We start from the raw sequence: 60948 nt of genomic DNA, 5'->3' as shown, positions 1-60948 counted from the left end.
AGTAGGCAGGTTCTAAGGTTGGCATGTGATATAAGAACCTGCATATATCCAAACATCACTCTCCCAAAATTTCCCCCACAGAGGCACCATGTTAGGGATCAGCATGCAGACCCTCATCCGTGCAACACAGCAGGTTTTTCTCCCCTTTGGGAACAGATCTCTATTTCTCCGGTGGGAGCACATGTGGGGGGCTCTCACCCCTACAGCTACCATGTGTGAGGAAGCCCAGGCTGCCTAGAGAGGCCACGTGAGGTGCCCTGGCCCTAGCGGAGGCCCAGCCAACAGCCACCCTCAAGCACCAGAACTCTGGGCAGACCCGCCTTCAGGTGACTTCAGCCCTCTGTGCGTGAGCCATCCCAACCTTCACACCTTCCAGGTGAGGCCCCAGACATCGTGGAGTGGAGACAGACCCTCCCCCTCCTGGCTGGGTCTTAATTCCGGACCACAGAGCGCCGAGTCAGATTTTGGGACATAAAGGTGCCTCGTGAAGTATCTGGGGTGCACTAAGGGAGCCCATCTGTGTGCATCTTTAAACATTTCAGTAATGCTCAGCTGCACAAAAGGCTCCCACTAGAAGAGGCCCCCCAGAGCTGAGGCTGACTCAGAGAAAAGCAAAATCAAACCACACACTCAATTGAGGTATTAATCTTTGCTTTCTGCTCCTGCCATTTCAATGCTTTGTCCTAAAGGAATGTGCGAAGTTGATTTCTTGTAGGTTAAACACATGATGGATTCCACCACAGGAGCTCCTGAAAGACTTGTGGCTTGACAGACGGTAAGATGAATTCTCTGGAAGGACAGACACGCCAAGGCTTGAAAGAGACTGCCCAGTGTAGCCAGTGATGAGTGAACCCAGAGACCTCGGGCGTCCTCCCTGCTGACTGTGAGTGGCGGGCCGAGGGGATCGCTGAGCCGTGTCAGACAATGGTGCAGCCGCAGCAATACCGCTCAGGATAGTCCGCCACGAACACCCTGTGGTCTGTGCCGTAGATGTAGTACACATTGGTCTTTCCTCCATACCAGTAACGAACTTCCGTGAGGGGGACCAGCTCGATGGTCTGGCGCTGAGGAAACAATTGGCCAGGACAAACTTCAGTGCTCTATTCAAGTCACTTGCTTGCTCAAGAACTGTCCATAGCTCCCTACTATCCATGGGACAAAGTGCATGCTCTGGAGTTGGCATTTTGGCTGCAATTGTGCCTTTGTGTAAATATCTCCCCTGTACTCCTGCGTATACCCCCAAGCTCTGGGTCAAACTGAGATACCATCTGATTCCAAGTTTTAGGAAGAGGAGGCACAGGTGTCCCCAGAGGTGTCATGGGACCTATGGAGAGCCACCAGCCAAAGGAACACTTTCCAGAAACATTGATTTTGAGATGGGGTGGCAGGTATAGAAAGGTAGAGGACAAAGTCATTTTAAACATTTTTATGTTACAACAACCATGGACATATTAGAACTAGAGAGTGGATTATACAATTTGAATTACATTTTAAGATAAAATATTGACACCAAAGAAATTCTAAAGTTCAGTAGGCTGTTTCAGGCTATTTTCTCAGATCCCTCCCTCCCTGTACCCCATGGGTTTGCATCAACTTTCCTGTAAGAAGTTTTTCTCAAATATCTCCTTCTTTTACAAATGGGGAAACTGAGGCCAGTGGGCTCACGGCATTTCCGGTTTGGATGATCATCTACATCAGGCTCCATCCCCTCGCCTTTGCTGGACCTGTTTGATGCTAAAACCTCCTCCTAGCACCCACCTCTGCCTAAGAGCCTGGGACACTCCTCCATCCTACAGAGCGGTCCCAGAGTCCCTCATTCTCAGGCCCCTTCTCTGAGCAATGACTCAACAGCCTCCCAGAATCAAGGGGCCCAGAACGGAACCAGCAGCCCCACCTTGGCAGAGAATGCTGGCCTCCTATTGACCATCCCCATTAGCTTTGGGTGCTGTTTTGTTATTAACAATGACAGACACATTTCACAGAGGAAAGTCACCCCTAATCATTGAAGTGAAGCTTTTTCAGGGACTTCTGATGGGCCAGGCTCTATGTCAAGACCCCTAAGTTCTTCTGCACTGGCTGTTCCCCTGTCCCAGGCTCAGGCTTGGGGACCCCAAGTGCAGCAGGTGGTGGCATGGCTGGCCAGGATCAGATCCTCTCAGTTGCTGGAAATTCCTCTCCATAGGAAAAGAGTGCCAGTCCTGTCACTGTAGGTGATGGTCTGGGGCCCTGGGGAAAAGGCAAAACACGCCGGAGGGGGTGTGATTTGATTTGAGAAGCAGGTCCCTACTGCACTGGGGGGAAGCGGAGGGGTAGCATGACATTGTGGCAGAGGGGGAATCGGAGTCAGGGTGTGCCTTTTCCATGAAGCTTTCTGTGGAATCTCACACTTCCTTTATCTAGGCCTCAGTTTCCTCACCTGTGAAGTGGGGATAAAACTTCTAAGTCACAGAGTTGTTGAGACAACGAAATGAGAGGGTGAGACCGAGTTTTCTCCATATGCCAGAAACTGGTCTTCAAGTGATAATTTTGGAAATTAAAGGCAGAAAACCTCTCTTGACATTTTAGTACAAAGGACCCAACATGGGAACTGCGAGGCAGCAATTGATGGGAGCCCACATCACTGCTCAGAGGACCTGGGCGGCGGTGTCAGAACCACTCTCGTTTCCAGACGTTTCTACTCAGATCCAACAGAGCACAGCAATACCACCAACCACTGCCCGCCTCCAGTTGCTTCGGATTCAAATGGTCTCTGAGTCTGAGGCCACAGATGGGTCAAGACACCAGTTGCTATCATGTGGTTATCTTGTAACTGGCCGTTCATCTGTCTGGACACCTGGGACGAGCCCCTGGGGTGAGCTGACCCCCAGGTCTGAGAGGCTGGGGCCGATGCCTGGACTGCATTCCACTCACGGACTTCCCAATCCTGAACAAAATAGCAGCATGAATCTTTGTCTAAGATCTGGGACCAAAGGGCAGTTTGGGAAAAAGATTTGCAGACATGGCCTCTTCTCCCATTGTGTTCCCTTTTAAAGAGAAATGTACCCCTGCCCTGTTTTCCCATCCCTGCTGGGCTGGCCCACAGTGGCCTGTGTTGCCCGAGACAGGGCTGTGCTGCGGGGAAGCCCCAGGAGACCAGGTTCCCTCCAGGCTCTAGATCTCGGCAGTCACTTCCCCTCTTCCGGCCTCAGTTTCCCCAGCTGCCAAATGAAGGGTGCAAAAAGGATTCATATTGTCTGTCTCAGGGGCAAAAGTGTACCTGGATAAATGCTACTGTGCACAAGCTGCTGAATCCTGTCCTTACACTCTCCCCAGTTCCAGAGAAGACACCTCAGTCTGGGGCTCTTCGCTGTGACCCGCCCCACAGGAGACTCGTGCTGAAGAGTGAGCTTCCCGAAACACTGTCCTGGGGCCTTTCGTGGACACCGTTCTCATCCCACGTGGGTTCCCTCAAGTCCACACCCCCAAACCTTCCCCACCTTGCCTCTTCAGGCTCTGCCGCTCGTAGCTCAACCTCCCTCTTCTGCATCCTGTCCTTGAGATAACGGACCACCTTCCTCCCAGGGCAGAAAGTGCCTGGGAGGCTGCACCAACGATTGGATCGTGCTGGAGAGTGAAGGTCCAGCCCCTTTTCTCCAGGGCACCCTGAGTTGTGGTTGATGCTCAGAGCTCCCTGGAGACCGGAGATCGGGCAGAGGCTGGGCTATTGCCAGTACCACGCTCTTGTGTAGCCTCTCCCTCCTCCCTCTGCAGCTCCACGGGTTGTCCTGGGAGCCCTTCCTTTATAAATGATGGGCCCACCAACCCGAGTCTGGGACCAGCTTCTGCAGAGCCCAACCTAAGGCAAGGTCTAACCCTGTTCATTTCATAGACGGGGACGCTGAAGCCCACGCTGAGCGGAAGAATGGGGCTCACAGCCATGAGTGTGGGCCTGAGCTGGCAAGCAGGCCCTGACCTGGTGGGTAAATTGTCTCTGCAGTGACTGACCCAGTGAAAATGGCCCCAAGTCTCCCCACTGGCTGATACCCCTTCGAGCCTACACTGACTTCCAGAGAGTCACTTGTGTCTCTTGAATACAGTGAATAACATTTGGCTTGGAGTTAGAAGACTCGGCTTCTACTCCTGGGCTCATCCACTAAGAAGCTGTGTGGCCTTGAGCAGATTACTTCACTCCCTAGGCCTCCTCTGCCATCAGAAAAGTCATAGGTTTGGACCAGACCAGGGACAGCCTGTGACGATACGCAGGCACAGCAGGCCCATTGACACATGCAGGGTTCTTTACATTTTAAAAATTTTGTTGTCAGTATTGAAAAGATACAAGGTTTCATATAAAAATCTGGACTTTAGAAGGTCTACAGTCTTTGCCTCTGTGCCTACACAAAGCTGTGGTAGCTGGCCCCTTTGGACAAGGGGGCTCTCCCATCCACATCACCGCCTGGCTCTGGTAGGCCTTGGAGCTTGCAGCACCCCAATGCTATGATTTCTGAGGTCCATTCCAGCTCAAGGCGGTCATTTATCCATTCAAATTAGGTGCATATTTCTCTCTTCTGCACATAGGGAAGATGTGCAGAGAGAGAAGGGGAAATACTCATTGCAAAGAGACACTTTGGTCACCAGGTTTCAGGTGCTTAAAGAAAATTGTCTCTAATCAAAACAGCATGGTATTGGCAGAAGAACAGACACACAGACCAATGAAAAGAATTGAAACAAAGGAGCCAAAAACACACAATGGAGAAAAGAAAACCACTTCAATAAGTTGTGCTGGGAAAACTGGAGAGCCACATGCAAAAGAATGAAATTAGACTGAATTAACCCCAAAAGCAAGGGTAGTAAAAGTCAAAATAAATGAGCTAGACTATATCAAACTGAAAAGCAGAAAAAAAAGAACCATCAACACAACAAAAAGGCAACCAACCAAATGGGAGAAGATATGTGCAAATATACCCCAAATATATAAGGAATTTACACAAATCAATAACAAAAAAAATCCAATTAAAAAATGGTCAGAGGACCTGACCAGCTACTTCTCCCAATCAGACATACAAATGGCCAATAGACCCATGAAAGACGCTGTATTTCACCAGCTATTAGGGAAACGCACATCAAAACCACATGAGATACCAGCTCACACCTGTTAGAATGGCTATTCTAGCAGTAAGACATAGAAACAACCAACATCGTTTTCGAGAGATGATTGGATAAAGACGTGGTACTTATATCAAATGAAATCCTACTCAGCAATAATAAAAGAAGAAATATTGCCATCTGCAACAACATGGATGGATCTTGAGAGTATCATGCCAAGAGGAATAGATGGAAAAAGTCAAGAACCACATGATTTCACTCATATGTAGGATATAAGACCGAAGGCAACAAATGAACAAACAAAAACTCATAGACAACAGCATGGTGATTTTCAGAGGGGAAGTGGGGGGTGGAGACTGAAGGCAGTAAAGGGGAGATAAATGGTGATGGAAGGACTAGACTTTGGGTGGTAAGCACGAAATGCAGCATACAGATAATGTATTAAACAAGTGTACACTTGAAGCCTATATAACCTTAACCTGTGTCATTCTGGTAAATTTAATAAAATTTTAAAAATAAAAAAAAAAATTTCTCATCCTTACAAAGCCCCCTGAGGCCAATTTAGCATTTCTTTTTCCACAGGTGAGAAACTGCACTTCAAAGAGGAGAAGGCAGGTGGACATGACCAGGTTAGGATGCAGGAGAACCGGGATCTGAGCCCACTCTGCAAGACTCGGGCCCCAGCTGAGGCCCCCCTCACAGAGCTGACACTGGGCATTCCCTGTCCAGACTCCTCCTTCCAGCAGCTTCCAGCCAGCTGCTGTGAATTCCGCTCCTGGGACGCAGACGGGCACCACTGCCACCTAGTGGCCACCAGGATACAGCACCAAAGCAACCCTGGTCCTGGCTGCCACCCCTGCTCAAGGGAGGCTTGGGGAATACATGCCTGGGGCTTAGAAGTGTCCTATGGGGCAAGACGCTGGGTTCACACTCTGCCCAAGACCCTGATCTCTAGATTTCCCTTCTCCTCCCTGAATACCAGGGAGGGAGCGAGGAAGGGGATAGAGTTTCTGATCCAAATCACACTGAGACAGATCCCTGCTTGAAACCCTGCAATAGCTTCTTGTTGCTCTCAGGATAAGTCAAAACCTGGCATCATGGACTCTGTGGCCTGCCCTGCTCGCTGCCTCAAGCCACACTGGCCTCAGGTCAGGCCCCAGGACTCCTTGTGTTTCTCAGGCTGGGGCTCCTCCCTCTACCCTCCCTCTGGCTGACTCTTCCTCACCCTTCCTTCCCTTCTCAGAAAGGATCCCCAAAAGAGGGAACAGCCCATTTCCTGCCTCATGTGACCAGAGGGACATTGCCCTTGGCCTTCGGAGCTCTCACCTCCCAACAACCCCAGGACCCCGCCTGACTCACCTGCTGAAGGACACGGGCTCTGGAGGCCAGGGTGGCGCTGTGCTGGGCAATGCCCCTCTCGGACGCCAGAGAGATCTCCCGCAGGGGGAAGTCGATGAGGGGGTACACCTGAGGAGAGAGACGCAACCACCTCGCTACTCTGACCAAGTGCCAGCACCTGGAGCCTTGGCGATCGACTTCAGGCGGACAGGAGAATGAGGCTGTGTTGGGAAGGGTCTCACGCAGCAAGCGGGTGGAGATTGCTTGAGTGCCACAGACCCTTGACTACCCACATTTTGTTGGGAATTCCACCAAAAGGGGGCTTCGGACCCAGTAGGCCTCCACCTGCAGCCCTCAGTCCCCCAACAAGCCTCTGAGGCCGCCTGATCAGGGTGGGGTGCAGAGCTTCCTAGAGGGTGGCACCTGCCCTCGGCCTTCAGGAAGCCGCAGTGACCGGGGCAAAGATAATGGGCTGAGAAACGTTACTCAGCCGTAAAAAAGGAAGGAAGACCTGACATTTCAGCCTTGAGGATATTATGCTAAGTAAACTAAGTCAGACAGAGAAAGACAAATACCCTATGTTCTCACTTGATTCCTATGTGGAATCTAAAAAGAACAGAACAACCAAACTCCTAAATACAGAGAACAGATTGAGGGTTGCCAGAATTGGGGGTGAGGGGTAAATGAGATGGAGGCAGGGGCAAGGGTCAAAAGGTACAAACTTCCAGTGATAAAATGAGTCCTAGAGATATAATGTACAACATGGTGACTACAACAAATAATGCTATATGGAAATTTACTATGAAAATAGTTCTTAAAATTTCTCATTACCAGGAAAACGTATTATATAACAATGTATGGTGACTAAGTGTGGTGATGGTGTTAACTAGACTTCTTGCGGTGATCACCTCACAGTGTATACATATGTCAAATCATTGTGTCGTGCACCTAAAACTAACACTGGTATATGTCAATCATATCTTAATTTTTAAAAACGCATATTACAAAGTGAAAGAAGCTGATCTGAGGTCACAAACTGCAAGGAAAAAGAAGGAAGGGAGGAAGGAAAGAAGGAAGGCTGAGCACTTGACCCTCTCAGAGAAAACAGCATGAGGACCCTTAACGGCCAAGTTCCCTACCAAGGCGGATAGCAAGATTGGCAAATCTTTTTTGTAAAGGGCCACGTAGTAAATATTCCAGGCTCTCTGGGACACAGGGTCTCTGTGTGAACTACTCAATTCTGCCCTCGCAGCACAAAGCCAGCCACAGACAATACATAAATAAACAGGCATGGCTATGTCCCAACAAAACTTTATTTGTAAAAGCAGGCCAAGGGCAGAAGTTTGCCAACCCCTGGCCAACAGGTCCCTTCCACTGGGTACATCTCACATCTCAGCTCCTTTCTCTGCCAGGCCACTGCCTTCCAGCTCCACTGCTCTCCACTGTTCTTCAAGTCTCTGCCCTGCCGCTCCCTCTGTGGGGTGCCCTTGCTCCAGAGACCACACGATCCACGATGCACTCCCCCACTGCCCTGCGTTCAGGTCTTTGCCCCCCATCACCTCCCTGAGCCCCAGCTGAAACAACACCCCAGCCCTTCCTGTCTCCTCACCCTGGTTGGACCCTTGCTGCCATCTGACATCGTGGTGAAATGTTCTCTTCTCTTTCACCCAACTGTGAGATCTATGAGGCAGGGATTTTGTTAGGCAATGTCCCAGTGCCCAGAATGGTGCCTAATACAGGAGGAGGGTCTCCACATTTATAGAAGGGAGGGAGGATGGGGTGGGGAGAAAGAAGAAGAAAGGAAGAAGGGTCCAGTGTGTGAAATTCAAGGGAGACTGGCCCCATGGGGTCCCAGATGCCTCTGTCCTGTCAGGTAGCTCCGGCCCCTCCCAGCCTGTCTTTCTAAATGAGTGCAGCCCCCACCAAAAGCCAGAAGAGCCAGAAGAGGAACCTAGCTTCCATGTGGGGCTCTGCAAAGCCCTCCTTACCATCGTATTCTCATCCTTAAAGAGGTTTTCGCCCTTGGCTTTAGCTAGGAGCTCCGTGGGACAGTTCAGCCGGTGCTCAGACACAAACTCAAACAAGCTGTTCTTCCTGGAGGGGAAGGGATGAGGGATGCTTAAGAACGTGGATTTGGAATCAGACAGACCCAGGCTGCAGGGCTTGCGTTACTAGGAACCTGGGGAAAGTCCTTTAGCCCCTCTGGGCCTCAGCACGTTCAACTGCAAACTGGGAAGCTAGCCGAGCACTGACAGCTCTGTCCCATTACCTCAGTTCATCCTTCCCTGTGAAGTGCCAGCAAAGTGCCCAATGGGAGGAACCCTTAAGGCCTGGGACTGTCCCTGACATGGGAATTTGGGACACAGAGAGGAACACCCAGGTGTTGAGTGGTTGCTGCACTAGAAAGTGGCGATGTCAGAATGTGAACTCAGGTCTGTTCTGAAGCCCGCCAGCATCCTGGCAGCATCCCACCACCCCACACTCCTCTTCCCAGGGATCCCTCCCCTTTCCAAGTAGTTTTAATCCCTTTTCTCCCAGCAGGTCTCTGTACTGCAAAAGCCCCAACCAAGTGGAGTTTCTCTGCAGAAACCAGTCCAGGCCACGTCCCCCAGCTACCACCACTGGGCCACCACATGGAGGGACTACCACATACCACATGATGACCAGCTGGACGAAGTGCACCAGTTTCTTTTCCCCCTTGCAGGTGGCACAGGTCTTGTTCCCCCTCCCTGAGCACGTGCTGCACCTGAGAGGGATACACTGTCAGTGGAAGACCCCATCCCCAAATCCTCCCTCACAGAGGGGAACTGCTGGGCATGGATTGCTTCTACCCTCCTGCCATCTAGACCTTTTGCTTCTGGTGGCAGTGCCCCAATTTCCCTTTGGACCACCCTTCTCCCACCCAGTCTTTATGGCTCATGGGCTTACAGCCCACCCCCTCTGTGGCCAGCGGGGATCTAGGCCTGGTCAGTCAGTGTGTTCCATCTCTCTGGCCACAGTGGCCCATACAAAGATGGGCTCATGGCCCAGGTAAGTGCAATGAGATCCACCCTAGAACTTCTGTTGGAACTTTCAAAAATGGGACATCCTTTTCTACTGAGGTTTCTAAGTTTGGAGCTGCTGATGGTCCCCTCTGCCACAAGAGACAGTGTGCCTGAGAATAAAACAGATGCAAAGGAAAGCATAGTGAGGACCAGAGACAGATTCCTGATGGCATTGTTTAAGCAACCTGGACCCAGCTGTACCTGAAACCACCCCAGAAATATACTCCTGGGGAAAAGCATGTACCAAAGACTGTACTTTTTTTTGCTGAAGCCAGTCTGAATTGGATTTCTTTCACTTGTAAATAAATCTGAGTTTCTTTCCACATCAAAGGCCTTCTTTATCAATCACAGAGTCCAGGTCCACCAAAGTTCTGTCATCTGGCTTGTTAGAAGGATGCCCTTCAACCAACACCACTTTGAATAGTTGCATGCCTCACGGCTTCCTGTTTCCCTTTAAAGATTTATAAACACATTAAAGGACTGATCTACAAAATGCAATGCCCGACTGTTTGCAAAGCCCCGGAGCAGAGACAAAACTGCTGATTGTTTGGTCAATCAACCAGTCTTCCTTGACTCTTCCATTTACACCTTGCAATGCATTAAAAATAAGGGTTTCCAGGCCCGGATCCTCAGAGTTAAGAATCTCACCTTTGTGGCTTTCTGTATTCACTTCCTCCCCCACATGAGCAGGAACAAGTCTCCTCTCCTTAAACTGCCCCTTTCCTTCCTGCCGTGCCCTGCTCCGTACACCTGACCCATAGATTGCTTGATGAGTTCCAGTCTTTTCCAGAAACATCAGGCCTCAAGAAAAAGTCCACCCACTCCACAAATATTTACCAAGCACCTACTATGCACAGAGCTCTGGGGACACAGGATTGGAAAGACAGCATGCCTGGTTGCCTTCCAAAAGAGCAGACAGTGGAAAGCAAGAGGGCCAGGGAGACCTGCCCATACCTGTGCCTGCCAGAACCCGAGCACATCTGGCACCTCCGGGGCTGCTTGGCTCTGCGCTTGGCTCCACTGCAGGAAGGGCACCTCACCTGTGGAGACATCATGGCCTCAGTGCTCCCTGGCCTCCCAAGGAAGCATCCTAAGACCTGGTTCAAACCCCAGTCTGGTGACTTTAGGCAAGCCTCTTCTCCCTGTGCCTCCAGCCCTTTATCTGTAAAATGGGAGCGTTAGATGTAGTGTATCTTAGGACCTCCCAGGTGTACCTTTCAAAGACTCTACATCCTAATACCCCTGTTTCTCCTGGGACATCAGCCTCTCCCGCTCCTCGCTGACTCCCATGAACCCTGGGACTGCCCCCTGACCAAACAGCTATGGCCAGAGGGAGTAGTAAGAGGGGCAAGCTGGCCAAGGGACCTAGTGTTGCAGATGGAAATCTCTCTTGGAAGGGCCCCCAGGGGTGACTCAGGCAGTGCTGCCACAGTTGGCTGGGGGTGGGCTCCAAAGATGTTCCAGGGGAAGTCTGAGGGAGGAGGCAGGGGAGGAAGAGGAGCAGGGATGGAGGAAGGCACAGAAATTACCTCAGGGGGTGCTCTGGGAAAACCACGAGGAGGTAAATGGCAGGAGTGAGGGCACAGGATAGCCCAGGCATGGGCCACAGCTGGCCTCCAGAGGGTGCTCAGGTGGGTAGAAGAGTGAGCATACCACAGGCAGAAGGAGGGCACCAATGGGCAGGAATGGCAGGCGGGCTGATGGAAGGATGGAGGAAGACACAGCTCAGAGTGACAAGTGGTCAGTACGTGTCCAAAGGACTGGGTATAAGTGGGGAGAGCTAAGAACACATGGGAACTTGGTACTACTCCTGGGAGGATTGGTAGCCCTGAAAGTCTTTAAAAAGAAGGCTGATGCCACAAGAGCTGGCTGTGTGCTTAGGGTCTTGTCTGGGCCGAATAGTAACCCTCCTTCTCCCCACACTGAAAATTACATTCAACAGAACTTCAGAATGTGACCTCATTTGGAAATAGTCTATGCAGATGTAATTAGTAAAGATGAGGTTATCCTGGACTAGGGCGGGCCCCCAATCCAATGACCTGTGTCCTTATAAGTAGGCCATGAGGACACACAGAGACGCACACACATGGAGATGGCCATGTGAGGCTGGAGGCAGAGATAGGGGAGACACAGCTATAAGCCAAGGACTGCCAGCAGCCGCCAGAGCTCAGATGACGGCCTCCACCTCCGGGCCTCCAGGGGAACCAACCTGCTGACGTCCTGATTTTGAACTTCCAGCCTCCAGGACTGTGAGAGTAAATTTCTGTTGTTTTAAGCCCCTGAGTTTGTGGTAATTTATTACAGTAGCCCTCAGAAACCAATACGAGCCCCATCTATTTTGTCTCTGGAAGCCCTACGGACTTCACCTTCTTGACACTCATCACCCTGTACTACAAGTGCTAGTCACTGTCGGCCTCCCTGTCAGACAGGGGTCCCTGGTGGGAAGGGCCCCAGGTCTCAGTCCTCTTGCTGGGCCTAGTGCCAAGTAGGTGCTCAAGGAATGTTCATAAGTGGATGAGAAAAGAAGAGAAAAATTAAAATCATAAATCATCAAAGTGAAAAAGGCCAGTAGAGATCACCCAACCCAACTTTCCCATTTTATAGGTGGGAAAATGGAGGCCCAGCAAGGGGGAATGACTTGCCCAAGGTCACACTGTTAGCTTGGGGAGACCCCAGGCCCCTGCCCAGCCCTCTGCTGTCCCTGTGGCACTCCTCCTCCCATGCTACACTTACCAACAGCCATGTATAACTCACCATGCCGGCCCCATGGCAGCCACTGCACTTGTAGCGCCCATGCCCACGGCATTTGTGGCATTCCTGGTGGAGAAACGCTTTCTTTGGATCTAGTTCCTCAGACACCTGCAGTTTCACCACCTCTGCCCCCACCCACACTCCTGTGTCACCATCCCAAATAACAGTGCAGCCATTCAGAGCCAGGAAGGGAGGTGGTCATTCCTACTTGACCATGATTCCAAAGGGCCTTGAATGCCAAGCCCAGGAGACCAAGTCATCATTTCCTCAGAGGCTCAGTCTATCCTGGATGCTAAGTAGGGGCCACTTGCTCTCCAAGTCCCACATCCTAACTCATGCTCCTAGACTAAACCACAAAGGCTGGTGTCCTTCGCCTGTTCAATAGCTAAAATGGTCTTTGGGAATAGAAGCCATAAAAATGGACAGCATTTGTGTGTAAGGCAATGGTTTTGCTACTGGAATTTAATCACTGGATCAAAATGGCTTTTCTACTCTCGAGAAAAGGATGGAACTCTTTACTGAGCTCTCAAAGTCCTCTCCATCTCATGATGCTATGAAAACACGTGGAGTAAAATTACATGCTCAAATCAAGTTCTAAAGTGAAAATGAGACAGGTAATTAGAAGAGAACATAACATAACATGGCTCAGCTATGCGTTTGTCATACATGAGGTCACCCTCACTTCACGGCATGATTGCTTCTGTAAAACAGGAGAGGCATTAAATTCTCTCCCCTACCGACTTCCAGGGAAAATCCCAACAATGTTCTCACGTCATTTTATGCTTCATTCAGCACTTCAGTGGTTTACTATCAGGCCAGAACGGGGGCTGGGAGGATAAACACTCAGATGGTTTAGGAGTGTGAATGCTCACTATTTAAAGCTGGTGACAATTTTTCTAAATGGCATCATTCTTTTGCTATATGAATAGATAACACAGAGATAAGCGAAGAGTCTGAATTTGAAGTTTCCTTTCTAAAGGACAGTATTTCAGGAGACAGAAGGGAGTATTACAATAACCCTGTTACCTTGACCACTGACGAGTGAGGAACCTGGAACTTCCTGGTGTCTTCCTGAAACATCGGGGGGACCTGGACCTTGAAGTCCCAAAGCCTGGGAGAGGTCCCTCTTCGTGGCCCATCTACTAAGTGGTCTGACACAGAAGCAGATCCTTGTAAGAACAGCAAACAGCTGCAGAACAAGCTTATATTTATTCACCAAACAGTACACAGCCTTCACTCAGTGCCAGGCATTAGGCTGGACCCTGGGCTACAAGGAGGGGTAGGTAAGGGTCCCCTTGGAGTTTGTAGTTAAGCATCCAAGCTTTGGGATTAAAGAGACTTGGGTTTGACTCCTGGTTCTTCTACTTCCTGGCCATGTAACTCCAAACAAGTTACTTCACTTCTCTGGCCTGCAATTGTCTATCTCTAAAAGGGGGATAATGATGGCACATACCATAGAGGATGGTAGTGAAAATTACATAGAAGAAGGCATATAAATGCTTAGCACAGGGCTGGCACCTGCTGAAGGCTCAATAAACAAGAACTTTCAAGAACTATCATCTCCATTCCCACCATCTTCTTCCTCCTCCATTCAAGGAGACAGATACAGCTACAACCATGATGGTAAGTGCTTTGGACAAGAGTTCTGCTGGGGCAGGGTCAGGGGGAGGAGTGGCAGGAGAAGAAATTCTGAAAGGCTTCATAAAAGAGGTCACTTGTGAGCTGAGTCTCAATAAATGAAGCAAAGTGGTCAGCAGAGAAAACAGGTCAGGTGTAGGGCTTCGCAGACAGAAGCTGAAGCCTTAGCAGGGTTCAGCAGGGGTGGTGCCTGGTGCATGGTGGCCCAGTGGTTGCCTGGGGGCAGGCAGCGGCCCAAGCACACATGCTGCCTGTGCCATCTAGCCCCATAGCAGCACCAGCCTGTGGCCAAAGGCAAACATAAGACTTCCTCAGGACCTTCTGCAAACCATTTTCTGGACAGGAAGCAGTTGCTAAGTCAGCACTGGGAAGTGCCGGAGATGGAAGCTCACCTTCTCATTTTACAGGGGATAGGGAAACCAAGGCTCTGAGAAGAAGAGCATCTCATTCCACGTAGTGGCTAAGACTGGCCCCTCCTATGTTCACTCCCCAATTAAACTGATTTCAGACAATTCACTTACTAGTAAAGGGTTGAAATGTCCATTCGCTTATCCTGGACTCGCTGAAAGTCTCCAGTCGATACTGCAGAGAAAACATGTTCAGTTCACACTCATGCCCTTGAGGAAGACAGAGAATTGTGCAAAAAGAGGAAGCTCCCATGCGCCGGGGCTCAGCGCTGAGACCCAACAGTCCCACACAGGGCACAGGGGGGCTGCTTATAACGGGCTGGCAACAGTGATTTCTGTTCCAGAGGCACCGGCACATCTGCAGGGAGGTCAGTCAGCCCCAGGAAATCTCCCCTGACAGGCTCACACCGGGCAATTTCAGGTACCTGTTTCTTTATACATAGAAACATTCTAAGAGGTGAGTATTGGAACAGCAATCACTTCTGACAGATGGAGGCCCCTGGAATCCACTGCTTCAAGGGTCCCTCTGTGGAGGAATTGACCTGCCTGGTGGCAAAATCCTCCTTGATCCTCATCCACAGAATCACAAACCAAAAAGGTATCTTGGGCATCACCTGCTCCCCCTTTTTCATGTGAGGAAATGGAGACTCAGAGAGGTCGGCTGACTTGCCCAAGGCCACACAGCTACACAGGAACCTCTTCCCCCAGATCCCTGCCCTATTGACCCTGCAAGGCTGATCTGATCTCCATGCAATTGTGTGCTCACCAGAGGACGGCTGTGCCAGTGCCACTAGAAAACGTGAACCCAGATGCTGCCCCATAGCCCTGTCAATACAGAAGGTGACCTAGGTGCCTACTGTGATCCCGGCTGTGATCTCACTGTAGGATTTCGTCAGGCCCCAGTGACAAATAAATGATTCCTTGACACAGAAGTGACTTGGTGGAGGCAGAAGAAGCTGGGATGAAGGGGAGTCGATGGACTCCTCTCAGCCCACTCCTTCTAGAAGCGAGTCAGCCTTGTGTTTGAGGACATGGACTTTGATGCCAGCTCTAGCTGCATATTGTTGGGCAAGTACATTCACCTCTCTAGACACCCAGTTCCTCCGCTACAAACTGATGGTAACACCTACCATGCTAAGAGCTGTGACGATGTGATAAGATATATGTAGCACACTTTACATGAAATGTATCACATTTGAGCTTTGCAGTGATGATTGATAATAATTCCTCCTTGCATTATCCCTCAGAATGCAGACCAGAGAGGTCACAGAAGGGACTTACACATCACTGCCATTCACACACACTGCCCTCCAGATACCTATCTCCTGTTTCCCATCACATGAGCGCCTGCCAGGCCAGCTGTCTTACCCTGCACAGGGTCTGCTGCTTCAGCTCCTGGATGATGAAGTCGCTGGCGGCTGAGCTGCCATAGCAGCATTTGGAGTTCACGAAGCTGAGGAGGGCTTCCCGCGCTACCTCCTCTGTCACCACGGGGATTCTGCTGGGGACAGAGCAGAGAGGCGAGAGGGTCTAGGGAGGGACCATGGGCTCATCCAGGCAGGGATCCCCCTCACTGTGCACATGGAACCTGGCCCACAGTGGTGAGAAAGCACTCAGGTGTCCCGTGAGGGAGGGCATCTTGGCAAAGGGAACTGTGTGAACAGATGCCCATGGTGAGAAAGCAGCAGGTCTTTCTAGAGGACAGCAAAACCGTGTTAGCAGAAGTATGGATCTGAGAAGGGCTGATAGAATCTTAGATCTCAAAAAAAAAAATCCTTAAAGATGAATTATGCCATTTTACAAATGAGGAAAACTGACAGCCAGAGAAGATATCACACAGCTAGGCAAGGCTCCTGCCCTCAGGGCACTTGACCTCAACCAGAGGAGCGGTGAGTAACTTCACACATAGACAGCAGCCTAGAACCATCTGACAGCTGCACCCATAGCTTGTGACTCACCGTGAGCCTGCTGGACCAGAGCGGTGGCCACTAGGAAAGCAGACCACCAGCCCCTTCTTCTGCCTTCTTTCTGGACACCCCCCACTCATGCTGGAAAACTCCTTAGATAGGCCCAGCTACCAGATCCCCTCCTTAGGGAAGCCCTGTGCCCAAACCCCTCCAGTACGCAGGAGCCCTCTCTTTCTTCCTCCTCCTCCTCACGTCTTCATATATTTCTCCACAGCAGCTCAGCTCCAAATGAAGGGGGTAGGGAGGTGCTGCAGGCTTCCTTCTCTCTGCACAAAGTCGGTGGTAATGTTGGAGCTCTCCCCCAACACAAAACAAGGAGGGTATGGGCCTCTCCAGCAAGCAGCTAGCTTTCTCTGTAACGGGCCAGACAGTATTTTAGGCTTCGTGGGCCTGCTAGTCTGTGTCTCAACTGCTCTCCTTTGCTGCTGTAGCAGGAAAGCAGCCACAGGCAGTGAGTAAACAGATGAGAGGGGCTGTATTCCAATAAAACTCAATTTACAAAAACAGACAGCAGGCTGGATTTGGCCCAGGGGCCATAGTTTGCAACCCCCTGATCTTTACTATGATTTTCAACTCTGGCTTGGTTGCCAAACAGCCTGCAGAGCATGGCAAAATACAGATTCCTGGACTCCATCCCTGGAGAATCTGATCCAGGAGGTCTGGATCCTGATGAGCTGTCAGTGTTGAGATATGTCTCCCTTGAGATCCCCAAGGAGGGTTCTCAGGAACAATGGTGACAGGGAGCATCTCAATGCATGATCCAATGTGATGGCTCTGGAAGGGTCACTAAAGCACACCTGTAGCTCACCTGTGTTCCAGGAACCTGGACCAGCACCTTTGTTCCTGGGGTCTCTGTGGAGCCTCCAAAGGTGGGAAGAATATCTGCTGTCCTGAAAAAGAAAGGAAGAGTTGAGGGCTAGCTCAAAGAAACAGACACCTGTAGGTAAAAGAAGAAAGGACTGGCTGAATGTCAGAAAGAGCAGATGAAAAGAAAAAAAAAGAATGGTGGTTCTCAGACCAGCATCACTCTGGTCTTAAATGGACATGGTCATGGAATGTTCATGGACACAGAGCTTGTGCCCCATGTCCTCCTGTTCCCTCCCAATGGTGATGAGGGGCGTCCCAGGACTCCCAAAGTAAAAGGGAGCTGTTCCAGTGCTGACCTATTCCAGAGAAGACCCCCCAACCAGCAGAAGCCCCAGGAAGAGGCCATGAGAACCAAGACCCCACAGACTTACCACCTCCTTGGAAAAGGCAGTCATAGCTGGGAAGCCTCTCCAGGAGCTCAGCTGGAGGTGCCAGGGGACTCTCGGCCTCAAAGCTGAGGTCCACAACACCTGCAGAAAGACAGGCAATTCCGAGCCTCAGGGAGGGGGAAAGGGTGAGCCTGTGGCAACTTCATAAGAAGCTGACAAGTGAAGGCAGGTGACTTATAAGAAGCTTCGGTTTAACTAAGCCCGTCTCACTCTGGCACCTTCAGGAGACAGAACACACCTGTGAGAAGGGATGAGATGGGGGTATGATAGTTGCAGCAGTAATAATAAGAACGGAAAAAAACATTGAGAATGGCAACTCCTGTTTGATGGCTACCTACTTTGTGCCAGCCACTGTATAAATATCGTCATATTCCATGACCCTGGAGAGAGATGCTGAAGTGCTGATGGTCACACTTCTTTAAGGCTCCTCTCTCTCATTGAAAGGTGGATCTATGTCTCCTCCCCTTGAACTGGGGCAGGTTTAAGGTTGCTTCAACCAAAGGAACACAATGGAAGCAATAAAGAGACTGCAGTGTCTACTTCTAGCCTCTAGGGGCATTCCATCTTCATCCCTGAGCTGCCATGTAAGAAATCAGACCATCACACTAGACAGACCATGTGGAGATGCCCCAAGACTAAATGAAGAGGGCCAAGCAGAACCCAGCCTTTCAGCCATCTCCACCACACCACCAGACACACAAGCAAAGCCATCTTGGACCCTCCAGGCCAGACCAAGCTGCCTGCTAAATACTATAGAGTGACCTGTTGTGGGCTGTTTGGCTGTGTCACTCCCCCGACCTCCTGCCAATCATATGTTGAAACCCTAACCCCCAGTGGAATTGTATTAGGTGGTGGGCCTCTGGGAGGAGATTACATGTAGATGAGGTCACAAGGGCAGAGCCTCCAGAATGGGTTTAGTGTCCTTACAAAAAGCAAAAGAGACCAGGGTGTTCTTTCTCTGGCATGAGAGCACACAATGAGAAGACAGCTGTCTACAAGGCAGGAATGGGTCCTTGGCAGACACCAAATTTGCCAGCACCTTGATCTTGGACTTCACAGCCTCCAGAACTATGAGAAATAAATGTCTGTTGTTTAAGCTCCCCCAGCCTATGATATTTTTGTTACAGCAGCCCAAACTAAGACAGACCCTGATCCATTACACACAGAGCAAAAGAATCACCCATTGAGCCCTGCCCAAATTTTTGTCTTGCAAAATTATGAAATATAGTAAAATGGCTGTCATTTAAAGGCAGTGAGATGTGAAGCAGTTTGTTACATAGCTCCCTATAATGGGCACTCTTTGCTCTGGGAATCCCCATAGACCTGGGCAAGACCCTCAGAGCTGCACCGTATTCTAAGGTTCTTTCTGCTCACACATCCTGCCTGATCTCCTCTTGCATGTCTGACCTGCACTAAGGTCTGAGAGCCGTCTTGGCATCTGTCTGCTGCTTCTCCCTTTTCCCTTCATAGGCATCCCCAGAGGACCTCTAACACATCTAATGCCGTCTTGGTGTCTGCTTGTTGGATGACCCACACTGACAGTCCAATCCCACCCCATTCTACCAATGAGAAGGCTGAGGCTCAGTAAGGTGATGACTCGCCCAAGATCACACATCCAGTAATGATGGAGCTGGGTTCAAACCATGGTCCACTGGCCTCCAAAGCCCATGTTTTTTCCACGCACTTTTATGAGGCAAACCCTAGAGAAGAATCACTTTAAATTTGCTGATTTCACTTATATGTGGAACCTAAAGAACATAATAAGTGAACAAACAAAATTGAAACAGGCTCATAGACTCAGAGAACAGATTGATGGTTACCAGAGAGTGGGGGGACTTGAGGATCTTGGTGGAAAAGGTAAGAGAAGTAAGAAGTACAAATCTTATATTTTAGTTACAAAATAGCCACAGGGACATAAAGTACAACATATGAAATATACTCAGTAATATTGTAGTAACTCTGTATAGTGCCAGGTAGGTACTAAAAATATCGGGGGGAATACTTTGTAAAGTATATGATTGTCTAACAAGTATGCTGTACACCTGAAACTAATAAAAAATAATATTAAATTTAAAAAACATTAAAATCTCATCTAGATGTGTCTGGCTATGACATAGATACACATGGCCTGAGACTCTAAGCAAGAAGGCATAATATAAGAGCTAGCCCTGGAAGCTTGGGGCAACTCACGCAGCACCTCCCCACACACTGGTTGCTTCACCCTGCACTCCCACCTGGAGGTATGGAAGGCAGGACTTCTAACTCCACTTGACATGAGCAGTCAGAGGCTCAGAGAGGTTACTCCAGAATTCCTAGGGTGCACAGTGGTGGAGTTAGAGAAGGACAGAAGCTCGTTGTTCCAGGTCAAACCTGCCACCCCTCTAACCTTCCCCTGAAGCCCCCATGCTGAGGAACAGGAATCCCTCCACTATCTTTCCAGCTGCCCATATAATCACAGGGAGTTGGCCCTAAAGGGTAAACCAATAAAAATAGCCAACGGAAGGTGATTCTCCCTCCTTTAAGTCACTGAAGCATACTCAGGTCAGACTTCCAAATGACCCACCACACCCCCTAGAGCTCTCCATTTTGTTTGTTTGTTTGTTTTTTGTTTTTCTTTTGGCAGTTCTTTAAAACCTATAACTTCTGACCTCCACAAAAATAAAACTATGTCCTGCCCTTTGGAGTTTAATAAAAACAGAGGCCAGAAGACTAAGCAGATCTTGCTCCAAATTGGAGCAGCCTAGTTTGTCTGAAGTAGAAATGTCAGGTGGAGAGAAATCCTAAAATCCTGAAACATGTGGCCAAGAACAATGAGGGGAGGGGTGTCACAAAGTGACATCATCCCAAAGCTTCAAACTGAGGCCTGCCAATGGGGACTGAAGTCCCCAATATGACAACATGGAATTCCATGTTATCATAACATGGAATTATGATAATAGGCATAACATTTGAAGCTTTGGGATGATGTTACTTTGTGCCATACCTATGTCTATCCTGGCTCTCTCACCTGGTTCTTGGCAGAATCATACCTTAGTTCCCAGTATTGTTTTGTTTCTAATGAGTTTATTAGCATTCTAAGCTTATTTAGCCACCAGGGACCCAGGGTCCAGCAAGCATTTTCTGTAAATAATCAGGTGGTAAATATTGTAGACTCTGTGGGCCATGTGGTCCATCTCAATTACTCCTCAAAGTAGCCATAGACTATACACAATTGAATAAAAGTAGCTTTGTTCCAATAAAACTTTGCAAAAACAGGCTATGGGTCAGATTTGGCCCTTGAGCTGTATTTTGCCCACCCTGGATGGATGGGCTTGAGAGCATCAGGAAGGTGAAGATAGAATTTGAACTTTCTGGGACCAAGACCCATGCACATCCATTGGAGTTCCCATGAGCCCAGTTATCAGAATTAAAGATGAAGGTCAGGGTTGGACTGTAGCCAAGGTGACTGGACTCAGAATCCCTGAGGCCGGTGGTTAGGAACCTGGGCTCTGATGTCCTGGAGATGAGCCATGTCATACACAACTCTGCAAGCCATGCATCCTTGCAGAACTCAACTACCCCAGTTACAAAATAGCAAAAAATAGTGCTGATCTAGTGACACAATGTGCACACTGCTCTGAGCCCTGAGCCTGGCATTTAATAAATGCTCAGTCAATGCCATGGATCTAAAGAGGCAAGGTCTTCCTCTTTCTTTGTATTCCTTTAAGCCAGGGGACAATGGAAATGTCAAGCATAGAAAAAAAGGCAAGACCACCACAGCCCTTTCTTTCCCTTGGGATAGCCCCCGCCCACCCAGAAGTCTTGGGTCAGCTAAGACATCAATACTGTCCACCATGAGAAGACAGGGAAATGCCACATGGCTGCTACATCTTGCTGGAGACCAAACAAAAGGGCAGGAAGAGGGGAAGAATGAGAGGCGGGAAACTCAGAGCTCCATCCATCAACCAGGAGCCACCCTGATCTCCCGGGGCAATCATAATTCATAAGAGCTAAATTAATCTCACCATTATGTTATGTACAAAAATAAAGAACCGCAGGCTGAGCTGCAGGCAAGTGCGTCATTTCCTGTGCAAATCTCATCGGACACAACAGGAATGAGGACGTCATGGGGCATTGTGTGACACCCAGCATAGGGCACTCCAAAGGGGGCCACCAGGCACTTCACTGTTTCCATGGCATTGTGCCAGGGCAGCTGTCCAGCTGGGTCACCCCACCCCAACACACACACCTTGTCCCGTAGCTCACAAAAGGATGGTGCAGGCGTGATCTCTTCTGTGCTTTACAACAACCAGTGTTTTCGCCATTTTGTAACACAACAAGATGAGGCTCAGAGATGTAATTTGGGGCAACAAGCTCAGACAGTCATAGCAGAGACAGAAATAGTACTTAGAACCCAGGTCCTGACTCCAAGCCCAATGACCTTTCCTCTTGGCTGAACCCCCTACTGCTCCATGAGAACGGGCGTCAAGTGGTTGCTGAGAAAGCTCTGCATAGTTACCAACGCATTGTTTCTGCTCACCAGCCACCAGCCACTTTTCATTTGTAAGAAAGGAATTTTCCTTGCGAAGAAAGGCATAATTAATGGATAGCCTCTTAACTTTCTCCTTTAAATGCCAATCTCTTTATTTCAGAGGGTAAACAGAGCCCACATCTTCTGCCCCCAATTCCAGGTTAGTCATCTTACAAGCACTGAAATTAGCCACTTCTCACTTCAGATGGCTCCCCACTGCTATCTTCCTTTAGTTTGCTTTATACTCTATTTCCTTCAATAAGTATGAGAACCCCTTCTAGATGGGGAACCCCTGCTTCTTGCATACAGTTGGTACACATAAATGACTTGATTTAAATTATACTTAAGAAGGTGCAAGAGATATTCAAGTGGCCAAATGCACAGAGAGAGAAAGTAGCATGGTGTTTTCCAAGGTGGAAGTGGGGAGAAAGGGGAGTTTTAATTTAATGGGGACAGTTTCAGCTGAGGAAAATGAGAATGTTCTGGAGATGGATGGTGACGATGGCTGCCCAACAAGTGAATGTGCTTAATGTCACTGAACTGCACACTTAAAAATGGCTAAGATGGCCAATGTTATGTTCTATGTATTTTTCCACAATTTAAAACAATAGAAAAGAGGAAGATAAGGAGGTTTTCAGGTGATCAGAAGATAAAGAAAAGAAAGAAATCTTGTTTTGCCAAGAAGAACAAATAAACAAATGATTGGCTACACTGATTAAAGGGCTTCCTGGCAAGACCAGAAAGCCTGCCCAGGTCGTCCCCTCTCCTAACTACTGCAGTGGCTCACTACTACCCACAGCTACTGTCCAAGCTCCTGAACTTGTCAGGTAAGGCCCCATATTACCTGTGGGACAGGAAGAAAATGTTCTCATCTATTTACACAATGGGGAAAAGCTCTTCCTATGTCATCCAGAGTAGGGTGAGAGGAAGGGAGACAGCTAACTGGAGAGGACGAGGGCACAGAGTAAAAAAAAAGGAGAGAGAGAGAGAGAGAGGCCTGCTTGAGGCTTGAGACAGTAGTGTGGGAGCTTTAGGGTGAGGACCACTGAGAAAACATTTGAGGAAGCAAATATAATGTGAGTGAGACCAACATGAAGAGAAATGGGGGAAAGGAGACCTGGAAGAAGTTTTTCCTGGAGTTATATAGGCCCCTCTGGTGGGCCAGAATGCAGCAAACGTTACAACACATCTTCAGTAAGAGAGAATGTAGAACTCACGCTATATGGAAAGTGCTGTAATGCCCAGAGAGGCCCACATGGGGGCTGGGTCTTCTGAGAACTGCCTCTCCTTTCTAGAGGTGACTTGTCACTTCACGACACTGAGGTTTGCATTTATGCTCATACATATACTGTGCCGTTTCTCCCAGCCCTTGCTCTGTCTGTTCCTTCCTGCCCACAACACCCCATCACCTAGTTCACCCTGACTCAGCCCAGGTCTCTCCTCCTGCAATGCCAGCCTGGGAGTGGTTCTCCTTCTCTGTGATCTCAGAACTCCATTGCTTTTGAGAGGGAACTATACTCTCTACCACTGCTTTTGCCAAATAGCTTTATAAGAATTAGCATTTGTAAAATACATGTTTGGTCTGCCTCCCCTACTAGACTTTGAACACCTTGGAGGTAGGTGGATGTTTTATTCATCTTTGTTCTCCCAGCCATGAGAACAGCACAAAACAGCTAGCCTGCTGTGTGGTCCTAGAGGAAAAGTCACTTAATTTGGGGAGGGGGACTTGATATCCTTCCCCTAAAACAGGGTTCAAGGAGTATAGTCACTGAGAGGAGCAAATAGTGCTGTGAATAAGAGAGGGCTCTGTAAACAAATTTACGAGAGTGCTTGAGATCTCTAAGCTATGATATGACATAATTAAAGCTTTTATTTCTTACTCCCCAAATGGGACAGTATCTTTCTGTTGGGAGGTTCCAGATCCACAATCCCCTCCCAGGAATGTGGCAGCCTGCAGGGAAGATGGGATGGATCCCATGAGGCCAGGGCCAAACAGGCAGGGAAGACCTGCATTCCTGGTGGTCGTACCTGCATCCTGAGGCGTGTGTGAAAAATGCCGAGGCCCCAAGGTCAGGGCTCTCGGCAGCTGGGCCCCTGCCTGCAAGTCCAGTGAAAGCTTCAAGTGACCGTGATGACTTTAGATCCAGTCTGGGATTTCCAGCTCAGCAGGCGTAAGGGGTCCTCTAATGAATAAGAAGACTTTGGGGAGCTGGGCTGGTCCAGATGCCAGGAAGAGAGTCCCATCTCTTCAGCACTGATTTACTGATGGTGACAATTTTATGACTTGGATCACTGCCCCCCACTCCCTAGGGACCAGTGCCCAGGAGTAAAGAGGTGTCATCGAGGTCGTATGGTCCTGGACCAGAGGGGCCTCCTCCTGAAATTCCCAGGGGCTGTAGTTACAGCCCGTCTTACCTGAAGAGACTCTCACTTACCATTTCTGGGAGAGTCTGAGTCTCCCTCCAAGAGAAGGGTGATTAAAAACACATTATATCTGGGGCCACTGAAGAAGCAGGACCTGGTCAAGCTAGAGAAAAAAATACCCTGAACAATTCTTGTTTTAAACAGAGGACAGACAGGTTCTGAGTGGCCAGTGGGGCGGGGTTGGGGGCAGGGTGAGGTAGAATAAATACCAAAAGAGTAGAAGCTGTAAGGAAAGAGATAAAACTCAAAGTAAGACAACGTGTGGCCGTGGCCTCTGTAGAGGGGACCAGCCCACCACTGAGGGTGTTCTGGTCTGTGGTGGCAGATGCTGCCTCCAGCTGGCAACACTGTCAGAGGCAACCCAGCATGACAGTGGCAGTGCTAAACGGCCTTCCACGTGACTTCCACGGGGGAGCCACATCCCAGAGTGTCCCCATCCATGCCACCTTTGGTCCCAAAGTGTGTGTCATCGAAGGAAGATAATCTCCTACTGAAGCTGCCCACATTACAGACTCAACAACCAAGGGACAGCACTTAGCGAATGGGAGGGGTAACTCAGTAGGACAAAGTGGGCAGCCATCGCTCACCTGAGATAGAACATGTAAATCATGGAAGTCCTATAGCAATTAGTAAGTCTGAAGCCTGGAGGAAAAATTTACAGTGTTCCAGAGTTCAGCGACTTAGTTTCTAAAAACTTTTCTGTGTAATTCCATCCCTTTCAGTAGATCCTAAGTGCTGACCTGGGATTTGATTGTATTCAAAATCAGCACGTACGTGACCCAATGACAGAATCAAGGTCTGTCATAAATTTTAGAATTGCAAAAGGGAGCTAAAGCGTTCACCTTAGTCTCACCTTGCTTACTAAAAGAATGATGCCAACATCCTTTTAGAACATCACCGATGATAATACCATCCATTAATAACAGTTTCATTTTAAAGCTTTGGGGGACAAAATCTGATAATTTTCCAGAGTCAACATTTATTTTATGCCTACTCTGGACTGAGTAATGTTTTAGGCATTTTATTGAGTTGGCCAAAAAGTTCATTATGCTTTTCCCATACAATGGCTCTACTAGTGTTTAGCTGTCTTTAACTTCATTCAAAACAGCTTTGTTAGACTGTATTGTGACAGCTGTCATATCAGTGTGCATTAAAAAAAATCAAAATTTTTATGCAGCCATTTTAGCATTGAAGATGGAAGAAAATATGCAACATTTTTGACACTTTATACTTTATTATTTCAAGAAAAATATGCAACTGAAACACACAAAAAAGACTTATGCAGTAGTTTGCAAAGTTTCTTGGTACTATTAACATTTGACCAAATAATTCTTTGCTGTGGGGCTGTCTTATGCACTAGAAGATGTTTATTTAGCAGCACCCCTGGCCTCTACCACTAGAAGCAAATAGCAGAAGATAGCCAACTTACTCAAAATATCCAAATCAATGAAGTTATTGGTGAAAATGAAAAATGTGTCTTTCATTTTATGAAGAAAACGTAACAGACTTTTTGGCTGAACCAATACATCCAATTAATCTTTTACTAAACCTGCAGGATGACACCATCTCTATTTTAATTGGGAGAAAATAAAGCTCAGAATGGGTAAGTAACATAAACAAAGTCACCTATCAATTTGGAGTCACAGCTTGGATTTGAATTGAGATCAGACCTTAGCCCATTTCTACTAAGAGAAACTCTAAGTATAAATTGAAAGACTGCTAATGAGTAGTGTTTTGAAGAGGAAAGATCACATTTGAATGTTAGTAGAAGCTTATTAAAATAAGACTATGAATATATAATTTCCAATATATCAGATTAGGTCCTCCTCAAACACATGTTAAAATATCTTCATACAGCTTCCACTTCAATATGAAAAAGGATTCCAAAAAAAATTTTAACTGAGCTCTAAGATTAGTATAAGTTCATTTTATATCCCACTCTGGTGCTGAAGCTTAAAGCTGTAAGATAACATCATTAAAGACAATAGAGAGTGTTGGACCTTCAAGGGACATTCAAGGTCAGCAAGGTCAGAAACTATGAAAATGTGCTAGTGTCAGAGGCCTCTCTGGGCTTCAAATGAAATCTGTGCACCCTCATCTCCAAAAAAATGTTTAAAAACTTTTAAAAAACCACACATTCACACAGCATTTTGCCTACACCTTCATGGTCTTCAAATTAAGAGCTCCTCACCCAATCTCCCTTTATAGATTAGAAGACTGGGGCTCAAAGAGATTAAATAACTTGCTCACGATTACACAGCCAGTTCACAGCAGAGTCAGGATTTGAACCGTAGCCTCCCAGTTCCCAGTGTGATACTGGACCACATTCATCATTCCAAATTCAGAATCAAAACTTTCCATTTTTTAAACATAGCACACTTCTTCCCTAAAAATGCCATTTCTTTCTTCATCTCTTTAAATAGTCCTTAGATTTCATTGTATTTCTGTCCCAGTGATGACAGAATGGGGTCACCCAAGCTGTTTCAGGAACAGTAATGAACATGTGGGCTCTTAGCTGGAAGGAGACCATGAGCAAAGATCTTTCATGACATTTTTTTAAAATTAACCTCATCTAAGAAGTGAACCCAACTGGGATTGAAATAAGAACCCTGATGATCACACTTACATTTGGCTCTGGAGGAGGTGGGGACTACCAATGAGAGAAAGGAGGGATAAATTATGAGATTTGGACAGTATTAACATGGCTGGGGAGAAAAGTTCTCAATTTGAGTTTTTACCATCCTTTCCATTGCCCCAAGACCCTTGTAGAAGAACAGCCTGCAGGCTATAAATGGGCTTTGCACACAAAGGAAAAGAAGGAAGGAAGGAAGGGATGCCCTCAGCAGGGTAGACACAGACCCTGAAATAGCACTAAGGGCAGAGCAAGGTTTCGGCTCAGTGCCTGCCACGGAGGAGGGCACCCCACACACCCCCACACCCCCCCACCAGCTGTACTTACTGTCCTCGTCATTCTGATCCCTGTCCATGGTCCAGACATCCAGCCAAAGAGGTTTCTGCCCTTCCAGTGGGCTCAGGCTGCCGGGATCTGAGGGACTACCCTTGGCCCCTCCCAGAACGACAGCCCATTGTTACTGGATTTGAATACAACAGAGGGAAATATCAGAAGGGAAATACCTTGCCCATCAGAGCAGCTGCTCTGGACCCAGCTCCAGGGGTTCTTGGAACTCCTACTCACCAGACTTCCTACTTGCCAGACTCTTGCTGGGTGCCCCTAGTCACCTGTGTCCTCACGACCCTACGAGATGGGCACTTTTATGATGCCCGTTTCTCTGACTGTCAAGTTAGAGCTCTTGATGACCATGCTGTGTTGCTCACCAGTCAGACGTAGACTTCTAAGTGTTGTGGGGTGGCATGGGGGTACAGGAAAATGTAAGAACCACAAGGAGGTTACCTCCCCAAGGGAGAGAGAAGATCTGAGTGGGACCTCTCAAGTCTTGAGCATCAACCTCATCTTCCTGAGGAAGAAACAAGGTCACACAGCACATTGTGGGTTCAGCCAGCCCCCGCCCCAGGCTACACGGGCCCCTGCTGTGACCACACCAACCTAGCCCCCCATGAAACACCTGTGTTTTTTTTCAAGCTCTCTTTCCAAGCCTTTTGCACTGGGTCTCAGCACTCCTTCAACTCCTCGGAAGACCACCCTTCTCCTCTGGATGAGGAGTCTAAACAATGAACACCTGGACCTGGGTCACCTGGTGATGGAAGTAGGAAGCTTGTGGGCTGGCTGCCCCTGCACTGCATCCTTGGCAATGGCCCCTCACATCTGGGCCTAGAGCTCCCTGTCCAAGGAAGCCTTTCTCTGCAGGGCAAAGCAAGTAGCCTGGGCCCTGGTCTGCCCAGCCCATCAAGGCCCATGGGGATGTGCCTGACAGTCCTCCATGAACACTGGTGACTACATCATCAGGGATGCTCTGTGACTGATCTGTCAAGGCGACACCACATATACATAGCTCCAGGGTGTGCCACAAAGTGCTTCCAGTCTCCCTCTGCTGCCTTCGCCCTCATCATTCACTGCCCACCCCACACAGAATGCTCTGGACTGTCTGTAGGCAGCAGCAATATTTGACAAATGCTTCTGAAGTCCCCTTAGATGACTCAATGCCCACAAATAGGTTTTTATGGTTGGTAAGAGCAACGAATTTCTTAAACTTGAGAGTTACATATTTTTCATTGCTGTATATACATGACAAACAGCAAGATCCTAAAGAATGAATTAGTCTTTTGATACCTTTATACATTAAGTAATGATTTTAAGACTTTGTAGAATTGTCTCCATGGAAACAGCTGGATGTTTACAGCTGGCTGTGTGTGTATTTTACTCTAAACATAATATGTGTGTGTGTTTTGTGTGTGTGTGTGTGTGTCAGTAAGAGGTCTGTCCGGAAAGTATCCAGTCGTGTACTATGAAGAATAGAAACATCTATTGAAGAAGATACAAGATATAAGAAACATTGTACATAGGACAATGATGCTGCAGTCCCCTTCCAGTAGGTGCCTTGGGACCTTACACAGTTCTCCCAATTGCCATCAGCTGCATCATTGTATTTTCCTGAATTTCATTGACAGTCTAAAATCTCTTCCCTTTCAATGGTGATTTTAGTTTTTTGGAAAAGCCAGAAGTCACAGAGCACCAAATCTGGGCTCTGTAGAGGAGCTGAGTCACGTGGGCGATTTGATGTTTCACCAAAAACTCTGCATGGAACGTGATGCAAGAATGGGCATGTTGTCGTGATGAAGCTGCCAATCACTCCTTGTCCACAGCTCTGGCCTTCTGATTCATTCCAGTAGTTTCCATGGATGAATGTTCAAGCTTAACACAAAATCTGATGCAAATTCATTGCTCTGCTAGCTGAGTCACTTTGAATGTGCTGGCCACATAGTACACATGCTCACTCAGTGGTGTCTATGGCCCCCACTGGCTAGTACAGTGAAGTCATCATTGTTCATACATGCACATTCCAGTCCACTCTCCTTGGCTGCCAAGTTATATCAATGTCAAGGAAATCGTTCTCATTATATTAACAATGGCTAGACTTTTTCTGGCCAGACCTCATATGTCTATATATGTATATACATGTGTGTGTATTTGAGCTGAGATGTGATAGATAGATAGGTAGATAGATAGATGATAGATAGATAGATAGATAATCGATACATGGAGCAACTACCTGTGGCTTAACTAAAACAATATACCACAACCACATCTTGAGTACTTTTTAAGTAGCAATATAAACTTTCCTAAAACCCTCCTGGGCGTTTGAAAGAAACGATCATAGGAAATCATTTAAATGGCAAGTAGAAGGAACAGAATGTTAAATAGAGCTGAATATGAAAGGGACCAGAAATCTTGAGGCTGCAAAATGCAGACAATCACAAGTTGTAGCTCGGGAGCCTGGGAGTGTACATCAAAAGGAGTGACAACCCCTTGCTGCACACTAGTTAGATGATGTAGTAATGTGTTAATAAATCTTTCTTAAAATAGATGGAAGATGAACAAACCAATTGCTAGACCTTTCCGATCTTGCTTAGGCATTGAGACAAGAATGCAGTCTGTGACAGTGTGCTTGAGTGACTCAGGGAAAACAATGTACCCATCACCACCTGGTATTCATGTGGTCAGGAACAAGCACCACTAATTCTAGGACCCTGGCCAGTATACGACTAATATGGTTCCCACCTCCCACTAGTATCAAAGGAGTATGGGGTGTGGGAAGGGAGGCCCCAACTATGTGCCAGGTGCTTTACCTTCATTTGCATCACTGCTGTCGATGTCAAAAAGAGGACTTCCTGCAGCTGCTCCTCCTGAACTAATCCTCAGTTGTCCTTGGACATTGGACATGATCCATCATTGCACTCTGCAAGCCCTGCACACTGTAAGTACTCATGAAACATTTGTTAAATGAAGACAGCTATCCAAGAACTAACTCTAGACACTTACTGTCTGAGAACCTTGTTTGTTCTTGGAAATAAAGTCTACATAATCTCAGAGTGTGGTCTCTGACAGAGCCTTGAGGCTCTGTCATAGCTGCAGGAAACATGTCAGGGTCATGCATGGATTTAGAAGGGTAGTCTAGAAATCACATTGCATGACTGCCACTGGATGTGAAGGTGGGAGAATGCCTAGAGGGAGGGCTCAACAAGGGCGTTCAAGTACTTAAATGGCCTTCACAGAGACAGGGAGGCAGAATTGAATCTCAGGACACCTATCCCATGAGCACAAATACTGAGAGCTGGTCGAGAGTGGGGGACCATCTTCAACTTACCAAAGAGAAGGAACTGGCACCACAGCTCCTTTTAGAACATTCCTGAAAGTCAGGTGAAGGGAAATGCTCCCAGTGAGCAGAAATTTCAACAGTGCACCTGATTGTGCATTTTGCCTGGAAGAAGAAGTGGCCACAGGTAAGAGTCTAAACCACAGGTGGGAAACACAAGGCCCGAGGACCCAATCAGGCCCTCCACCTTGTTTTATCCAGCCCAGCACCTTGTTTCTACCCAGCAGCAGCACCGAGCTCCTTGTCCCTAGTTAAGGAGTACTTACATTTATACAATTCCAAAATTACATTCGTCCCATTGAAGGCAACCACAAGGCTGATGTGGCCCCCAGTGAAAATGTGTTTGACACCCTTGGTCTAAACCAATTCATGAGCTGTGGGAAAATGGGTTGGTTGGATGGTCAGAAACATCACTGGAAAATTGGTGACAACAAGGTCCGGGGAAGAGATGTATTATAGATTTCTCTAAATGAGCATAGAACGTGAAGATATTTGTACCCCATGTTAATGCTCACGAAAAGATGACTTGAGCAGAAGAGAATTTTAATAATTGAGTGGATGGCATGACCCATGCTGTGGACACTAGTGAGGCTCTTTCCTCAGCCACTTCTGCCATTGCCCAGTGGGTCAGAGGGGCAGGGACGGAGGTCACACACAGGCTTGGCAACGTGGTTCTCCACTCACCCAGGCTGACCTGGCCTCTGCTGAGAGCCCAGTCTGCCAGAACCTGAGTCCCAGTACGGCACTGTTGTGAGGTGATCAGCAAATACCTCATGGCAGGTTGGATACACGGAACCACTGCCATCATGGAAGGACTAGCACTTTGTTCTTCTGAAAGAGGCACTCTGGGTATAAATGTGCCTTCCCTGCACACAGTACTTCTCCCAACACTACCACCTCTGGACTCCAGCAAAAGGACCAGGCTGGTTAAGAGACAGAGATTTCTGGCAAACAGATCTGATGTCTAAGTAATCAGAAAGTTCACAAGATCCTCATTCAGCAGTTCAGGAAGTGCCTACTGTGTGCCCATCCTAAAAGGTAAACCAGTCATTCCAGGTTAAGAACTCCCAGTATGAGGTGGGAGACAAAGTCATGACCAAGTACATAAAATGCAGAGGATTAAAGGCCACAATAGTGGGGCAGACAAGACGTCCTGGAACACTGGGGATTGAGTACTATATGGGACCCACATATTGCAGCGGTCATGGCAGAAAATGCACGGTTAACTGAGCACTAGTTAACACTAAACTATTGGATGAGTATCGAGTGAACCTTCTGGTTAAACATCAGACCTGCTTGCCAGGAACCTCTGCCTTTCAGCCAGTCTGGTCTGATGATTTCTTTTTCTAAAAGGCAGCTGCTCAGCTCCTGCTGGAGTTCCCAACAAGCCAGCCCTGCTTGCTACCTCCCTGTGACTCCACCTCAGTCCCCTGGCACTATCGCTGGCTTTTCTTCCACCAAAACAGTGGCCTCCCAGAGTGGCCCCCCAGACGGCTGTTGGAGGCTTCCTAATGAATTCACTAATGGGCTGGCCCTGGGCTCCTGTTTTGCAATCAGTCAATAGGAATCACCAAGGGCTCTGTCAATAATACAAACTCCCAGGCTCCACCCCCTGATTCAGTATGTCTCAGGTGGACCCTTTTTACAACACTCTCAGGGAAATCCAACACAGGTGGTCTACATTTTAAGAAACACTTAGTGAAGGACCCAGTTGGTACAATTCAATGTCCTAACCCTTTTTTCTTACAAAAGTCATTTCAAGATACTACCAATAAAAGTTCAATGAGATTTTCTAACATCTGTCAGATTTTTTCCTTTTTATAGAGGAACGTTCTTCAGCTCGAGATAAAGATTTATTATATCATTGGGTTAAGTGTGCTTCAGTGAGATCATTCTATCATCCCACAGAAAAGAACCTCATTCCCCTCCCTTAAGGGCACAAATCTTATGGGGGTAACAGTAATAACCACAATGAGAACTGGGAAGCATTTTAGGGGCACAGACGTGATCTCAGTTGGTGGCAGCTCCACTGTGAGCAACTTTAGGACACTCAAATACAGATACTATCTCTCCTGACCCCAAAGTGCCACCCTGCCTAATAAGATGATGTCATTAAGAATTCACCCAGAATTTTTAATTATTCAGAATTCAGCCATTTCACAATGTAGGCAAGCAGAAACGCTCAATTCCAGTTTAGGTAAATAGTGTTTTCACACAGGAGGTAGTGATTACATAGCACTTCTTGAAATTTTTTGCACTGTGATAAAATGCGCATAACATATAATTTACCACTTTAAGCATTTTTAAGTGCACAGTTCAATGGCATTAAGTCATTTGCACTGAACAACCACTACTCCAATCTACCTGCAAAACTTCTTCATCCCCAACTAAAACCCTGTCCCCACTGAACAGTAAGCCCCTGCTGATCACCATGCTGCATTCTGTGTCTGTGCACCTGACTACTCGAGGGCCCTCACGTAAGTGGAATCATATAGCACTGGTGTTTTTGTTACTGGCTTATTTCACTTAGCACAGTGTCTTTAAGGCATCCAAGTGGTAGCATGCAATGGAATTTCCTCCCTTTTTAAGGCTGAATAATATTCCTTTGTATGTTTGGACCACATGTTTGTTATCCATTTATCCACTGGTGGACACTTGGGTTGCACTTTACAGTTCACAGCAGTCACCAGTATCTCCACATGACCGATGGTTGTAAAAGGCTCCAAGAGGTGAAGTGACTTGCCTGGGATCACACAGTGACACATGAGCACTCATTTCCATGCCAGGCTCACTCTTTCCAGATGAAGGTCTTGCCTACCATCTACAGAGCTCTGGGTCAACGACTGTGCCCATCCAGTGAACACTCGGTGAGTGTCTGCTAGGAGCCGGGCCCTGCCCCCAGCCCTTGCAGCAGCCCATCTGAACCTCAGCCCACCCAGAACCCCTGCAGGAGCCAAGACTGCCCAACAAAGGAATTCTTCACCAAAGGGCCTGGCAGCTGCGATAACATTGTCACTGGCTTATCTGCAGGCTGGGTGGATGGGGAACAGTGGTGCCCATGGCAGGAATAAGAAATGTGCCCAAGTGGGAGGTTCCTGGAACACTGCACCCAAGTACTATCGTCTCCCTGGGAGCCAGGGTGATTGGCACATCCCCTCAGGCCCAAGTTGTGGGCTGCTAACTGCAGAGACAGCAAAGGTGCTTTCTTGCCTATGCCCTTGCAATAAGGTAGATATTAGTCTCCCTAAATGAGAAAGCAGGGGCTCAGAGAGGGTAAATGACTTACCCAAGATCACACAGCTCATGTGTGGCCAAGCCAGGATTCGAGATCTGTTGGCACTAAGGCCCTCATGTTGACTACTACAAATACTGTGCATGATTACATATCATTATAAGAACCTGGGATAAAAGAGAGTGGCATGGTTTTCACTGACCCAACTAGAAAATGGCTCAGACCCTGTAAGCCTTGCTGTCCAACCCACTGAACAGATAAACAGCAGAGGAAAGTTGTGAAATTCGTGATTGCAATTCCTTGACCTTCGGAAAGCCTGCCCTTCTCTTTTCTAGCTGAGTGTTGATAGTCTGAACCTCTGTCTCCTTGACAACAGAAAAGCCACACTTTAACACAGTAACACAGACCTCCCTGGTCTTTCCAGAAGTTTCTGAGGAACACTCATCATTGCATTCATCCACACTGGGCGTGCTGCCCCTTGTCACCCTGGCCTGATGCTCTCAGCTCCTGCAGGCCTCTGTTCCCCCTCCCTCACCACCTGGACATAAGTGAGCTCCATCCTGTGAGTCTCTGGAACCAGGTTTCTCACTTTACAGAATTCAGCTGTGGAAATTTTGGAACACAAAAGAAAACCTAACCTGGATTGTGGACACATCGTGGCTCCTGGATCCACCAGTCCTGACTCTCCAGGGAAACCCAAACTCACCAACTCTCTTAATAGTCTTATAAGGGCCTGACCACTTCCCCCAGAGATGTTCTTTGGGTGCCCTTCAGGACCAAGGACTCACTCCCCAACTCACGGCAGCATCAGATGCTCAAGGCCCCAGAACCCTGTCCTTCCCCAGTGCCTGAGCCAAAGGGAGCTGCCGTGCCTAAGGGTCAATGCAGGGGCTTCGTGCCTGAATTCAGGGCCACTCTGAAGGGAAAACCAAGCTCCCCATGGAATCAGCTGAGGCTTCACAGCAGGACTGTCCCTCCACCTGGGCCTCTGCCTTTGCTCCCTGACAGGACTTGCTCTCAAGAGCACCCCCAACTGACTTCCCACATGCACATCTCCTCCTGGGACCTCCTTCCTGGGAAGAAGGCCAACGGTGAGATCTTTCATCATGCCCACCCTGACAGGGCTCCACAGCCCCTGCAGTTCACAAAGATGTCAGGAATCATGGTCCTTGCTCTTGCAACAGTTCCTGGGGGGTGGTTAGCTGGGGGTGGCACTTCTTTAACCCCCATCTTTAAATGCCAGGGTGCCTAGACTCATCTAGCCTTCATCAGCACTCATTCCCAGGTGATCTCATTCAGCTTTGTGGCCCTCCTTACACAGACAACTTCCAAATTTGCTCCTCTCCTCTGATCACAGACCCTCTTTCCAGCTAGAACTCCACTCAGGTGTCAAACAGACACCTCAGCTCTGTGCATCTAACCCAGAACTCCCCTCTTGTCCTCATGCCCCCAGTGCAATGTCAGCACATCACATCTGCAGTCTGGGTTACATTGCAGTGTGAGTACTTGCTCCCACTGGTTTCTGAGTCCCTGCCCCTCCCACCACATCACTGCACGGGCTTCCTCCCTTGGCTTCCTGTGGCTCCCTTTGTCCCCACACCAAGAACCTCCATTAACAGAGCCCTGAGCCTGGTTCTTCTATAACTGCAAATCACATGATGGTCCTCCTCTGAGCAACAACCCCCCTGACTGCCATCTCACTGGGTCTGAAAGCCCAGCCCATGCCATGGGCTGCAGATGGCCACCTGCACTTCCTCCCCCCACATCACCTCTGCCCTGGGACTCCCAATACCCCCTACCCCAGCCTCCCCAGCCTCCCCATTGTGCTAAGCTGCACCAGACACACTCTCAGCTCAGGGCCTTTGCACTAGTTGTGCCCTCTGCCTGGAATTCCCTTCCAGATCGCCACATGACTCATTCCCTTGCATCTTTCAGGCCTTTGCTCATATGTCAGTCTCCCAATGAGGCCTTCCCTGGCCCTCTATTTAAAATTGAACAACCGCACCAAATCTCCAGCTCCCTGTTCCTGGTTCCTTCTTCAGTTTTTCTTCATATTACTTGTTCTTATCCAAAACATTAACTATCTTACTATTAATTTTCTTTAGTATCTGTCTCACCACCCTATAATCAGGATGTAGGCTCCATGAGGACAGGTGTTTGTCTCTTTTGTTTCCTGCCACATGCTTAACTCCTAGAACAGGACCTGGGAAATAAATATGTGATGAATGAATAAATGAATGAATGAATGCACAGCCCACATAAGTATGCAGGGACTTGATCATCCTGGGCTTCTGAGCAGTTTTCTCCAAGGATGATTTTGTTCCATTTGTGGAGAAATAGGAAAAAAACTAGTAACTTTTAGATTTCAGACTTCACACTTTCAAAAACAGAGGGACTCAGTCACAGGGTGCCTCATTACAAGGACAGCAAGAAAGAGCTCACCATGACCCTGAGGCTCACATGCTGAAATAAGGATGCTTTCCCAGAAACTGGGAATAAGAAAAGTTCTGCCCCACAGAAAACTGACCTATGACAGTTCAAGATCCATCTAGTGGCCATGACTTTGAAAGGCATTTCTCAAGGAGCTCTTTAGCAGGTCCACACAGATGCTCAGCCTAGGCGCTTCATACTTAACCAACCAGAGTCATGTTCTGGTTGCCCTCCTCTCTGGGCAAAACATGGGGAGGTTTTCATTCTTGGCTCCTGCCAGCAAGGAGGACAGAGTGGTTTGTTTGCAGCAAAAGTCAGAGATGCTAATCTCATAATGGGCAAGGCTGCCTGCCAGCAAGTCCACACACTGTGAGCTGGTCGTCCCCATCTCCCTCCCTTCCTACTAATTCAATCCATTTGTTCCCAAAACCAATTTGGAATTTTAAAAGGCCAGTCTATTTGGTCACTTAAATTTTCCAACACAAATTCAATTTGCTTTGTGAGGCACCACCAGTCTTCTGAGGCCGGAGGCCAGTGCTAACCACTAGCCCCTGTGACCGCAGAAACTTGCATCTGTCACCAGCACTGGCAGCCAGCCTGTGCCTCCCTCCGCCACCCCGGCAAGGCAGGAAACATGGAGGAGGGTCATGTCGCTGGTGGTGAACATGTGTTGGCACCTCAGAAATCCCCTTGTCCTATTTCTTCATGGTACACATGGTGAAACCAAGGCCAAGAGAAGGGAAGGGGCTTACTTGCCCTGGATCACGTGACAGTGAGTAGCAAGCCATAGTCCAAGATTTCTTCGGTAAGAGATAGCCTCACACGTTTGTGCTGAGGGCCACACAGGGAGCTGGGAGCACTGTTGAGGATAAGAATTGGGGTTTTTTTCCACTCATCATAATTAACAAGGTTTGTCTCCTTGAAGACAGGTACTGGAGCCATAAGTAATGCCAGATATATTAAGGTGCTTCTCATGAAGCCAAAAATGTCACAGAGATGATTTCTCCTCCACCATCTGATGATGTTGGACCTCCCATCTTAGGTCAACTGGAGACACAGCCCTGAGCAATGATGATGTTGCTGTGACTCCAATCTAATTACCTTCTTCCCCAGACCTGCCCCTCCTTCCTCAGCCTCTTCTTGCCCAATGGCTTCACCATCCACATCCTCTACCCCATAGCCACACAAACTGCACATCTCTAGTTATCCTCAACTCTGGCTTCTCCTCAACCTCATGCTTCCCGCCAATCTCTTCTCCCCCCACCTCCATAGTGACTGCCAGTTCTGGCCCTCATCACCCCTCTATCCTGCTGTCAGGCCTCTGCTCACCTGCTCTGCAGTGCCCCCCAGCAGGAGCTGGTCTAAAGCATTTGCATGTGCACCATGGTGACCCTAAGAGTGGAGGTAACAGGTGCATCGCAGGATCTCCAGAAGGGAAATTGAATGATCAGACTCAGAGTCCAGAGAATGCTGCAGAACACTCTGACCTTTCCCTGTGGAGTCACCTTTCAGGTCACAAAGAGTCCCCTAAGTCCTTCTCTCAGGTCTTCCCCAACAGCACCACTGCCTTGCACTCACACCCCAGGGTCTCAGGTGCTCAGAGGCAACTGCAATTTTGTGGACATGGAAAAGGCCTGGCTTCACCAGCTCCAGATGCCTCCAAATAAAACACCCACAAGCCAAAACTTTTGGTCACTAAGAGCAATCACTTTCCACAGCATAACCTCCATGCTCATAATGTCTACCAAGATTCTGTATTTTATTCATATTGGTCCAAGACCCTCACCCTAGAAGGGAGGATGAAAGAGAGGAAAGACAGGGGAAGGATCAAAAGCTCTGCCCTGCCACACTTCAATCTGATTAAGTCTCCTCCTTCAATCTTCTGTGGCTCCTCATTGTTGTCATGATGACGTCCAAATCCTCAACCTGTCTCCACACAGTTTTTCCAGCTTTACCTCTCATGCTTTTCTCAGATCCACCCATGCCCCAAGTTCTTGGCTATTCTACAATCCTACATTTCCTCCTCACCCAAGCCCAGTCACAACTTCAAGGCTTTATGTGTGTAGTTCCTTCCATTTGGAACATTTTCCTCCTCCACTCTCTGCTTGTCAAACTCTTACTCATCTTCCAAGGACTAACTCAAATGCCCCCTGTTCCTGGAAGCCCTCCCTGATTTCCTCAGGGAAGAACCAGTTGTTCTCTCTTCCATGTCTCCACAACACTCAGCATAGGGCCATTATTTATGGATCTGTGACTGCCTCCCCCAATGCCCAGGGCATTTCTCCAAAAGATGGGGGAGATGCCAAGCTGGGGGCCTCTCTTTGAATGGCCATGCTGATGCATGTCCATTGCATCTGGCTTCTAAACATCAAACTTGACTTGAGGAAGGAATCCGTGATGAAAACCCAAAACCACAGCCACAGGAATAAACAAGGCTGCATAGCTTTGTGGATCTAAATTAAGATCCACAAGTGAAGACTCAGTGCCATGCAATCCAAACAGGCTACCGCTGTTGCTGGACGTGAAGAAGTTCCTCAATCATGGACCCCAGAGCAGGGCGGGGGAACCTCGGACATCATCTGCTCCAAGCCCTCATGTCTTTTCTGCTTTTATTTGTCTTAACTATCCTTTTTTTATATTTATAAAAGAAATGCCCTACTGCTGTAAAAATGGTCAAGCCTACAAAAGATCAACAGTTAAAAATTAATGACCCCCACTTCCAAAGTCCCTATGTGAATTTATAGGTAGATCTGCCTATAAATATATACACTTAGAATTTTTCAAAGCATAAATGGGGGTCAGCAACTTTTATTAAAAACAAAACATGTCATGAGTGTTTTCCTGGGTCAGCATACCTGCTTTCACCCCACTCATTTCTTCAATGGCTGTAGCAGATTGTGCATCTGTACGTAGTGTGCCCTTACTGGGTTTAAGCCCAGGCACTCAATACCAATAATGGAGAAATGACTGGAATGTTCTCACAAGCCTTTTGTTTTTATTGGTAATCATTATTCTTATTTGGATAGGGTTTTTATCCTTTTGTGCCTTTACTGAAATATAACATTATAAAAATGGACAGATCTTAAGCACACAGTTCAGTGAACTTTCACAAAGTAAAGACACCACATGTGACCCACAGTCAGATCAAGGACAGGATGCGACCAGATCCCCAAGCTCCTCATGCTTCTTCGCCATACCCACTCCCTGCCCCTGCCCCAAAGATAATCTCTGCCTGGTAACACCATCGCTCAGCTGAACTTTATGTACCTGTGCTCATGCTGGAGGTACTTACATCAGTCATCTTGGGCTGCCATAGCAACAGATACTTTTTTCTTACAATCCTGGAGGATAGAAGTCCAACTTCAGGGTGTCACCATGGTAGGCTCTGGTGAGGGCTCTCTCCCTGGCTTACAGACCTCCTAGTGGTGCCCTCACATGATGGAGAAAGAAAGTGAACTAGCTCTCTGTTCTCACTTCATTTTTTAAAGATTTTATTTATCTACTCTTAGAGAAAGGGGAAGGAAGGGAGAAAGAGAGGGAAAGAAACATCAATGTGTGGTTGCCTCTGGTGCACCCCCTACCAGGGACCCAGCCCACAACCCAGGCATGTGCCCTGACTGAGAATCGAACCAGTGACCCTTTGGTTTGCTGTGTGGCACTCAATCCACTGAGCCACACCAGCCAGGGCTGGTCTCACCTTTTAAAGGCACTAATCCCACCATGGGGGCCCCATTCTCAAGACCTCATCTGACACTAATCACCTCCCCAAGGTCCCACCACCAAATACCATCACATTGGCAATAAAGGCTTCAATGTATGGATTTGGGGGACACATAGCAATGAAAAGCAGACCTCCTTAACATCTGGCTTCTTTCACTCAACATTATGTTTGTGACAATTATACCCAGCATCTTAGCTCCACCCATTTTTTTATTCTGTTGTATATTTTTTATTTGTTTTATTGTGTTTTTCCATTACCATTTATCCCCCTTATACCTTCTTCCACCTCCCCACCCCTCTTTCCCTCACAATCTGTTCATTTTTAACATTTTATGGCATCCTGTTGTAGGAATGTATTGTGAGGTAGTCAACCATTGCTTTCTCTTTTTTTCTGAAAATTTCTTTTTTTAATATATTTTATTGATTATTCTATTACAGTTGTCCCATTTTCCACCCTTCACTCCCCTCCACCCTGCACACCCTCTCCCACCCACGTTTCCCCCCTTTAGTTCATGTCCATTTGTCCTACATATAAGTTCTTTGGCTTCTACATTTCCCATACTATTCTTACCCTCCCCTGCCTATTTTCTACCTACCATCTATGCAACTTATTCTCTGTACCTTTTCCTCCTCTCTCCTCCTCCCACTCCCCTGTTGCTAACCCTCCATGGGATCTCCATTTCCATGGTTCTGTTCCTGTTCTAGTTGTTTGCTTAGTTTCTTTTTGTTTTTGTTTTAGGTGTGGTTGTTAATAATTGTGAGTTTGTTGTCATTTTACTGTACATATTTTTTATTTTCTTTTTTTTTTTTAGATAAATCCCTTTAACATTTCGTATAACAAGGGCTTGGTGATGATGAACTCCTTTAACTTGACCTTATCTGAGAAGCACTTTATCTGCCCTTCTATTCTAAATGAAAGCTTTGCTGGATAGAACAATCTTGAATGTATGTCCTTGCCTTTCATGACTTGGAATACTTCTTTCAAGTCTCTTCTTGCCTGTGAGGTCTTTTTTGAGAAATCAGGTGACAGTTTTACGGGAATTCCTTTGAGGGGAACTGCCTCCTTATCTCTTGCTGCTTCTAGGATTCTCTCCTTAATTTTAATCTTGGGTAGAGTAATTATGATGTGCTTTAGTGTGTTCCTCCTTGGGTCCAACTTCTTTGGGACTTTCTGAGCTTCCTGGACTTCCTGGAATCCAGGGAGTACTTCCTATTTCCTTTGCCAGATTGGGGAAGTTCTCCTTTATTATTTGTTCAAATAACTTTTCCACTTGTTGCTCTTCCTCTTCTCCTTCTGGTACCCCTATAATTTGGATGTTGGAATGTTTAAAGATGTCCTGGAGGTTCCTAAGCTTCTCATTTTTTTGAATTCTTATTTCTCCATTCTTTTCTGTTTGGTTGTTTTTTTCTTCCTTCTGGTCCACTCTATTGTTTTGAGTCCCAGTTTCCCTCCCATCACTATTGGTTCTCCGTGCATCTTCCTTCATCTCTTTTATGGTAACCTGCATTTTTTTATGTAATTTGCACCCAAAATCAACCAATTCTGTGAGCTGTCTGATCACCAGTGTTTTGAACTGTGCATCTGATAGATTGGCTATCTCTTAGTCGCTCAAAAGAATGAGCCCTGGGGCATCAGTCTGTTTTTCTATTTGAACATATCTCTCTCTCTCTCTTTTTGGTCTCGTCGCTCCTGTTATGGTGAGGGGCAGAGCCTTAGATGTTCACCGGGGTTGGGCATCCGAGTCGCTAGATTGTGACGTTGTATGTGGGGGCCGTGGGGGGGGGGGGGGACAATGGTGGTATCTCCACTCTCCTGGCACCTCAGTACCCCTCCTGGGATCCTGGGCTGTGCACTCTGCCCTGACCCACAATCACCGCCACACTGGGTCTGCCAGCTGCCCGCTTGCGTACTCAGGGTCTACCCGCTTCGATCCTGTGCACCCTGGGTGGCTAACGCGCTCCCAGTTGCCTTAGGCGCCCCGTTCTCCCTGCTCTCCACTCGCACCACGCACTGTGCCCGGCTCCTCATCTCCGCCCCTCCTACCGGTCTGGATGAACGTGTCTACTTCAACTTCTTGGCTGTCCAACTTCCATTCAGATAAATTCTCTGTCAGTTCTAGATGTTATTCTGCCTCTAAATTGTTGTTCTAATCTTAGTTGTGCAAGAAAGTACGGTGTATCCACCTATGCCTCCATCTTGCTGGAAGTCCACTCTCCACTTTCTATGTGGTATTTTAACTGCATCTACGCAGCCTCTGTTGGGTGCCCCCAAAGACTCAGGACCAATAAAAACAAGCCTGCAGCCTGGCTGACTCCTTGCCGTTTCATTCTCATGCTGTTTTTTCTTCATTCTTTTCTGATTGGATGTTTCTTTCTTCCTTCTGGTCCGCACTGTTGATTTGAGTCCCAGTTTCCTTCCCATCACTATTGGTTCCCTGTACGTTTTCCTTTATTTCACTTAGAATAGCCTTCATTTTTTCATCTAATTTGCAACCAAATTCAACCAATTCTGTGAGCATCCTGATTACCAGTGTTTTGAACTGTGCATCTGATAGGTGGGCTATCTCTCCGTCACTTACTTGTATTTTTTCTTGGAGCTTTGATCTGTTCTTTCATTTGGGCCATTTTTTTTTTTGTCTTGACACTTCTGTTATGTAGTGAGGGGCAGAGCCTTAGGTCTTCACCAGGGTGGGGTTACCCACATTGCTGTGTTGTGATGCTGTATGTGGAGAAGGGGTCTGAGAGGGAACAATGGCACTTACTTAGCTCTCTGCCAGATTTCAGTCACTTCCTCTGCTTCTCACAAGAAAACTAGCCCCTTCTGTTGCTAATTCCCAGGTGGGTGGGTTTGTGTATGTTCTAGGACCCTGTGGGTCTCTCCATTGAACTTTCCTCTGAGGCTGGGAGTCCCTGCTCCCCCCGTTGTTTTGCCTGGTTTATCTGTGCACAAATGTGGGACTGCCTGGTCCACCACTGCCTTGCCAACCAGCTGCAGCCTTGCACACACTGGTCTGCTAGCCACCACCTTGCTGCGAGTGCTCACCAACCTGGCTGCCTGACTCTGCCCCTCATACTGGTCTGGATGAATGTGTCTTCTTTAACTCCTTGATTGTCAGACTTCCATACAGTTCAATTTTCTGTCAGTTCTGTTTGTTTTTTTTTGTTTTTAAATTGTTGTTGTCCTTCTTTTGGTTGTGTGAGGAGGCACAGTGTGTCTACCTATGCCTCCATCTTGGCCAGAAGTAACCATTGCCTTCTTGATGGACTCCCAAACTGTTTCCTGCTTTTTGCAACTACAGATGGCATTGTGATTTTTAAAAAATATCCTTGCACTTATGCCTGTACACATGTGCATGTTTCCACAGAGAAGATTAGCAGAAATAGAATTGAAACTGGAAAAACTGGTATTCGTGCTGCCTGTCACCACCACAACCAATAAGTAGAGAAGGGATTGAATCTTTATAGGCACTTTATTCAGATGCTGGTGATCCGAGAAGATAGTGGGTTATGTACCCTCAAAAACCATCTTAACATCTCATCTCAAGGTGACCTTTCTATACCCAGAATAAAGGGTAGGTAATAGGTTTAGAAAGGTTTATTGAATAAGAGTTGCAGTCTGGAGGCAATTTTCCTAGTATTCCTTCATCTGTGGATCAACAATTCTTTATCTGCATCATGGGGAGCACCTCCCTGGAACTCTATGACTCAGATACTGTCTCCATTATAGCTTGCAGCCCCCCTGGAGCACAAAGATTGAATTGCTTGTTGAACTCCTGGAGCCATGCATTCCAATTCCTAGAATAACAGCTTTCCACATGCATGAATCGCTTATGCCTATCAACTATGACTGAAGCTCAAATATTTACCTCTTGAATTCCCATATCAGAATTTCTATAACTATTTTATCTTACAGCAGATGTTGGGGCTCAAGGGCAAAAGGTCAACACCTCAGTGTTTCAGTAGGTGACCTCTCCAAGGTTATAGTGAGTGAATCCTCTCCCCAAGGTCACACTGAGTGGGTGGCAAAGGCAACATGCTTCCGAGTTTCCATGTCCACCCTATCAGTGCACATTGCCTCTACTTCATTTCATTGAAAATATTCACTTGAAATTAGTTATGTATGTGAACTACTTGGAATTCCAAACATGTGTCAGGCCAGCTTTCTAACTGACATCTGGAGCTGACTGTGCAAAGAGAAAACACTGCTGTGCCTTTGTTCAGAGCAAATCAGGCAGCCCACTCTCACAGCCTCACAACCACTCAGCGTTTGTCCGGCGTGGTTTCTGAAGCAGAAGGTGTGGCTCGCTGGTTGGTTAGTGTGGGGTGGGAAAGCAAAGTGACACAGGCTGTGATTTTACAAGCCCACTCTTCTCTTTTTCAGGTTCAGGACATTGGGTAATTTTTCCAATTTCTCCACTGTTTTTCTTCCCCTTGGACCACTGTGGGGCAGAAAAAAATTGAATTTCAAAAGGATATTGTTCTAACTGAATATAAGTCTGTACTGATATGAAAACAAAGGTTTGTTTTTTTTTTGTTTTGTCCCTTTTTTAATAACAATCTGTGTCCTACTTTGACAATGGCCAAGGAAATATTTTGAGAGAGAGAGAGACCAGGTTGGTACAAATCTGAAACAGAACACACAACTCAAAAGGCTTCATGTGAAGGCTCAGAACTGAGAAAGGCAGATCTCTGACCACACACATCCTCCCCTTTTTGTCTCCTACAAAACAACTCATTTCCCATCAGTGAGTCTAGTAGGAGAGGGAACAAAAAGTCCACTCCAGAGCAAACTTGGTATTGATTCTGGCAACCCCCCAGATAATGAGACCTCTCAGAATGGCTACTGCCTTTGCCCACCACCCTGCCCTGTCTTGAAGCCCCAGGGCCCTCTGCTCAGGCTATACTCCGGAGCCCAGGAGAGAGGTGTTTATTGCCTGTCCATTTACTGGGAAGGTGTAACCCCAGAGCTTCCAAGAGAAACAACATGGTTCTGGGCGCTGTGCAATGATGTATACAGGTCAAGACGCAGGGTAGGTGCCCTTTGGAAAATGAGGTGGGAGTTAGAACAGGATGCAAACAGCCAGGCCCCCTGACAATCATGCCCTCCTTGACCTTGGAGAGTAAAAGCAACCGGAAGAACCAAAGCTTGGATCCAAACTTTAGACAGGACCCCAGCAGCTTCTGTTCTCCTCCTCTGGGCTTCAGTTTCTCTGCTGATAAGACAAGGCATGGGGTGAGTCCAGGGAAAAGGACCTCTAGAAAATGTAATCATACAGACAAAGGCTGGAGAGACATGAAGAAGACCAAGTGGCATTTTGATTCAAAGAAGGTTTGGGGCCAAACCGGCATAAAACCTGTCTGTAGACTGATCATTTCAACTCTCAGGCTCTCAGCTCCCCGTGACCAGCAATGTGTGGGACTTAGGGACAAAGGAACAGCCCTCCCACCCATGGCTGTCATGCCACCACACCCCCGCCCACCTGGAGGTAACATGACGGAAAGGATGAAAGGGCCATGTGCTGCTCATATATCACCTCCTTCAGCCCTCTCTACAAACCTGTGAGGTAGGCATTAATATCATCCCCATTGTAGAGAGGAGGAACTGAAGCACAGGAAGGGGAGTGAGTTGACCAAGCTCCTACAGCTGGAATTGGCGGAGTCATGACTTGAGTATGGTTTCTCTAACCCACACAACCTTTTCAACCCTTCACCTCCCTTTTCATAGGATTTGCCATTCTTTTCTGTAATTGCTTCCTTCCTCATTGAGGCTCCTTGATACCAAAGTATGTCCACACCCTAACATTGTACTCAGTACCTGTCGAGTGAGTGGGAGAATGGGTGGGTGGGTAGGTGGGAGGACAGGTGAACACGCCATCCTGTGTGCAGTGAGCAGTCACTGAGGGTTTGGGAGTGAGAGGAAAGGATGTAAAGAAGCACCAGCTGCTGGCCATACCCCCAGGCAGCTTTCAATCCAGTAGGGAAGAAACGTCTCTAACACTGACAGGACATTTCTGCCACCCCACATTTACAGAGAGTGGGTGCGACAGGAAGTCAGGTGGGAGGGACTCACCCTGCACTGGGACAGGGAAGCAGGTGGGGTGGGAAGCACCTGGAGCAGGTGGGGCTGGGGCTGGACCCTGAAGGATAGGTATAGTCAGATGATGAGGAAGAGGAGGAGAGAATAAAGGCTGACTCTGACAGCCATGCTTCTTCAGCTACATCCTACCAAAAGGTGAGTACGAAGGACTGGAGTGAGGAAGAAAAGAGAGGGGAAGAGAGAGGGAAAAGGGAAGGTTATGAAGAAGAAAAAAAAGGAGAAAAGCCTTCCCTAAGGTAACTTATGGAGGATTGGACTCTGCGGGTTTCTGACCCCCAGCTCCTGCCTCATTAGAGAGGCAGGCATGGTGACGCACCCCCCCACCCCCCACCAGTGCACGGGCCTCACGGGCTCACATCAACATGCTGTTGGGGCTCTGCAAACCTCTCTCCCTGCTTCCTGCTCTTACAGCCCTGCGTGGCCAGGACCACAGGCATCGTTTTCCCCATAATAACTGCAGAAGCGAGGTCTGGGTCGGGGGTAAGACGGGGACGAAGGCTGGATCCCTCCTCCTCCCTGTTTTTCACCTGCATGGCAGGCAGTGAGGAGGGTGAGAGGGGCATCCACAATACAGCCAGAAAGCCTGGGGGCAAACCACTTCCTAGCTGGTTAACCCTGGGCAAGTGATTTAACCTCTCTGAGCCTTGGTTTGCACATCTAAAAAAGGGGGCTATTCCTCACAGAGCTATCACAGGATAAGTGATGGTGCATGCAGCACAGTGAGCACAGCCTGATATCCAGTAGGATCTCAGTGAGTGGAAGCCATTACTATTAGTAGTGGCATTTCTTTTATTCATTTTCTATTAGGGGATAAAACCAAACCTTGTTGCTTCTTGCCTGATGACTTCAGAAACACAGTGAGAAGTCTGGTCTGCTAGTTCCCAGCTGGGAGATGAGGGTGGGGGTGGGCCGCTCCAGCAATTTTCTGGCACACCTGGTCTCTCCACCAGGGAAATTGGTCCCCGAGGAGTTGGCTGTTTGCTTCCCAGTGGCGCCTGCACAGGCCGGCCTTTGCTGGTGACTGGCTGGGGCCGCCAGGCTGGGTGGGGCTGGCTCAAGGGCTCTGTGATGTATTCCTCGGCCCCCCAAAATAAAAATAGTTTTGTTTTGTTAGGTGGGTGCTTACACACTCCGTGGCCTGGCAGCCTGCCCACTGGAGAGGCAAATGTCAGACTATTTCAGGCTGTGAAAACAAGCCCCGGCCAGGCCCCAGCGCCAAGCCCCCAGACGGGGTATTAATAGTCCACTATCTTATTCTTTCAGGCTAGAAAAATAAAGAAAAGAAAGCTCTGTGGCTACATGATTTCTCCTTCTGTCACCCACAACCACAGTGGCCAAAGCCATTTCAGACAATGCACATGGCCCTCAAAGGCATGTTCCCTGAAACAAAACAAAAAAACAGAAAGGCCGTAGTAGGAACAGTAACAGCAGTAGAATCATAATCATAATCACAATCACAATCATAATAAAGCACTAACCAGACACAGAGCACTATGATAGGTATGTTGTTTTCATGTAATCACCTGTTCACAGCAGCCCTAGGAGGTACCCATTACAAGCCCCAGGTTCTAGAAAGGGAAATGGAGTTCCAGAGAGGTGCGGTAACCTGCCCAAGGCCACACTGCTCACAATCAGAGAGTCTGCGATTCATGTCCAGGCCTGCCTGACCCCAAACATATGCCATTTCCTCCAGCCACTTCTGATGCCTTATGAAGAAATAGCCTCTTTTGTTGCTTTTCCTCATTTTCTTTAAAGTAACAAACCCCACTGGGGCATTTTCCATGGCTTGCTGCTGCTTTCAAGATAAATTCCAGATTCTTTAGCAAGGCCCAAACCATCCCTTGAAGGCTGGCTCCTCTTCCCTCACAGCATCCTTGTATTCTCCGAAAGCATCCTCTGGCTCCACGGCCTTTGTTCTCTCCTCCTTGTCCCATATCTTTCCATCCTATATGGCCTGCGTGTTTGTCCCTTGCCCCCCCCCCCACTCTAACATATGTGATGGTATTAGAAGGTGGGGCCTTTGGGAGGTGATTAGGTCATGTGGGTGGAACCCTCATGCTGGAATTAACACCCTTACAACAGGAGACCCCAGAGAGATTCCTCTCTCTACTCTCTACCACATGAGGACACAGCCAGGAAGAGGAGCCCCACCAGACACCAGATCAACCAGTGCCTTATCTTGGACTTCCTAGCCTCCAGAACTGTGAGAAATGAATGTCTGTTGTTAAAGCCACCCAGTCTATGGTATTTTGTTACAGCAGCCCAAGCTAAGACACCATCCTTCTGCACCCAGGTCCAGCCCCGTCTCTTCCAGGCAGACTTCCCTGATCTCTCCCTGCCCAGAGAAAACTGAGCTAACTCCTGTCTGACCTCCAATCACACCCACTGTCTGTGTGCTCAGGGCACCTCTGCAGAGGTGGCCTTTTGGGGTTAGACAGACTTTCCATGTCTGTGCCATATCTTCCCACGTGGACTGGAAGTTGGTGGAAGGCAAGGGCCACAAAGGTGCTTCTGTGTCTGTTCACATCACTCTCCTGTCCCCAAACCTTCAATGACACAGGGTCACGTTCATCCCTCTGTCCTTGCTGACCTCCGTCCATATGTTTATTCATTCACTCAACAAATAGTTATTGTGTGCTGTGTAAGAGATATGGAAATCAATCTGATCTACAGCCCGAGAGGAGAGAAATATGGAAGGAGGCAAGTGAAAAATAGGTTATCGACTCCCAGGAAGGGGGGGTGGGGGTCCTAGGAGTCTCTCCAGGTAAGGAAACACCTGTGTTGTATGTTAGGGAAGAAAGAGGTTAGTAAGGTGCAACCAGGAGACCTTTCTTAGACACTCTTAACAACACTCCCTCCACAGTCTGACCTAATACCATTGTCCCTGTCAACCACTGCACTGGGTCTCAACAAGGAAGGCTGGCTTGCTCACATAAGAGTCACATAGAAGTGTTTGCTTCTGTGGGAACAATTTTACACAAAAGGGCAGGTAAGGGAAACTTGTGGGAGAGGGCAGTCGCCTGGCTGGCTTGGTGCAATGGAGCTGTTACTACCCTCTGAGCCTGAAAGGGTGAGGACAGGGAGTGTCTACAGAAATCCAGAAGGAGAAGTCAGACAGAGGCCTTGCGAGAGGTCTCTGGAGCCCAAGGCAAACTCACAGGCAAGGTGCCAAAAGGATCTATACCCTGACCTCACTCTTCCCCCACCTGTTGATCTTCCACTGGTACCTCCCCTTGGCTACCCCAGCCAACCTTCCAGGGCAGGGAGCAGGATAGAAAGGGTAAAGGTTAACTCCAGAGGGCCAGACAAGGCTTCTCAAGCCCTCCAATCACACATCCCTGGCTTTAGCACACTTGGACTAACTGCTGTTCCCTGAACCCACCCTTAGCCTTCATACCCTGTGCCTTTGCTCATTCTGTTCCCCCTGCCTGCAGCTGCCTTGCCCAGCTTCCAAGCCTATCAAAATCCTGTGCCTCCTGCCCTGGCCAAGTGGCATTGTCCCATACACTGAAAGGTTGTGGGTTCAATTCCTGGTCAGGGCACATACCTAGGATGCAGGTTTGATCCCCGGCCGAGGCGTGCATAGAAGGCCCACTGATGTTTCTCTCCCTTTGTCTCTCTCTCCCACAAATCAATAAACATATCCTCCCTGGATAAGGATTTTTTTAAAAAATCCTAAGGCTCCTTCAAGCCACACCCATAGGCTGTATCCTCTGAGAGTCTTTTCCTTCCTTACTCAGAAAGCATTTATCTGTTCAGTGCTTATATCATTCTCTCTTGTGTCTTTTCCCCTGACCCCCACTAATATCCGAGTCCCCTACAGGCAGGGGTTGTAGATGATTCACATGTAAAATCCTCAATCTTTGTCTCCTCTAAGTTATAAGCCTAGAATCTGTCAAGAACTGTGAAGGGTCTGAGAATTTAACTTATTTGCAAGCTTAAATTAGCCTACCAGTTTCATGGATACTGGCAAAAGACATAAGACACCTGCATCAGAGACAAAGGACATTATTACCAACATACTAGCAGTATCCAGGTAGTCGGCATTTTTGCCCCAGTCCCTGAAGCCCGGTTCCCACAGGACCACATGAGGAGAGCCAGGTAACACCTGCATGTACAGTATGTTGTGTTAAAGGAGAGCAACACTGAGCTGGGGAACCCAAATATTTTATAGTGGGCAGCAGTCTCTCTGTTCCAGGGGAAGCCTATCTGACTCCCAAGGATGTCTGCTGCACAAACATCCTGGAAAAGACACCCAAGAACAAAGGACAGACAGGGCCTCTGCTTGTGAGACATGCAGACACACCAGAGGCCCATGGAGAATAGTCCCCCAACAGAACCTGCTGCGTACCATGGAATGTGATATGCACACCCTTGGTCTCACCCTGCCCTCCTGATAACAAACATCAGGACTGAGTCTCCAGTCAGAGCCCTGACGTGGTCCCTCCCAGGAGCTCCCTTTCAGTGAGTGCCAAGACTCACAGTGATATCACCATCAGAAATTGGGGAGGGGTTGAGGGTTAATACAGAACCTGACTAGTTCCCCCCGAACGCATGGGGCCCTCAGCTATGCATAGGGTGGGGAGGGAGACCAGAGTGAGGAAAGGCAACAGAGTTTGGAGAACCAAAGCAGGGTATGGAATTCACTTCTGAGTCTCGTTTTCCCCAATTGTAAACAGGGCTTAATAACAGTGGTGAGCTCACAGCATGGTTGGGAGGATGAAATGAGTTCAGTGCTATGAAGTACTTAGGCTGGCACACAGTAGTGCTGTGTGTGTTAGCAAAAAGAATGAAGGAAAAAAGAATATGCAGACAGAGGAGAAGACTGGGAACATGGGCAAGATAGGTTACTCTGCTCCAGAGTAGGGAGCAAAATTAGAGCTGCGAAGTTTTGAGAGTGCCATCACCAGCCTCACCCTCCTCCCCGGGCTCTGACTGGGCACTCAGCAGGATGCGCTTTCCTAGGGCATTGACCCTGCTCTCCGTTCCGCATCATCAGTCACAGACAGGATGTCACAACATCCAAATGGCTGAGCATGACCCTGGACTCTGGTAGTGTTGGCTGGGGACTAATTATTACCCACTAAAAAATAGAGATGATGCCCTGGCTGGGTGGCTCAGTTGGTAGGAGCATCAATTGTACACCCAAAGGTCGCAGGTTCGATTCCCAGTCAGGGCACATACTAGGCTGTGGGGGAAATTCCGGGTTAGGGCGTGTACAGGAGGAAGCTGACTGACGTTCTTCTCTCACATCAATGTTTTTGTCTCGCTGTCTCCCTTTCTTTTTCTCATCTTCTCTTTCTCTCTCAATAAAAACATATCCTTAGGTGAGGATAAAAAGATGGAAATGAATGTGTGATTTTGGAATAAATCCCAAACATAAAACAAGTACCAAGGCAACATCCATGCCCCTATTCCAACTGCCATTTAGACAGTGTTTGCTCTCTTCAGCAGTCATGCTATGGGCCATGTCACTGTGAGACCATCACGGCACCAGTGAACACAGCCACTGCCGCCCACTGAGCATGCTGATGAATGCACCAGCCCTGAGCCAGGGCTTTGCACAGACGTTCCCATTGGACCCTCAACCCAGCCCCAGGGAACAGCCACTATCATCATTATCCCCATTTTACAGATCAGAAAGCTAAATTTCATGGACGTGAAATAACTTGCCTCACGTGCTAAGCTCAGATGTAAACCCATGCTGGCTTGACCCCAAGGTCCAAGCTTTACCACACGGCATTCTACTGCTGCAAGCAGCCTGGGAGGTCACCTGCTCTCCCGTTAGATTACAGGTGTGGCCTACTCTGAGTCCGAGAAAGTGCCTGCACTGAAATGCGTACAATTCTTCCTTCCATCCAGTGTTCTCTGTTGGCTTCACCAAGACTTTGTGAGGAACAAACACAAGATTACAAAAATGAAGAGAAAATTAAGAAGACTGACTGAGGGCAGCGGTGGGGTGGGAACAATAGCAGTGTGGCTGGGAACACTATTTCCAATTCATCCAATTCCACGGTGTATTAGAGCATCATGTCCACCAGGGGGCGCTATGAATCTGCAACCTAAGTAACTAAACAACCTCAATCCAAAATCATTCAGTACACCCTTAATTTGCTTAATTTGGATGGGGGGAGGGGACCGGTGAAGGGGGGGAGGTGTCCCAGCAAGTGGTAATTGTAAAAGACATACAGGTGAACTTATAAAAAATTCTGATAATTACACATCCGCTAAGAAAATTTAGTTTCGTTTTTAATACACTTGGGAGCGCGGGAGGGGGGATTTGTTTTCTAACTGGGGTGTAAATATTTTCCTTGGTTAGAAAGTGAGGGATATGTTGGCTTTTTAACTTCTCAAATATAACTTCTAGTGGAAGGACTTGAAGAATCACATTATTTAACAAGCTTTTCCAACGCAAAGCTTCTGCTGGTCTGGGGGCCCTGCTGGAGGCTTTGCAGCTCCTGGAGCCACAGAAAGCACTCACAAGCCCGCGTTTCTGTAGGGTGAGGGGGTGGAGAGCCCATAGGGGTTGTTCTGTAGCTCCTGGAAAAGCAAAACTGAACAGAGGGGCATAAGGGATGTTACACTTCTGAGGGCCTCCCAGCCGTCTTGGAAATTTCAGGACACTGAAGAAGACGGCCGCGTTGCACAGCTCCAGGGGCACAGTTCCCACCATGGTCTTCATGAAGCATCCCTCGGTCCCTGGAGGTGTAAATAACAGAGCCACATTTGCAGGCCCTCCTGGTGAGCATCCATCCATCCATCCATCCACCCACACATTCAACAATATTTCTGAGCCACTGCTTTTCGCCACATCCTACACAAGGCTCTGCTTTTAAAAAAAACGTATAGCCAAAGGGACCAGAGAAGGGGACATAGCAGCTTCAAATTGGGGAAATACATCCCATGTTGAGAAACCCACTTTTCCCATTTCACAGATGAGGAAACTGAGATCTTCAGAAGCTATATGCGTGCTGACGATGACAAACCTAGAAAACTGCAGAGCTGGCTCCGTGTCTAGGCCTCGTCCCTTGCTGTTCTTCAATGGGCCGCTGACCTTCACAATGCCTCCAACCTTCAGAAAAGAGCCAAATCATTGCTCCCATTTTGCAGAAAAGCAAATTCAGGCATCCAGGAGGCAACCTGGACATGCTATCAAGATCAACATCTACTCAACTCTTAAATGTTTCTCGAGGAAGATGTCTTCCGGTTCCTGCAAGTCATTTCCGGAAGTGGATCACACCGACACTGAGCTTGTGTTCTCTGTGGCATCCAGCACCTACAGACCCCACCTTTACGAAGGCCTTCCATAAGAGCGGCTGTCACACACGATCCCTGCCCAACACACCCACTCCTTCTCCGCCGGACCTCCTGCTTCATGTTCAACTGCGAGAGTTCTTCTGCGTTGATGTTCCAGATCATTTATAGTAAAAAAGGTAAGAAGCCAATTGCAGTCACTTCAGTTTGGGTGCATTTCAGTTGCACGAGAGAAAGTGGAAAAAAGGAAGGGGGGAGAAAAGGCATTGGAAGAGAGGGAAGATGGAAAGAAAAGGGGGTGAAGGAAGAAGGGGAAGGTGGAGAAAGAGAGAGGAAGGGAGGAAGGACATCGGGTGGGGAGGGAGAATGTCTGCTAAGAAGGACCATGGACCATCTATTAATTTTCCCATCCAAAGGACCTGAACAGCTAAGACTGTCCAAGCAGGAGGGTTTTCACTCTGCAGTGTCTGTATCCGTCAGTGCCTGGGCCTGAAACCAAAGTTTAATTCAATTTTAGAACATCCCTTGATAGGGAAAAAGAATATCATGATTCAGAGACAAACCTTGGCTAAGAAAAAAGAGAATTTTATCATTTATAAAGAATGTCAGAGCAGGACAAGACCACACGGATTGCTAAGGGAGCACCCTCAACCTTCCTATACCTGTTCCCTTCCCGTTCACCTAGTAACAGAAACCAACAAAAACACCTGCTTCTCATGAAATGTCTCAACAGATTAAATATCATTACTACAAACAAAGCAAGGCTACAGTGACTTTAGATGACAATAATTCCTTTTTCCCTGCAAGGGAAATCAAATCTATATTTTATTCAATCTATTTGCTTACCCCGGTTTTTCTCTCATGGGTTAAAAGTAGCCACTAAAATGTAACCAAGATCATTTTTGACATCAAGGCCGTTGTGTGCCATTTTTATGTTGACAAAAATGTGGAGTCATGTACAAGGAATGCTTACGTGTTTTCAGGAAAATGTGAGAGATAATTTACTCCCCCAAATATTTAAACTCAATCTGACGTGAGCTGTCTTGGCCACCAAGTCAAACTCAAGTTCCAAAGCACCTCTGGAAACCTGCAAAAGACAGAATGTTGGAGTTTCAAATGTGCTTTTCATCTCCAATGTCAGCAAAAAAAAGAGGTTTGTACCCTGAATTCACCCTGCAGACACATTCGATGAAATGATTTTTTTTTAAAGCAAGAACGTCACCAAATCTAAACACTAACAAGAAAATTTTAACATGGATATGATGCATCTATAGATACAGTTTGGTTATAATTTCTTGACATATGAAATACTAAGGAATGGGGTGGATGTTTATTCATAAAGTTGCACAATCAATGTATTCAAAGTTTCAAATATATCTCCCGAGTATGCCAAGTATCTTAGGTCAGGCTCCCAAGAAGCAGACCCTAGAGGAGGATGCATGGGCAATGGGATTTATTAAGGAGAAACTAATGGAGTGAGGAAAGCAGGATGGGCAAAGGAGGAAAGCTGGGCAAAGGGGTCATTTAAGCAGGTCCTGACCTTGCCCTGGTCCCCTGGGGGCCCCTGGAGAATGAGTTACAGCTTGGAATTTATTCCTCCACCCCAGAGTGGGACCTGGACTTTCATACCCAGTCGCTGGCTACAGCCCCTAGGTGCTACAAACTCCCAAAAGGCACCTCTCTCTGCACCTGTGCAGAGGGCCCCAGCCACCCAAGGGTGATCCTGGGAAAAAAAAGCAGCTGCAAATGATGGAGGCAAAGCACACAGGACTTGTGACATGAATACTTTGAACCCATAGAAAGACAAAGAGTCTCTGAGAGAAGCACCCAGAGTGTCCACTACACCAAGCTACTTGGAAAGCTAACACTTTAGAGAGTTTGAAAGGCCTTTCCCTAAGTATTCCAGAAAGATGACTCTGACCTTCACTGGTTCCAGCCAAAGTAATTTCCCTTTGGCAATAAATACACCTCGGCATTCTAGGATTAGCACTCAACTCTTCACACAAAAAGGCAAATGATCTGATGTTCAAACACACTATTTTTTACAAATTAGCTAGCTCAAGCCCCCCACAGAGTTTTTCACTCTAATGTTTGACCATGATAACACATCCTAAAAAAATTAATCTTCTCTTGGATTTTTGTTCCAAATGCTGATCTGGAACGTGGCATTGCTGAAATAGCATCAGTAGATGGCCAATCATACTTTTTCTAATTAAAGTCGTTCCCTCAAAGAATGCTGACAGTGCTTCAAAGATATCAACTTAAGGATTTAGTAGCACGGTTTCTTCTTTACCGTACATAAGTAAACAAGCATCAAGCACAACTTTTCTTCAAGGGTGATGAATTAACCTTGAAATTTGATTTTCTCAGCTAAGTCATATTTTCAGCCATTGACTGTAAAAGCAAACAAAACAATACTCGAATTTATTTTTAATTTTCTCTCCAAATGAAGTTTTGTCAACACTCAGAGCTCATCATTTTCACAAGTCTCTTCAACAATATGAAGTTCTTGTCATTCTCTGTGATTTTTTTAAAAAGCTATTTCAGATGTTCATAACCTCAGTAGATTTATGATTCTATATTCTAGCACAATACAGCCTCATATGTCAAAGAGAATTGTGCCTTATTTTTTTAATGAGCAAAATATAACCAGAGACATGGAAATAAAGCACAAACTGATAATAACCAGAGGGGAGGGGGAGGGGGATAACAAGGGAAAGAAGGGGAAGGGTCATCAAGGAATGTGTATAAAGGACCCATGGACAAGGACAACATGGTGGGGAAGGATTGAATGTGGGAGGTGGGGGTGGGTAGAGCCGGGGAGGTAATGGGGGGGAGGGAATGTGGAACAACTGTAATTGCACAAAAACAAATAAAAGGGAAACATTATTTTAATATTTAAATATTCAAAAGAAGAAAGAAATCTGTTATTGTTTAAGTTTTGTCTGTGCAACCTGAAGCTGAGCCGTCACCTCCAGTCAGTGTTCAATGGGATCACCAGTAAAATGGTCCGAATGGCAGGTGCAGAGGTCATGCATGGGGTCAGCATCATTGCTGCCATCCTTCAAACCTGACCTCCCACAGGCACTGTTGCATGCCAGACCTGCCAGGAAGCTAGACACAAGAAGGGTCCCTCGTATTCCCCAGGGTGATCAGGCAGTTAACTCATAGCAGGTGTTATATTAGACACCAACTATAATGGGAGGGGCAGTGACTTATTCTTACTGTTAAGACTCCAACTCTGGATACAGTTTTGCCTCCTTTCCCACAGTGTTTCTGTGAAATACCATCTATTGACTCACAGAATCCCTCATCCACCATCAGGATATTCTATTCAGCATGGCTTCTAATCAAGGAGCTCACTGCAGAGAAAATGGAGTGTGGCTGTGGCCATGCTCATGGATGAAATCCACTGGTCTTTCCCTATTCCTCACCATCCTGAAGCAGATGCCTTGATGGAAGAGAATGGGTCTGTGAAGACCGAGTTACTGGCACTGCTCTGTAGGTGGCAATACTCCGCAGGGTTGGGGCAGTGTCCCCAGAAAGCTGCTCAGGCTCTAAACCAGCATCCATTATACAGCACTAATTTTCCCATAGCCAGGGTTTACAAGCTCAGCAGTCAAGGGAGACTTGGGTGTGGCACCATTCACTATTACCATGTTACCCTATTCATGGTAACACAATGAAGCACAGTGAATGTATGCTTCATGTTCGTGGATCCCATGGCCAGCTAGTCTGGGAGTCATCATTCCAAAGGGAGGAAAACATCCACCCAGGAGACACCTTGATTTCACTGGGCTGGAAATTAAGACTTCCCCCACCCCAGGACATTACAGCTCCTCAAGACTCTGAATCAACAGGTAACAAAAGGAGTTTCTGAGCTGTCTGGGGTGACTGACCCTGATTGCCATGGGGTAACTGGACCACTGTTCCACAGTGGATGTACAGAATATGGGAGATTCCTTAGGGCTTTCTTTGTATTACCATGGCCTATGATGAAAGTCAATGCAAAGTTACAAGAAAGAAAACCAGCCATGATTAGTGATGGCCCTGACCCTTAGGAATGAAGGCCAGGGTCAGTCATCCAACCAAGCAAAAGCCACCACCTGCTCAGGTGCTTGCAAAAGGCAAAGGGAATACATTTAGTGAGCAATGGATGAAAGCAGTTATAAATACAAGCTCTGAAAGAGTGACCAGCTACAAAACTATGAATTTGGTTGCTGTAAATCTTTCTTATTCAGTTATGAATAAATGTGATTCTTTGTGTATATTTTACATGTTTTTCAAATTTGCATAAGTGTAAGAAAAGATTGAGTGATGTGAAGAAAAAGAAAGCTGAGCCTCCTCATGTCTAGTCTCAACGTCCTCTTCCCTTCAAATGAAACACCAGTTCAACATAATAAAAAGCAGTGAAAAGCAATTTTAATTATTCATAATTTATTGTATTGTTTAAGTTATAAAAGTAATACATCACATTAAAAGGGTATAAGAGTCAACCTGAAAGAGCTTCTACTAGGCAAGGCTGGGATAATTGGAACAATAAAATAAGTAGCCAACATGTTTATTATAACCCTCCCAAAATAAATAAACATCTGCCCATACTGATGTAAAAACACCAAATAAATAAATAAGTAAGTAATTGGGGGGGAAAGTGATAACTTCCTTACAGAAGAATTCTGGCTAACTGGAGAAGGAATGGGGGAGATGGAAAGCCACCATCAGAGTACCGCAGGAATAATGGCTTCAAGATCTGCTGATGAAAACTAAAATTAGTGGGTGAAACTATAGGAGAAGCAGGATGTTTGATAACCCCAAAGAAGTGCACTCCCATCCCCCACCCCACCACCACCATGTTTATTAATTACGAAAGGGGAGATGGCCACTTCACAGTGAAGAGAGCTGGCAGACACCACACGATCGAGGTTAACACCAACCGTAATAGGCAGACCAATATCATGTACCCCAGGATTACACCCTGAAAAGGGCCCCTCACCCCTGCAGCATTCTTCCCCATAATCCATAAAACCTCAATTTATCTAATCATGAGCAAACATCATACAAACCCAAATTAAGGGAGAGTCTACAGAATACCTGACCGGAACTCCTCAAAACTACCAAGGGCATAAAAGAAAAACCATCACACGTTGCCAGGAGACCACGGAGACATGATGACTAAATGTAACGTGGGATCCTGTGTGGGGCCCTGGACCAGTATAAGGACTTCAGCAGGAAAGCCAGAGAAACCTGAACAAGGCATGTAGTCTACTTAGTAGGCTTGTACCGGTATTAATTCTCAGTTTGGTCAGTGTACCGTGGTAACATTATGGGAGGCAGAGTGAAGGGTATATGACAGCTCTCCTTGAAATTCTCTTGTAAGTCTACAATTATTTTAAACATTTTTTAAAAAAATAGTACATGCCTATTGTAACACATCAAGCCAAATAGGAAAAATAAAGAAAAACTTCACCCCTTGCTTCCCTACCCATTCCATCATTTGAGTGGCCAGCTCAGTGTTAATTTTATGGTTCCTTTTGCTTATTGTACATACAGACATATATACACAGACATATATACATACAAAAATATACACCTGTATTGAGGTTTTTTCTTTGCGTGTTTTTAAAAATCGGTGGTTCTAAAAAGCAAGGTAAATATTTTCTGATTTAACTTTTACAGAAATCCCTTTAAAGAGCTCCAGAGGTGAAGAGATTACGAAGCACTAATTGGCAGTCACACCATAGCCACAGGGATGTGGAGTACAGCACAGGGAGTATAGTCAACAATGTTGTAACAACCACACATGGTGCCAGGTGGGTACTGGAAACATCGGGGTTGGGGGGAGCACTTTGTTAAGTACATGACTGTCTAACCACTGTGCTGTGCACCTGAAACTAATACAAAATAATGTTGCATACAAACTGTAATTGAAAAGTAAAATCTAAAACAGAAAGGGCTCCAAAGGGACATTCTGTTATAGGATGCCCATCAAGACACATGGGAGGACCCCCTGCACACCGGATCTATTTCTGGGGCTTTTACAGTCCCTGCTCAGAAACCTTTCCTCTATCTTCTGTGTATTCCTTACTTCCACGTTTCTAACCCAAAGTGATTCCCTTCCCTGTTTATTCACCTCAACACTGCCCTCCACCCCCAGCCTTCTAAATCTACTCTGTTTAGTCCATTCCTCTGCAGCTACCTCCCTGCCCTTTCCAGTGGAAACCAGTTCAACCTTCCTGCCTCCAGGAGCTTCTGAGCATGGGCTCCATCAGTAGAGTCCAAAGCAGGTAGCAGAGCTTCCTTCAAGATATCTGGCAGGGAAGCTGTAAATACATCAGTATCTTTGTTCCTGCCACACTATACTTGACTCAGATGTTTTTCAAGTCAAGAGAGCTATGTGGTAGCTTTGCTCAGTATTTCTAGACGTAGCTCATCTCCCCCACCCCCACTCCCCTGCCAAATTACATCTTATTCTTTGCAATCAACATGGATCCATACTTGACATGAGCTTAAAAATTTGGGAGAAAAGGGTGTTTGCTGCCATAATCAGCATGAAGAACCCGAAGAGAAGAAGGGAGGGACTTGGCAATGAGGAGAAGGGCTGGCTGCTCTTTCAGGGTGACAGTGGTGTCAGTGATGACCTGCTGGGGACAGTCAGTCCCAGGAACCCCCTTATCCTTGGCACCATTCCTGCTTGTCTCCCTCCTGGTAGGCACGCTATGATCCCATCTCCCTGTCTAATGGAATGTAAACACAGACCTGTGTGCCCTTGTTCTGAATTCTTTTTCAGAATTCTTATGCTGAAAAAGTAGGGAGTGGGGAGGAGCGATTCTAACTCATGGCAGGATGTCATAAAGTAATTGTTTTTGAAACTTAACTGCAGCAACCACAAACAAATCTAACTTTATTCAACACCAGTCAGGCCTGGCACAAAATCTCAGTCTTCCTATTTGTTTGCTGTGCGACTCTGGGAAAATTATTTTCCCCCTCTGGGTCCATTTTCCTCATATGCAAGAAGATAATATCACTCATCTTGCATGGTTGCTGTGAGGGTTAAATGGAGAATGTGCATGAAGTGCTTATGCTAGAGCTTGGCATTTACCACCCCCATCTTAAAATTTCATGAATCACTAATTGAAATAGAGATAGATAGATAGATAGATAGATAGATAGATAGATAGATCTGTGTATATAACACTTAGAGACATCTCGGTTATCTGACAAGGTCATCTATATGGAAGTATCCACCCACTCAATTTTGCCAGAAAAACAAGCAGACACTGTATTCCTAAAAAAGCCTCGAAGAGTGTCTCCAAGCGCCAAGCAGTGGCTGGTAGGAATGCGGTGGATGAGGCTACATTGTTTTCTGGGTACACCTGGGGCAATTTTCCAAAGACAGAATGTGAGTCAAATTTTACTACCCATTTGTAAATCATTTCAGTGAGTTGAATGAGCTTCCTTTCTTTAAGAAACCAAAAAAGAAAAAAAAATACATATTTTGAATAAGT

At 47.2% G+C, this 60948-nt stretch overlaps 1 protein-coding gene across 1 annotated transcript; it reads right to left on the bottom strand.

Annotated features, from left to right (window-relative positions):
* Positions 1-630: 630 nt before the first annotated feature.
* On the bottom strand, positions 631-27447 carry SSUH2 (ssu-2 homolog). The gene is made up of 12 exons (XM_028518867.2): positions 27377-27447; positions 17466-17564; positions 17036-17117; positions 15629-15758; positions 14375-14435; positions 13242-13366; positions 12219-12281; positions 10419-10504; positions 9074-9166; positions 8409-8514; positions 6442-6549; positions 631-1064 (listed from the first exon to the last, which is right to left on the bottom strand). Exons 1-12 carry the CDS (start codon positions 27402-27404, stop codon positions 918-920), a joined length of 1128 nt encoding a protein of 375 aa, XP_028374668.1. The 5' UTR covers positions 27405-27447; the 3' UTR covers positions 631-917.
* Positions 27448-60948: the final 33501 nt, after the last annotated feature.

The sequence above is a fragment of the Phyllostomus discolor genome, chromosome 7, assembly GCF_004126475.2.
Source record: "Phyllostomus discolor isolate MPI-MPIP mPhyDis1 chromosome 7, mPhyDis1.pri.v3, whole genome shotgun sequence".
NCBI classification, from domain to species: Eukaryota; Metazoa; Chordata; class Mammalia; order Chiroptera; family Phyllostomidae; genus Phyllostomus; species Phyllostomus discolor.
Note: the sequence above shows the minus strand (reverse complement) of the source record. Positions and strands in the feature narration are given on the sequence as shown.

What these genes read in the sequence shown, in the direction of transcription:
- SSUH2 (XM_028518867.2), bottom strand. Translation starts at nt 27,404, where the DNA reads ATGGACAGGGATCAGAATGACGAGGACA. An exon ending in GGATCAGAATGACGAGGACA is followed by an intron (nt 17,565 to 27,376) that starts GTAAGTACAGCT and finishes GTCTTTCTGCAG; the next exon opens with GTGTTGTGGACCTCAGCTTT. An exon ending in TCCAGGTTCCTGGAACACAG is followed by an intron (nt 15,759 to 17,035) that starts GTGAGCTACAGG and finishes TGTCCCCAGCAG; the next exon opens with AATCCCCGTGGTGACAGAGG.